The sequence below is a fragment of the Telmatherina bonti genome (genome assembly GCF_933228915.1).
Source record: "Telmatherina bonti genome assembly, chromosome: 9".
NCBI lineage: Eukaryota > Metazoa > Chordata > Actinopteri > Atheriniformes > Telmatherinidae > Telmatherina > Telmatherina bonti.
Window position 1 is genome coordinate 804656 of NC_136627.1, and position 69761 is coordinate 874416.

Consider the following 69761-nt stretch of genomic DNA (forward strand, 5'->3'; position numbering starts at 1 on the left):
TGGTTCTGCTGACGGCTCGGTTCTGCCGACGGCTTGGTTCTGCTGACAGCTTGGTTCCGCTGACGGCTCGGTTCTGCACCAGCTCGGTTCTGCTGACAGCTTGGTTCTGCACCAGCTCGGTTCTTCTGACAGCCCAGTTCTGCACCAGCTTGGTTCTGCTGACAGCTCGGTTCTGCTGACGACTCGGTTCTGCACCAGCTTGGTTCCGCTGATGGCTCGGTTCTGCTGACAGCTCGGTTCTGCTGACGGCTTGGTTCTGCTGACAGCTCGGTTCTGCACCAGCTTCGTTCTGCTGACGGCTTGATTCTGCTGATGGCTCGGTTCTGCACCAGCTTGGTTCAGCTGATGGCTCGGTTCTGCTGATAGCTCGGTTCTGCTGAAGCCCGGTTCTGCTGACAGCTTGGTTCTGCTGACGGCTCGGTTCTGCACCAGCTTGGTTCTGCTGACGGCTCGGTTCTGCACCAGCTCGGTTCTGCACCAGCTTGGTTCTGCACCAGCTCGGTTCTGCTGACAGCTCGGTTCTGCACCAGCTCGGATCTGCTGACGGCTCGGTTCTGCACCAGCTCGGTTCTGCTGACGGCTCGGGTCTGCTGAAAGCTTGGTTCTGCTGACGGCTCGGTTCTGCACCAGCTCGGTTCTGCTGACAGCCCATTTCTGCTGACAGCTTGGTTCTGCTGACGGCTCGGTTCTGCTGACAGCTCGGTTCTGCTGACAGCTCGGTTCTGCACCAGCTTGGTTCTGCTGACGGCTCGTTTCTGCACCACGTCGGTTCTGCTGATGCCTCGGTTCTTCTGACGGCTCGGTTCTGCCGACGGCTTGGTTCTGCTGACGGCTCGGTTCTGCCGACGGCTTGGTTCTGCTGACAGCTTGGTTCTGCTGACGGCTCGGTTCTGCACCAGCTCGGTTCTGCTGACAGCTTGGTTCTGCACCAGCTCGGTTCTTCTGACAGCCCAGTTCTGCACCAGCTTGGTTCTGCTGACAGCTCGGTTCTGCTGACGACTCGGTTCTGCACCAGCTTGGTTCCGCTGATGGCTCGGTTCTGCTGACAGCTCGGTTCTGCTGACGGCTTGGTTCTGCTGACAGCTCGGTTCTGCACCAGCTTCGTTCTGCTGACGGCTTGATTCTGCTGATGGCTCGGTTCTGCACCAGCTTGGTTCTGCTGATGGCTCGGTTCTGCTGATAGCTCGGTTCTGCTGAAGCCCGGTTCTGCTGACAGCTTGGTTCTGCTGACGGCTCGGTTCTGCACCAGCTTGGTTCTGCTGACGGCTCGGTTCTGCACCAGCTCGGTTCTGCACCAGCTTGGTTCTGCACCAGCTCGGTTCTTCTGACAGCTCGGTTCTGCACCAGCTCGGATCTGCTGACGGCTCGGTTCTGCACCAGCTCGGTTCTGCTGACGGCTCGGTTCTGCTGAAAGCTTGGTTCTGCTGACGGCTCGGTTCTGCACCAGCTCGGTTCTGCTGACAGCCCATTTCTGCTGACAGCTTGGTTCTGCTGACGGCTCGGTTCTGCTGACAGCTCGGTTCTGCTGACAGCTTGGTTCTGCACCAGCTCGGTTCTTCTGACAGCCCAGTTCTGCACCAGCTTGGTTCTGCTGACAGCTCGGTTCTGATGACAGCTCGGTTCTGCACCAGCTTGGTTCTGCTGATGGCTCGGTTCTGCTGACAGCTCGGTTCTGCTGACGGCTTGGTTCTGCTGACGGCTCGGTTCTGCACCAGCTTGGTTCTGCTGACAGCTTGATTCTGCTGAAAGCCCGGTTCTGCAGACAGCTTGGTTCTGCTGACAGCTTGGTTCTGCTGACGGCTCGGTTCTGAACCAGCTCGGTTCTGCTGACATCCCAGTTCTGCTGACAGCTTGGTTCTGCTGACAGCTCGGTTCTGCTGACGGCTCGGTTCTGCACCAGCTTGGTTCTGCTGACAGCTCGGTTCTGCACCAGCTTCGTTCTGCTGACGGCTTGATTCTGCTGATGGCTCGGTTCTGCACCAGCTTGGTTCTGCTGATGGCTCGGTTCTGCTGATAGCTCGTTTCTGCTGACAGCCCGGTTCTGCTGACAGCTTGGTTCTGCTGACGGCTCGGTTCTGCTGACAGCCCGGTTCTGCTGACGGCTTTGTTCTGCTGACAGCTTGGTTCTGCTGACGGCTCGGTTCTGCACCAGTTCGGTTCTGCTGACGGCTCGGTTCTGCTGACAGCCCGGTTCTGCTGACGGCTTGGTTCTGCTGACAGCTTGGTTGTGCTGACGGCTCGTTTCTGCACCAGGTCGGTTCTGCTAATGGCTCGGTTCTGCTGACGGCTCGGTTCTGCACCATCTTGGTTCTGCTGACAGCTCGGTTCTGCACCAGCTCGGTTCTGCCGACGGCTCGGTTCTGCCGACGGCTTGGTTCTGCTGACGGCTCGGTTCTGCCGACGGCTTGTTTCTGCTCACGGCTCGGTTCTGCACCAGCTTGGTTCTGCTGACAGCTCGGTTCTGCTGACGGCTCGGTTCTGCACCATCTTGGTTCTGCTGACAGCTCGGATCTGCACCATCTCGGTTCTGCTGACAGCTTGGTTTGCTGACGGCTCGGTTCTGCTGACAGCTTGGTTCTGCTGACGGCTTGGTTCTGCTGACGGCTCGGTTCTGAACCAGCTTGGTTCTGCTGACGGCTTGGTTCTGCTGACGGCTGGGTTCTGCTGACGGCTCGGTTGTGCACCAGCTTGGTTCTGCTGACAGCTCGGTTCTGCTGACAGCCCAGTTCTGCTGACAGCTTGGTTCTGCTGACGGCTCGGTTCTGCACCAGCTCGGTTCTGCACCAGCTTGGTTCTGCACCAGCTTGGTTCTGCTGACAGCTCGGTTCTGCACCAGCTCGGATCTGCTGACGGCTCGGTTCTGCACCAGCTCGGTTCTGCTGACAGCTCGGTTCTGCACCAGCTCGGTTCTGCTGACAGCCCATTTCTGCTGACGGCTCGGTTCTGCTGACGGCTCGGTTCTGCACCAGCTTGGTTCTGCTGACGGCTCGTTTCTGCACCACGTCGGTTCTGCTGATGGCTCGGTTCTTCTGACGGCTCGGTTCTGCCGACGGCTTGGTTCTGCTGACGGCTCGGTTCTGCCGACGGCTTGGTTCTGCTGACAGCTTGGTTCCGCTGACGGCTCGGTTCTGCACCAGCTCGGTTCTGCTGACAGCTTGGTTCTGCACCAGCTCGGTTCTTCTGACAGCCCAGTTCTGCACCAGCTTGGTTCTGCTGACAGCTCGGTTCTGCTGACGACTCGGTTCTGCACCAGCTTGGTTCCGCTGATGGCTCGGTTCTGCTGACAGCTCGGTTCTGCTGACGGCTTGGTTCTGCTGACAGCTCGGTTCTGCACCAGCTTCGTTCTGCTGACGGCTTGATTCTGCTGATGGCTCGGTTCTGCACCAGCTTGGTTCAGCTGATGGCTCGGTTCTGCTGATAGCTCGGTTCTGCTGAAGCCCGGTTCTGCTGACAGCTTGGTTCTGCTGACGGCTCGGTTCTGCACCAGCTTGGTTCTGCTGACGGCTCGGTTCTGCACCAGCTCGGTTCTGCACCAGCTTGGTTCTACACCAGCTCGGTTCTGCTGACAGCTCGGTTCTGCACCAGCTCGGATCTGCTGACGGCTCGGTTCTGCACCAGCTCGGTTCTGCTGACGGCTCGGGTCTGCTGAAAGCTTGGTTCTGCTGACGGCTCGGTTCTGCACCAGCTCGGTTCTGCTGACAGCCCATTTCTGCTGACAGCTTGGTTCTGCTGACGGCTCGGTTCTGCTGACAGCTCGGTTCTGCTGACAGCTCGGTTCTGCACCAGCTTGGTTCTGCTGACGGCTCGTTTCTGCACCACGTCGGTTCTGCTGATGCCTCGATTCTTCTGACGGCTCGGTTCTGCCGACGGCTTGGTTCTGCTGACGGCTCGGTTCTGCCGACGGCTTGGTTCTGCTGACAGCTTGGTTCTGCTGACGGCTCGGTTCTGCACCAGCTCGGTTCTGCTGACAGCTTGGTTCTGCACCAGCTCGGTTCTTCTGACAGCCCAGTTCTGCACCAGCTTGGTTCTGCTGACAGCTCGGTTCTGCTGACGACTCGGTTCTGCACCAGCTTGGTTCCGCTGATGGCTCGGTTCTGCTGACAGCTCGGTTCTGCTGACAGCTCGGTTCTGCACCAGCTTGGTTCTGCTGACGGCTCGTTTCTGCACCACGTCGGTTCTGCTGATGCCTCGATTCTTCTGACGGCTCGGTTCTGCCGACGGCTTGGTTCTGCTGACGGCTCGGTTCTGCCGACGGCTTGGTTCTGCTGACAGCTTGGTTCTGCTGACGGCTCGGTTCTGCACCAGCTCGGTTCTGCTGACAGCTTGGTTCTGCACCAGCTCGGTTCTTCTGACAGCCCAGTTCTGCACCAGCTTGGTTCTGCTGACAGCTCGGTTCTGCTGACGACTCGGTTCTGCACCAGCTTGGTTCCGCTGATGGCTCGGTTCTGCTGACAGCTCGGTTCTGCTGACGGCTTGGTTCTGCTGACAGCTCGGTTCTGCACCAGCTTCGTTCTGCTGACGGCTTGATTCTGCTGATGGCTCGGTTCTGCACCAGCTTGGTTCTGCTGATGGCTCGGTTCTGCTGATAGCTCGGTTCTGCTGAAGCCCGGTTCTGCTGACAGCTTGGTTCTGCTGACGGCTCGGTTCTGCACCAGCTTGGTTCTGCTGACGGCTCGGTTCTGCACCAGCTCGGTTCTGCACCAGCTTGGTTCTGCACCAGCTCGGTTCTTCTGACAGCTCGGTTCTGCACCAGCTCGGATCTGCTGACGGCTCGGTTCTGCACCAGCTCGGTTCTGCTGACGGCTCGGTTCTGCTGAAAGCTTGGTTCTGCTGACGGCTCGGTTCTGCACCAGCTCGGTTCTGCTGACAGCCCATTTCTGCTGACAGCTTGGTTCTGCTGACGGCTCGGTTCTGCTGACAGCTCGGTTCTGCTGACAGCTTGGTTCTGCACCAGCTCGGTTCTTCTGACAGCCCAGTTCTGCACCAGCTTGGTTCTGCTGACAGCTCGGTTCTGATGACAGCTCGGTTCTGCACCAGCTTGGTTCTGCTGATGGCTCGGTTCTGCTGACAGCTCGGTTCTGCTGACGGCTTGGTTCTGCTGACGGCTCGGTTCTGCACCAGCTTGGTTCTGCTGACAGCTTGATTCTGCTGAAAGCCCGGTTCTGCAGACAGCTTGGTTCTGCTGACAGCTTGGTTCTGCTGACGGCTCGGTTCTGAACCAGCTCGGTTCTGCTGACATCCCAGTTCTGCTGACAGCTTGGTTCTGCTGACGGCTCGGTTCTGCACCAGCTTGGTTCTGCTGACAGCTCGGTTCTGCACCAGCTTCGTTCTGCTGACGGCTTGATTCTGCTGATGGCTCGGTTCTGCACCAGCTTGGTTCTGCTGATGGCTCGGTTCTACTGATAGCTCGTTTCTGCTGACAGCCCGGTTCTGCTGACAGCTTGGTTCTGCTGACGGCTCGGTTCTGCTGACAGCCCGGTTCTGCTGACGGCTTTGTTCTGCTGACAGCTTGGTTCTGCTGACGGCTCGGTTCTGCACCAGTTCGGTTCTGCTGACGGCTCGGTTCTGCTGACAGCCCGGTTCTGCTGACGGCTTGGTTCTGCTGACAGCTTGGTTGTGCTGACGGCTCGTTTCTGCACCAGGTCGGTTCTGCTAATGGCTCGGTTCTGCTGACGGCTCGGTTCTGCACCATCTTGGTTCTGCTGACAGCTCGGTTCTGCACCAGCTCGGTTCTGCCGACGGCTCGGTTCTGCCGACGGCTTGGTTCTGCTGACGGCTCGGTTCTGCCGACGGCTTGTTTCTGCTCACGGCTCGGTTCTGCACCAGCTTGGTTCTGCTGACAGCTCGGTTCTGCTGACGGCTCGGTTCTGCACCATCTTGGTTCTGCTGACAGCTCGGATCTGCACCATCTCGGTTCTGCTGACAGCTTGGTTTGCTGACGGCTCGGTTCTGCTGACAGCTTGGTTCTGCTGACGGCTTGGTTCTGCTGACGGCTCGGTTCTGAACCAGCTTGGTTCTGCTGACGGCTCGGTTCTGCTGACAGCCCAGTTGTGCTGACGGCTTGGTTCTGCTGACAGCTCGGTTCTGCTGACGGCTCGGTTCTGCTGACAGCTCGATTCTGCTGACAGCTTGGTTCTGCACCAGCTCGGTTCTTCTGACAGCCCGGTTCTGCACCAGCTTGGTTCTGCTGACAGCTCGGTTCTGCACCATCTTGGTTCTGCTGATGGCTCGGTTCTGCTGACAGCTCGGTTCTGCTGACGGCTTGGTTCTGCTGACGGCTCGGTTCTGCACCAGCTTGGTTCTGCTGACAGCCCATTTCTGCTGACGGCTCAGTTCTGCTGACGGCTCGGTTCTGCTGACGGCCCGGTTCTGCACCAGCTCGAACCTGCACCAGCTCGGTTCTGCTGACTGTTCGGTTCTGCACCAGCTCGGTTCTGCTGACGGCTCGGTTCTGCTGAAAGCTTGGTTCTGCTGACGGCTCGGTTCTGCACAAGCTCCGTTCTGCTGACAGCCCATTTCTGCTTACTGCTTGGTTCTGCTGACGGCTCGGTTCTGCTGACGGCTCGGTTCTGCACCAGCTTGGTTCTGCTGACGGCTCGGTTCTGCTGACGGCTTGGTTCTGCTGATGGCTCGGTTCTGCACCAGCTAGGTTCTGCTGACAGCTCGATTCTGCTGACAGCCCGGTTCTGCTGACAGCTTGATTCTGCTGACAGCTTGGTTCTGCTGACGGCTCGGTTCTGCACCATCTCGGTTCTGCTGACGGCTCGGTTCTGCACCAGTTTGTTTCTGCTGACGGCTCGGTTCTGCCGACGGCTTGGTTCTGCTGACGGCTCGGTTCTGCCGACGGCTTGGTTCTACTGACGGCTCGGTTCTGCACCAGCTTGGTTCTGCTGACAGCTCGGTTCTGCTGACGGCTCGGTTGTGCACCAGCTTGGTTCTGCTGACAGCTCGGATCTGCACCAGCTTGGTTCTGCTGACGGCTCGGTTCTGCTGACGGCTGGGTACTGCTGACGGCTCGGTTCTGCACCAGCTTGGTTCTGCTGACAGCTCGGTTCTGCTGACAGCCCAGTTCTGCTGACAGCTTGGTTCTGCTGACGGCTCGGTTCTGCACCAGCTCGGTTCTGCACCAGCTTGGTTCTGCACCAGCTTGGTTCTGCTGACAGCTCGGTTCTGCACCAGCTCGGATCTGCTGACGGCTCGGTTCTGCACCAGCTCGGTTCTGCTGACGGCTCGGTTCTGCTGAAAGCTTGGTTCTGCTGACAGCTCGGTTCTGCACCAGCTCGGTTCTGCTGACAGCCCATTTCTGCTGACGGCTCGGTTCTGCACCAGCTTGGTTCTGCTGACGGCTCGTTTCTGCACCACGTCGGTTCTGCTGATGGCTCGGTTCTTCTGACGGCTCGGTTCTGCCGACGGCTTGGTTCTGCTGACGGCTCGGTTCTGCCGACGGCTTGGTTCTGCTGACACCTTGGTTCTGCTGACGGCTCGGTTCTGCACCAGCTCGGTTCTGCTGACAGCTTTGTTCTGCACCAGCTCGGTTCTTCTGACAGCCCAGTTCTGCACCAGCTTGGTTCTGCTGACAGCTCGGTTCTGCTGACGACTCGGTTCTGCACCAGCTTGGTTCCGCTGATGGCTCGGTTCTGCTGACAGCTCGGTTCTGCTGACGGCTTGGTTCTGCTGACAGCTCGGTTCTGCACCAGCTTCGTTCTGCTGACGGCTTGATTCTGCTGATGGCTCGGTTCTGCACCAGCTTGGTTCTGCTGATGGCTCGGTTCTGCTGATAGCTCGGTTCTGCACCAGCTCGGTTCTGCTGACAGCTCGGTTCTGCACCAGCTCGGATCTGCTGACGGCTCGGTTCTGCACCAGCTCGGTTCTGCTGACGGCTCGGTTCTGCTGAAAGCTTGGTTCTGCTGACGGCTCGGTTCTGCACCAGCTCGGTTCTGCTGACAGCCCATTTCTGCTGACAGCTTGGTTCTGCTGACGGCTCGGTTCTGCTGACAGCTCGGTTCTGCACCAGCTCGGTTCTGCTGACGGCTCGGTTCTGCTGAAAGCTTGGTTCTGCTGACGGCTCGGTTCTGCACCAGCTCGGTTCTGCTGACAGCCCATTTCTGCTGACAGCTTGGTTCTGCTGACGGCTCGGTTCTGCTGACAGCTCGGTTCTGCTGACAGCTTGGTTCTGCACCAGCTCGGTTCTTCTGACAGCCCAGTTCTGCACCAGCTTGGTTCTGCTGACAGCTCGGTTCTGATGACAGCTCGGTTCTGCACCAGCTTGGTTCTGCTGATGGCTCGGTTCTGCTGACAGCTCGGTTCTGCTGACGGCTTGGTTCTGCTGACGGCTCGGTTCTGCACCAGCTTGGTTCTGCTGACAGCTTGATTCTGCTGAAAGCCCGGTTCTGCAGACAGCTTGGTTCTGCTGACAGCTTGGTTCTGCTGACGGCTCGGTTCTGAACCAGCTTGGTTCTGCTGACATCCCAGTTCTGCTGACAGCTTGGTTCTGCTGACAGCTCGGTTCTGCTCACGGCTCGGTTCTGCACCAGCTTGGTTCTGCTGACAGCTCGGTTCTGCACCAGCTTCGTTCTGCTGACGGCTTGATTCTGCTGATGGCTCGGTTCTGCACCAGCTTGGTTCTGCTGATGGCTCGGTTCTGCTGATAGCTCGTTTCTGCTGACAGCCCGGTTCTGCTGACAGCTTGGTTCTGCTGACGGCTCGGTTCTGCTGACAGCCCGGTTCTGCTGACGGCTTTGTTCTGCTGACAGCTTGGTTCTGCTGACGGCTCGGTTCTGCACCAGTTCGGTTCTGCTGACGGCTCGGTTCTGCTGACGGCTTGGTTCTGCTGACAGCTTGGTTGTGCTGACGGCTCGTTTCTGCACCAGGTCGGTTCTGCTAATGGCTCGGTTCTGCTGACGGCTCGGTTCTGCACCATCTTGGTTCTGCTGACAGCTGGGTTCTGCACCAGCTCGGTTCTGCCGACGGCTCGGTTCTGCCGACGGCTTGGTTCTGCTGACGGCTCGGTTCTGCCGACGGCTTGTTTCTGCTCACGGCTCGGTTCTGCACCAGCTTGGTTCTGCTGACAGCTCGGTTCTGCTGACGGCTCGGTTCTGCACCATCTTGGTTCTGCTGACAGCTCGGATCTGCACCAGCTCGGTTCTGCTGACAGCTTGGTTCTGCTGACGGCTCGGATCTGCTGACAGCTTGGTTCTGCTGACGGCTTGGTTCTGCTGACGGGTCGGTTCTGAACCAGCTTGGTTCTGCTGACGGCTCGGTTCTGCTGACAGCCCAGTTGTGCTGACGGCTTGGTTCTGCTGACAGCTCGGTTCTGCTGACGGCTCGGTTCTGCTGACAGCTCGGTTCTGCTGACAGCTTGGTTCTACACCAGCTCGGTTCTTCTGACAGCCCGGTTCTGCACCAGCTTGGTTCTGCTGACAGCTCGGTTCTGCACCATCTTGGTTCTGCTGATGGCTCGGTTCTGCTGACAGCTCGGTTCTGCTGACAGCTTGATTCTGCTGAAAGCCCGGTTCTGCTGACAGCTTGGTTCTGCTGACAGCTTGGTTCTGCTGACGGCTTGGTTCTGCACCAGCTCGGTTCTGCTGACATCCCAGTTCTGCTGACAGCTTGGTTCTGCTGACAGCTCGGTTCTGCTGACGGCTCGGTTCTGCACCAGCTTCGTTCTGCTGACGGCTTGATTCTGCTGATGGCTCGGTTCTGCACCAGCTTGGTTCTGCTGATGGCTCGGTTCTGCTGATAGCTCGGTTCTGCTGACAGCCCGGTTCTGCTGACAGCTTGGTTCTGCTGACGGCTCGGTTCTGCACCAGCTCGGTTCTGCTGACGGCTCGGTTCTGCACCAGCTTGGTTCTGCTGACGGCTCGGTTCTGCTGACAGCTTGGTTCTGCACCAGCTCGGTTCTTCTGACAGCCCAGTTCTGCACCAGCTTGGTTCTGCTGACAGCTCGGTTCTGATGACAGCTCGGTTCTGCACCAGCTTGGTTCTGCTGATGGCTCGGTTCTGCTGACAGCTCGGTTCTGCTGACGGCTTGGTTCTGCTGACGGCTCGGTTCTGCACCAGCTTGGTTCTGCTGACAGCTTGATTCTGCTGAAAGCCCGGTTCTGCAGACAGCTTGGTTCTGCTGACAGCTTGGTTCTGCTGACGGCTCGGTTCTGAACCAGCTTGGTTCTGCTGACATCCCAGTTCTGCTGACAGCTTGGTTCTGCTGACAGCTCGGTTCTGCTCACGGCTCGGTTCTGCACCAGCTTGGTTCTGCTGACAGCTCGGTTCTGCACCAGCTTCGTTCTGCTGACGGCTTGATTCTGCTGATGGCTCGGTTCTGCACCAGCTTGGTTCTGCTGATGGCTCGGTTCTGCTGATAGCTCGTTTCTGCTGACAGCCCGGTTCTGCTGACAGCTTGGTTCTGCTGACGGCTCGGTTCTGCTGACAGCCCGGTTCTGCTGACGGCTTTGTTCTGCTGACAGCTTGGTTCTGCTGACGGCTCGGTTCTGCACCAGTTCGGTTCTGCTGACGGCTCGGTTCTGCTGACGGCTTGGTTCTGCTGACAGCTTGGTTGTGCTGACGGCTCGTTTCTGCACCAGGTCGGTTCTGCTAATGGCTCGGTTCTGCTGACGGCTCGGTTCTGCACCATCTTGGTTCTGCTGACAGCTCGGTTCTGCACCAGCTCGGTTCTGCCGACGGCTCGGTTCTGCCGACGGCTTGGTTCTGCTGACGGCTCGGTTCTGCCGACGGCTTGTTTCTGCTCACGGCTCGGTTCTGCACCAGCTTGGTTCTGCTGACAGCTCGGTTCTGCTGACGGCTCGGTTCTGCACCATCTTGGTTCTGCTGACAGCTCGGATCTGCACCAGCTCGGTTCTGCTGACAGCTTGGTTCTGCTGACGGCTCGGATCTGCTGACAGCTTGGTTCTGCTGACGGCTTGGTTCTGCTGACGGCTCGGTTCTGAACCAGCCTGGTTCTGCTGACGGCTCGGTTCTGCTGACAGCCCAGTTGTGCTGACGGCTTGGTTCTGCTGACAGCTCGGTTCTGCTGACGGCTCGGTTCTGCTGACAGCTCGGTTCTGCTGACAGCTTGGTTCTACACCAGCTCGGTTCTTCTGACAGCCCGGTTCTGCACCAGCTTGGTTCTGCTGACAGCTCGGTTCTGCACCATCTTGGTTCTGCTGATGGCTCGGTTCTGCTGACAGCTCGGTTCTGCTGACGGCTTGGTTCTGCTGACGGCTCGGTTCTGCACCAGCTTGGTTCTGCTGACAGCTTGATTCTGCTGAAAGCCCGGTTCTGCTGACAGCTTGGTTCTGCTGACAGCTTGGTTCTGCTGACGGCTTGGTTCTGCACCAGCTCGGTTCTGCTGACATCCCAGTTCTGCTGACAGCTTGGTTCTGCTGACAGCTCGGTTCTGCTGACGGCTCGGTTCTGCACCAGCTTCGTTCTGCTGACGGCTTGATTCTGCTGATGGCTCGGTTCTGCACCAGCTTGGTTCTGCTGATGGCTCGGTTCTGCTGATAGCTCGGTTCTGCTGACAGCCCTGTTCTGCTGACAGCTTGGTTCTGCTGACGGCTCGGTTCTGCACCAGCTCGGTTCTGCTGACGGCTCGGTTCTGCACCAGCTTGGTTCTGCTGACGGCTCGTTTCTGCACCAGGTCGGTTCTGCTGATAGCTCGGTTCTGCCGACGGCTCGGTTCTGCTGACGGCTCGGTTCTGCACCAGCTTGGTACTGCTGACAGCTTGATTCTGCTGAATACCCGGTTCTGCTGACAGCTTGGTTCTGCTGACAGCTTGGTTCTGCTGACGGCTCGGTTCTGCACCAGCTCGGTTCTGCTGACATCCCAGTTCTGCTGACAGCTTGGTTCTGCTGACAGCTCGGTTCCGCTGACGGCTCAGTCCTGCACCAGCTTGGTTCTGCTGACAGCTCGGTTATTCACCAGCTTCGTTCTGCTGACGGCTTGATTCTGCTGATGGCTCGGTTCTGCACCAGCTTGGTTCTGCTGATGGCTCGGTTCTGCTGATAGCTCGGTTCTGCTGACAGCCCGGTTCTGCTGACAGCTTGGTTCTGCTGACGGCTCGGTTCTGCACCAGCTCGGTTCTGCTGACGGCTCGGTTCTGCACCAGCTTGGTTCTGCTGACGGCTCGTTTCTGCACCAGGTCGGTTCTGCTGATGGCTCGGTTCTGCTGACGGCTCGGTTCTGCCGATGGCTTGGTTCTGCTGACGGCTCGGTTCTGCCGACGGCTTGGTTCTGCTGACGGCTCGGTTCTGCACCAGCTTGCTTCTGCTGACAGCTCGGTTCTGCTGACGGCTCAGTTCTGCACCAGCTTGGTTCTGCTGACAGCTCGGTTCTGCACCAGCTTGGTTCTGCTGACAGCTTGGTTCTGCTGACGGCTCGGTTCTGCACCAGCTTGGTTCTGCTGACAGCTTGATTCTGCTGAAAGCCCGGTTCTGCTGACAGCTTGGTTCTGCTGACAGCTTGGTTCTGCTGACGGCTCGGTTCTGCACCAGCTCGGTTCTGCTGACATCCCAGTTCTGCTGACAGCTTGGTTCTGCTGACAGCTCGGTTCTGCTGACGGCTCGGTTCTGCACCAGCTTCGTTCTGCTGACGGCTTGATTCTGCTGATGGCTCGGTTCTGCACCAGCTTGGTTCTGCTGATGGCTCGGTTCTGCTGACAGCTTGGTTCTGCTGACGGCTCGGTTCTGCACCAGCTTCGTTCTGCTGACGGCTTGATTCTGCTGATGGCTCGGTTCTGCACCAGCTTGGTTCTGCTGATGGCTCGGTTCTGCTGATAGCTCGGTTCTGCTGACAGCCCGGGTCTGCTGACGGCTCGGTTCTGCACCAGCTCGGTTCTGCACCAGCTTGGTTCTGCTGACGGCTCGTTTCTGCACCAGCTCGGTTCTGCTGACGGCTCGGTTCTGCTGACAGCTTGGTTCTGCTGACGGCTTGGTTCTGCTGACGGCTCGGTTCTGAACCAGCTTGGTTCTGCTGACGGCTCGGTTCTGCTGACAGCGCAGTTCTGCTGACGGCTCGGTTCTGCTGACGGCCCGGTTCTGCACCAGCTCGAACCTGCACCAGCTCGGTTCTGCTGACGGTTCGGTTCTGCACCAGCTCGGTTCTGCTGACGGCTCGGTTCTGCTGAAAGCTTGGTTCTGCTGACGGCTCGGTTCTGCACAAGCTCGGTTAAGCTGACAGCCCATTTCTGCTTACGGCTTGGTTTTGCTGACGGCTCGGTTCTGCTGACGGCTTGGTTCTGCTGATGGCTCGGTTCTGCACCAGCTAGGTTCGGCTGACAGCTCGATTCTGCTGACAGCCCGGTTCTGCTGACAGCTTGATTCTGCTGACAGCTTGGTTCTGCTGACAGCTCGGTTCTGCACCAGCTCGGTTCTGCTGACGGCTCGGTTCTGCACCCGTTTGGTTCTGCTGACAGCTCGTTTCTGCACCAGGTCAGTTCTGCTGATGGCTCGGTTCTGCTGACGGCTCGGTTCTGCCGACGGCTTGGTTCTGCTGACGGCTCGGTTCTGCCGACGGCTTGGTTCTGCTGACGGCTCGGTTCTGCACCAGCTTGGTTCTGCTGACAGCTCGGTTCTGCTGACGGCTCGGTTCTGCACCATTTTGGTTCTGCTGATGGCTCGGTTCTGCTGACAACTTGGTTCTGCTGACAGCCCGGTTCTGCACCAGCTTGGTTCTGCTGACAGCTCGGTTCTGCACCAGCTTGGTTCTGCTGACGGCTCGGTTCTGCTGACAGCTTGGTTCTGCTGACGGCTTGGTTCTGTTGACGGCTCGGTTCTGAACCAGCTTGGTTCTGCTGACGGCTCGGTTCTGCTGACAGCCCAGTTGTGCTGACGGCTTGGTTCTGCTGACAGCTCGGTTCTGCTGACGGCTCGGTTCTGCTGACAGCTCGGTTCTGCTGACAGCTTTGTTCTGCACCAGCTCGGTTCTTCTGACAGCCCAGTTCTGCACCAGCTTGGTTCTGCTGACAGCTTGGTTCTGCTGACGACTCGGTTCTGCACCAGCTTGGTTCTGCTGATGGCTCGGTTCTGCTGACAGCTCGGTTCTGCTGACGGCTTGGTTCTGCTGACGGCTCGGTTCTGCACCAGCTTGGTTCTGCTGACAGCTTGATTCAGCTGAAAGCCCGGTTCTGCTGACAGCTTGGTTCTGCTGAGAGCTTGGTTCTGCTGACGGCTCGGTTCTGCACCAGCTAGGTTCTGCTGACAGCCCAGTTCTGCTGACAGCTTGGTTCTGCTGACAGCTCGGTTCTGCTGACGGCTCGGTTCTGAACCAGCTTCGTTCTGCTGACGGCTTGATTCTGCTGATGGCTCGGTTCTGCACCAGCTTGGTTCTGCTGATGGCTCGGTTCTGCTGACGGCTCGGTTCTGCCGACGGCTTGGTTCTGCTGAGGGCTCGGTTCTGCCGACGGCTTGGTTCTGCTGACGGCTCGGTTCTGCACCAGCTTGGTTCTGCTGACAGCTCGGTTCTGCTGACGGCTCGGTTCTGCACCAGCTTGGTTCTGCTGACAGCTCGGTTCTGCACCAGCTTGGTTCTGCTGACAGCTTGGTTCTGCTGACGGCTCGGTTCTGCTGATGGCTTGGTTCTGCTGACGGCTCGGTTTTGCACCAGCTTGGTTCTGCTGACAGCTCGGTTCTGCTGACAGCCGTGTTCTGCTGACGGCTTGTTTCTGCTGACGGCTCGGTTCTGCACCAGCTTGGTTCTGCTGACAGCTCGGTTCTGCTGACAGCTTGGTTCTGCTGACGGCTTGGTTCTGCTGACGGCTCCGTTCTGTTGACGGCTCGGTTCTGAACCAGCTTGGTTCTGCTGACGGCTCGGTTCCGCTGACAGCGCAGTTCTGCTGACGGCTTGGTTCTGCTGATAGCTCGGTTCTGCTGACGGCTCAGTTCTGCACCAGCTTGGTTCTGCTGACAGCTCGGTTCTGCACCAGATTCGTTCTGCTGACGGCTTGATTCTGCTGCTGGCTCGGTTCTGCACCAGCTTGGTTCTGCTTATGGCTCGGTTCTGCTGATAGCTCGGTTCTGCTGACAGCCCGGTTCTGCTGACGACTCGGTTCTGCTGACAGCCCGGTTCTGCTGACGGCTTGGTTCTGCTGACGGCTCAGTTCTGCCGACGGCTTGGTTCTGCTCACGGCTCGGTTCTGCACCAGCTTGGTTCTGCTGACAGCTCGGTTCTGCTGACGGCTCGGTTCTGCACCAGCTTGGTTCTGCTGACAGCTCGGTTCTGCACCAGCTTGGTTCTGCTGACAGCTTGGTTCTGCTGACGGCTGTGTTCTGCTGACGGCTCGGTTCTGCACCAGCTTGGTTCTGCTGACAGCTCGGTTCTGCTGACAGCCCAGTTCTGCTGACAGCTTGGTTCTGCTGACGGCTCGGTTCTTCACCAGCTCGGTTCTGCACCAGCTTGGTTCTGCACCAGCTCGGTTCTGTGGACAGCTCGGTTCTGCACCAGCTCGGTTCTGCTGATGGTTCGGTTCTGCACCAGCTTGGTTCTGCTGACAGCTTGGTTCTGCTGACGGCTCGGTTCTGCTGATGGCTTGGTTCTGCTGACGGCTCGGTTTTGCACCAGCTTGGTTCTGCTGACAGCTCGGTTCTGCTGACAGCCCTGTTCTGCTGACGGCTTGTTTCTGCTGACGGCTCGGTTCTGCACCAGCTTGGTTCTGCTGACAGCTCGGTTCTGCTGACAGCTTGGTTCTGCTGACGGCTTGGTTCTGCTGACGGCTCCGTTCTGTTGACGGCTCGGTTCTGAACCAGCTTGGTTCTGCTGACGGCTCGGTTCCGCTGACGGCTCAGTTCTGCACCAGCTTGGTTCTGCTGACAGCTCGGTTCTGCACCAGATTCGTTCTGCTGACGGCTTGATTCTGCTGCTGGCTCGGTTCTGCACCAGCTTGGTTCTGCTTATGGCTCGGTTCTGCTGATAGCTCGGTTCTGCTGACAGCCCGGTTCTGCTGACGGCTCGGTTCTGCCGACGGCTTGGTTCTGCTCACGGCTCGGTTCTGCACCAGCTTGGTTCTGCTGACAGCTCGGTTCTGCTGACGGCTCGGTTCTGCACCAGCTTGGTTCTGCTGACAGCTCGGTTCTGCACCAGCTTGGTTCTGCTGACAGCTTGGTTCTGCTGACGGCTGTGTTCTGCTGACGGCTCGGTTCTGCACCAGCTTGGTTCTGCTGACAGCTCGGTTCTGCTGACAGCCCAGTTCTGCTGACAGCTTGGTTCTGCTGACGGCTCGGTTCTTCACCAGCTCGGTTCTGCACCAGCTTGGTTCTGCACCAGCTCGGTTCTGTGGACAGCTCGGTTCTGCACCAGCTCGGTTCTGCTGATGGTTCGGTTCTGCACCAGCTTGGTTCTGCTGACGGCTCGGTTCTGCTGATGGCTTGGTTCTGCTGACGGCTCGGTTTTGCACCAGCTTGGTTCTGCTGACAGCTCGGTTCTGCTGACAGCCCTGTTCTGCTGACGGCTTGTTTCTGCTGACGGCTCGGTTCTGCACCAGCTTGGTTCTGCTGACAGCTCGGTTCTGCTGACAGCTTGGTTCTGCTGACGGCTTGGTTCTGCTGACGGCTCCGTTCTGTTGACGGCTCCGTTCTGAACCAGCTTGGTTCTGCTGACGGCTCGGTTCCGCTGACAGCGCAGTTCTGCTGACGGCTTGGTTCTGCTGATAGCTCGGTTCTGCTGACGGCTCAGTTCTGCACCAGCTTGGTTCTGCTGACAGCTCGGTTCTGCACCAGCTTGGTTCTGCTTATGGCTCGGTTCTGCTGACAGCCCGGGTCTGCTGACGGCTCGGTTCTGCACCAGCTCGGTTCTGCACCAGCTTGGTTCTGCTGACGGCTCGTTTCTGCACCAGCTCGGTTCTGCTGACGGCTCGGTTCTGCTGACAGCTTGGTTCTGCTGACGGCTTGGTTCTGCTGACGGCTCGGTTCTGAACCATCTTGGTTCTGCTGACGGCTCGGTTCTGCTGACAGCGCAGTTCTGCTGACGGCTCGGTTCTGCTGACGGCCCGGTTCTGCACCAGCTCGAACCTGCACCAGCTCGGTTCTGCTGACGGTTCGGTTCTGCACCAGCTCGGTTCTGCTGACGGCTCGGTTCTGCTGAAAGCTTGGTTCTGCTGACGGCTCGGTTCTGCACAAGCTCGGTTCAGCTGACAGCCCATTTCTGCTTACGGCTTGGTTTTGCTGACGGCTCGGTTCTGCTGACGGCTTGGTTCTGCTGATGGCTCGGTTCTGCACCAGCTAGGTTCGGCTGACAGCTCGATTCTGCTGACAGCCCGGTTCTGCTGACAGCTTGATTCTGCTGACAGCTTGGTTCTGCTGACGGCTCGGTTCTGCACCAGCTCGGTTCTGCTGACGGCTCGGTTCTGCACCCGTTTGGTTCTGCTGACAGCTCGTTTCTGCACCAGGTCAGTTCTGCTGATGGCTCGGTTCTGCTGACGGCTCGGTTCTGCCGACGGCTTGGTTCTGCTGACGGCTCGGTTCTGCCGACGGCTTGGTTCTGCTGACGGCTCGGTTCTGCACCAGCTTGGTTCTGCTGACAGCTCGGTTCTGCTGACGGCTCGGTTCTGCACCAGCTTGGTTCTGCTGATGGCTCGGTTCTGCTGACAACTTGGTTCTGCTGACAGCCCGGTTCTGCACCAGCTTGGTTCTGCTGACAGCTCGGTTCTGCACCAGCTTGGTTCTGCTGACGGCTCGGTTCTGCTGACAGCTTGGTTCTGCTGACGGCTTGGTTCTGCTGACGGCTCGGTTCTGAACCAGCTTGGTTCTGCTGACGGCTCGGTTCTGCTGACAGCCCAGTTGTGCTGACGGCTTGGTTCTGCTGACAGCTCGGTTCTGCTGACGGCTCGGTTCTGCTGACAGCTCGGTTCTGCACCAGCTTGGTTCTGCTGACAGCTTGGTTCTGCTGACGACTCGGTTCTGCACCAGCTTGGTTCTGCTGATGGCTCGGTTCTGCTGACAGCTCGGTTCTGCTGACGGCTTGTTTCTGCTGACGGCTCGGTTCTGCACCAGCTTGGTTCTGCTGACAGCTTGATTCAGCTGAAAGCCCGGTTCTGCTGACAGCTTGGTTCTGCTGAGAGCTTGGTTCTGCTGACGGCTCGGTTCTGCACCAGCTAGGTTCTGCTGACAGCCCAGTTCTGCTGACAGCTTGGTTCTGCTGACAGCTCGGTTCTGCTGACGGCTCGGTTCTGAACCAGCTTCGTTCTGCTGACGGCTTGATTCTGCTGATGGCTCGGTTCTGCACCAGCTTGGTTCTGCTGATGGCTCGGTTCTGCTGACGGCTCGGTTCTGCCGACGGCTTGGTTCTGCTGAGGGCTCGGTTCTGCCGACGGCTTTGTTCTGCTGACGGCTCGGTTCTGCACCAGCTTGGTTCTGCTGACAGCTCGGTTCTGCTGACGACTCGGTTCTGCACCAGCTTGGTTCTGCTGACAGCTCGGTTCTGCACCAGCTTGGTTCTGCTGACAGCTTGGTTCTGCTGACGGCTCGGTTCTGCTGATGGCTTGGTTCTGCTGACGGCTCGGTTTTGCACCAGCTTGGTTCTGCTGACAGATCGGTTCTGCTGACAGCCGTGTTCTGCTGACGGCTTGTTTCTGCTGACGGCTCGGTTCTGCACCAGCTTGGTTCTGCTGACAGCTCGGTTCTGCTGACAGCTTGGTTCTGCTGACGGCTTGGTTCTGCTGACGGCTCCGTTCTGTTGACGGCTCGGTTCTGAACCAGCTTGGTTCTGCTGACGGCTCGGTTCCGCTGACAGCGCAGTTCTGCTGACGGCTTGGTTCTGCTGATAGCTCGGTTCTGCTGACGGCTCAGTTCTGCACCAGCTTGGTTCTGCTGACAGCTCGGTTCTGCACCAGATTCGTTCTGCTGACGGCTTGATTCTGCTGCTGGCTCGGTTCTGCACCAGCTTGGTTCTGCTTATGGCTCGGTTCTGCTGATAGCTCGGTTCTGCTGACAGCCCGGTTCTGCTGACGACTCGGTTCTGCTGACAGCCCGGTTCTGCTGACGGCTTGGTTCTGCTGACGGCTCGGTTCTGCCGACGGCTTGGTTCTTCTCACGGCTCGGTTCTGCACCAGCTTGGTTCTGCTGACAGCTCGGTTCTGCTGACGGCTCGGTTCTGCACCAGCTTGGTTCTGCTGACGGCTTGGTTCTGCTGACGGCTCGGTTCTGAACCAGCTTGGTTCTGCTGACGGCTCGGTTCTGCTGACAGCGCAGTTCTGCTGACGGCTCGGTTCTGCACCAGCTTGGTTCTGCTGATGGCTCGGTTCTGCTGACGGCTCGGCTCTGCCGACGGCTTGGTTCTGCTGAGGGCTCGGTTCTGCCGACGGCTTGGTTCTGCTGACGGCTCGGTTCTGCACCAGCTTGGTTCTGCTGACAGCTCGGTTCTGCTGACGGCTCGGTTCTGCACCAGCTTGGTTCTGCTGACAGCTCGGTTCTGCACCAGCTTGGTTCTGCTGACAGCTTGGTTCTGCTGACGGCTCGGTTCTGCTGATGGCTTGGTTCTGCTGACGGCTCGGTTTTGCACCAGCTTGGTTCTGCTGACAGCTCGGTTCTGCTGACAGCCGTGTTCTGCTGACGGCTTGTTTCTGCTGACGGCTCGGTTCTGCACCAGCTTGGTTCTGCTGACAGCTCGGTTCTGCTGACAGCTTGGTTCTGCTGACGGCTTGGTTCTGCTGACGGCTCCGTTCTGTTGACGGCTCGGTTCTGAACCAGCTTGGTTCTGCTGACGGCTCGGTTCCGCTGACAGCGCAGTTCTGCTGACGGCTTGGTTCTGCTGATAGCTCGGTTCTGCTGACGGCTCAGTTCTGCACCAGCTTGGTTCTGCTGACAGCTCGGTTCTGCACCAGATTCGTTCTGCTGACGGCTTGATTCTGCTGCTGGCTCGGTTCTGCACCAGCTTGGTTCTGCTTATGGCTCGGTTCTGCTGATAGCTCGGTTCTGCTGACAGCCCGGTTCTGCTGACGACTCGGTTCTGCTGACAGCCCGGTTCTGCTGACGGCTTGGTTCTGCTGACGGCTCGGTTCTGCCGACGGCTTGGTTCTGCTCACGGCTCGGTTCTGCACCAGCTTGGTTCTGCTGACAGCTCGGTTCTGCTGACGGCTCGGTTCTGCACCAGCTTGGTTCTGCTGACAGCTCGGTTCTGCACCAGCTTGGTTCTGCTGACAGCTTGGTTCTGCTGACGGCTGTGTTCTGCTGACGGCTCGGTTCTGCACCAGCTTGGTTCTGCTGACAGCTCGGTTCTGCTGACAGCCCAGTTCTGCTGACAGCTTGGTTCTGCTGACGGCTCGGTTCTTCACCAGCTCGGTTCTGCACCAGCTTGGTTCTGCACCAGCTCGGTTCTGTGGACAGCTCGGTTCTGCACCAGCTCGGTTCTGCTGACGGTTCGGTTCTGCACCAGCTTGGTTCTGCTGACAGCTTGGTTCTGCTGACGGCTCGGTTCTGCTGATGGCTTGGTTCTGCTGACGGCTCGGTTTTGCACCAGCTTGGTTCTGCTGACAGCTCGGTTCTGCTGACAGCCCTGTTCTGCTGACGGCTTGTTTCTGCTGACGGCTCGGTTCTGCACCAGCTTGGTTCTGCTGACGGCTTGGTTCTGCTGACGGCTCGGTTCCGCTGACAGCGCAGTTCTGCTGACGGCTTGGTTCTGCTGATAGCTCGGTACTGCTGACGGCTCAGTTCTGCACCAGATTCGTTCTGCTGACGGCTTGATTCAGCTGCTGGCTCGGTTCTGCACCAGCTTGGTTCTGCTTATGGCTCGGTTCTGCTGATAGCTCGGTTCTGCTGACAGCCCGGTTCTGCTGACGACTCGGTTCTGCTGACAGCCCGGTTCTGCTGACGGCTTGGTTCTGCTGACGGCTCGGTTCTGCCGACGGCTTGGTTCTGCTCACGGCTCGGTTCTGCACCAGCTTGGTTCTGCTGACAGCTCGGTTCTGCTGACGGCTCGGTTCTGCACCAGCTTGGTTCTGCTGACAGCTCGGTTCTGCACCAGCTTGGTTCTGCTGACAGCTTGGTTCTGCTGACGGCTGTGTTCTGCTGACGGCTCGGTTCTGCACCAGCTTGGTTCTGCTGACAGCTCGGTTCTGCTGACAGCCCAGTTCTGCTGACAGCTTGGTTCTGCTGACGGCTCGGTTCTTCACCAGCTCGGTTCTGCACCAGCTTGGTTCTGCACCAGCTCGGTTCTGTGGACAGCTCGGTTCTGCACCAGCTCGGTTCTGCTGACGGTTCGGTTCTGCACCAGCTCGGTTCTGCTGACGGCTCAGTTCTGCTGAAAGCTTGGTTCTGCTGACGGCTCGGTTCTGCACAAGCTCGGCTCTGCTGACAGCCCATTTCTGCTTACGGCTTGGTTTTGCTGACGGCTTGGTTCTGCTGACGGCTCGGTTCTGCACCAGCTTGGTTCTGCTGACAGCTCGGTTCTGCTGACAGCCCAGTTCTGCTGACGGCTCGGTTCTGCTGACGGCTCGGTTCTGCTGACGGCCCGGTTCTGCACCAGCTCGGTCCTGCACCAGCTTGGTTCTGCTGACAGCTTGGTTCTGCACCAGCTTGGATCTGCTGACAGCCCATTTCTGCTGACGGCTTGGTTCTGCTGACGGCTCGGTTCTGCTGACAGCCCAGTTCTGCTGACGGCTTGGTTCTGCTGACAGCTTGGTTCTGCTGACGGCTCGGTTCTGCTGACAGCTCGGTTCTGCTGACAGCTTGGTTCTGCACCAGCTCGGTTCTTCTGACAGCCCAGTTCTGCACCAGCTTGGTTCTGCTGACAGCTCGGTTCTTCACCAGCTCAGTTCTGCACCAGCTTGGTTCTGCACCAGCTCGGTTCTGTAGACAGCTCGGTTCTGCACCAGCTCGGTTCTGCTTACGGTTCGGTTCTGCACCAGCTCGGTTCTGCTGACGGCTCGGTTCTGCTGAAAGCTTGGTTCTGCTGACGGCTCGGTTCTGCACAAGCTCGGCTCTGCTGACAGCCCATTTCTGCTTACGGCTTGGTTTTGCTGACGGCTTGGTTCTGCTGACGGCTCGGTTCTGCACCAGCTTGGTTCTGCTGACGGCTCGGTTCTGCACCAGCTTGGTTCTGCTGACAGCTCGGTTCTGCTGACAGCCCAGTTCTGCTGACGGCTCGGTTCTGCTGACGGCTCGGTTCTGCTGACGGCCCGGTTCTGCACCAGCTCGGTCCTGCACCAGCTCGGTTCTGCTGACAGCTTGGTTCTGCACCAGCTTGGTTCTGCTGACAGCCCATTTCTGCTGACGGCTTGGTTCTGCTGACGGCTCGGTTCTGCTGACAGCCCAGTTCTGCTGACGGCTTGGTTCTGCTGACAGCTTGGTTCTGCTGACGGCTCGGTTCTGCTGACAGCTCGGTTCTGCTGACAGCTTGGTTCTGCACCAGCTCGGTTCTTCTGACAGCCCAGTTCTGCACCAGCTTGGTTCTGCTGACAGCTCGGTTCTGCTGACAGCTCGGTTCTGCTGACAGCTTGGTTCTGCTGACGACTCGGTTCTGCACCAGCTTGGTTCTGCTGATGGCTCGGTTCTGCTAATAGCTCGGTTCTGCTGACAGCCCGGTTCTGCTGACAGCTTGGTTCTGCTGACAGCTCGGTTCTCCGGACAGCTTGGTTCTGCTGACGGCTTGGTTCTGCTGACAGCTTGGTTCTGCTGACGGCTCGGTTCTGCACCAGCTCGGTTCTGCTGACAGCTCGGTTCTGATGAAAGCTCGGTTCTGCTGACGGCTTGGTTCTGCTGACGACTCGGTTCTGCACCAGCTTGGTTCTGCTGATGGCTCGGTTCTGCTGACAGCTCGGTTCTGCCGACGGCTCGGTTCTGCACCAGCTTGGTTCTGCTGACAGCTTGATATTGCTGAAAGCCTGGTTCTGCTGACAGCTTGGTTCTGCTGACGGCCCAGTTCTGCACCAGCTCGGTTCTGCTGACATCCCAGTTCTGCTGACAGCGCTGTTCTGCTGACAGCGCGGTTCTGCTGACGGCTCAGTTCTGCACCAGCTTGGTTCTGCTGACAGCTCGGTTCTGCAACAGATTCGTTCTGCTGACGGCTTGATTCTGCTGATGGCTCGATTCTGCACCAGCTTGGTTCTGCTGATGGCTCGGTTCTGCTGATAGCTCGGTTCTGCTGACAGCCCGGTTCTGCTGACAGCTTGGTTCTGCTGACGGCTCGGTTTTGCTGACAGCCCGGTTCTGCTGACGGCTTGGTTCTGCTGACAGCCTGGTTCTGATGACGGCTCGGTTCTGCACCAGCTCGGTTCTGCTGACGGCTCGGTTCTGCTGACAGCCCGGTTCTGCTAACGGCTTGGTTCTGCTGACAGCTTGGTTCTGCTGACGGCTCGGTTCTGCACCAGCTCGGTTCTGCTGACGGCTCGGTTCTGCACCAGCTTGGTTCTGCTGACAGCTCGTTTCTGCACCAGGTCGGTTCTGCTGATGGCTCGGTTCTGCTGACGGCTCGGTTATGCCGACGGCTTGGTTCTGCTGACGGCTCGGTTCTGCCGACGGCTTGGTTCTGCTCACGGCTCGGTTCTGCACCAGCTTGGTTCTGCACCAGCTCGGTTCTGCTGACAACTTGGTTCTGCACCAGCTCGGTTCTGCTGACGGTTCGGTTCTGCACCAGCTCGGTTCTGCTGACGGCTCGGTTCTGCTGAAAGCTTGGTTATGCTGACGGCTCGGTTCTGCACAATATCGGTTCTGCTGACAGCCCATTTCTGCTTACGGCTTGGTTTTGCTGACGGCTTGGTTCGGCTGACGGCTCGGTTCTGCACCAGCTTGGTTCTGCTGACGGCTCGGTTCTGCTGACGGCTTGGTTCTGCTGACGGCTAGGTTCTGCACCAGCTTAGTTCTGCTGACAGCTCGATTCTGCTGACAGCCCAGTTCTGCTGATGGCTCGGTTCTGCACCAGCTAGGTTCTGCTGACATCTCGGTTCTGCTGACGACTCGGTTCTGCTGATGGCTCGGTTCTGCCGACGGCCTGGTTCTGCTGACGGCTCGGTTCTGCCGACGGCTTGGTGCTGCTGACGGCTCGGTTCTGCACCAGCTTGGTTCTGCTGACAGCTTGATTCTGCTGAACGCCCGGTTCTGCTGACAGCTTGGCTCTGCTGACAGCTTGGTTCTGCTGACGGCTCGGTTCTGCACCAGCTCGGTTCTGCTGACATCCCAGTTCTGCTGACAGCTTGGTTCTGCTGACAGCTCGGTTCTGCCGACGGCTTGGTTCTGCTCACGGCTCGGTTCTGCACCAGCTTGGTTCGGCTGACGGCTCGGTTCTGCTGACGGCTTGGTTCTGCTGACGGCTAGGTTCTGCACCAGCTTGGTTCTGCTGACAGCTCTATTCTGCTGACAGCCCAGTTCTGCTGACAGCTTGGTTCTGCTGACAGCTTGGTTCTGCTGATGGCTCGGTTCTGCACCAGCTAGGTTCTGCTGACATCCCGGTTCTGCTGACAGCTTGGTTCTGTTGACAGCTCGGTTCTGCTGACGACTCGGTTCTGCACCAGCTTCGTTCTGCTGACGGCTTGATTCTGCACCAGGTCGGTTCTGCTGATGGCTCGGTTCTGCTGATGGCTCGGTTCTGCCGACGGCCAGGTTCTACTGACGGCTCGGTTCTGCCGACGGCTTGGTTCTGCTGACGGCTCGGTTCTGCACCAGCTTGGTTCAGCTGACAGCTCGGTTCTGCTGACGGCTCGGTTCTGCACCAGCTTGGTTCTGCTGACAGCTCGGTTCTGCACCAGCTTGGTTCTGCTGACAGCTTGATTCTGCTGAACGCCCGGTTCTGCTGACAGCTTGGTTCTGCTGACGGCTCGGTTCTGCACCAGCTCGGTTCTGCTGACATCCCAGTTCTGCTGACAGCTTGGTTCTGCTGACAGCTCGGTTCTGCTGACGGCTCGGTTCTGCACCAGCTTGGTTCTGCTGATGGCTCGGTTCTGCTGATAGCTCGGTTCTGCTGACAGCCCGGTTCTGCTGACAGCTTGGTTCTGCTGACGGCTCGGTTCTGCTGACAGCCCGGTTCTGCTGACGGCTTGGTTCTGCTGACAGCTTGGTTCTGCTGACGGCTCGGTTCTGCGCCAGCTCGGTTCTGCTGACAGTTTGGTTCTGCTGACAGCTTGGTTCTGCTGACGGCCCGGTTCTGCACCAGCTCGGTTCTGCTGACATCCCAGTTCTGCTGACAGCTTGGTTCTGCTGACAGCTCGGTTCTGCTGACGGCTCAGTTCTGCACCAGCTCGGTTCTGCTGACATCCCAGTTCTGCTGACAGCTTGGTTCTGCTGACAGCTCGGTTCTGCAGACGGCTCAGTTCTGCACCAGCTCGGTTCTGCTGACATCCCAGTTCTGCTGACAGCTTGGTTCTGCGGACAGCTCGGTTCTGCTGATGGCTCGGTTCTGCACCAGCTTGGTTCTGCTGATGGCTCGGTTCTGCTGATAGCTCGGTTCTGCTGACAGCCCGGTTCTGCTGACAGCTTGGTTCTGCTGACGGCTCGGTTCTGCTGACAACCCGGTTCTGCTGACGGCTTGGTTCTGCTGACAGCTTGGTTCTGCTGACGGCTCGGTTCTGCACCAGCTCGGTTCTGCTGACGGCTCGGTTCTGCTGACAGCCCGGTTCTGCTGACGGCTTGGTTCTGCTGACAGCTTGGTTCTGCTGACGGCTCGGTTCTGCACCAGCTCGGTTCTGCTGACGGCTCGGTGTTGCACCAGCTTGGTTCTGCTGACGGCTCTTTTCTGCACCAGGTCGGTTCTGCTGATGGCTCGGTTCTGCTGACGGCTCGGTTATGCCGACGGCTTGGTTCTGCTGACGGCTGGGTTCTGCCGACGGCTTGGTTCTGCTCACGGCTCGGTTATGCACCAGCTTGGTTCTGCTGACAGCTCGGTTCTGCTGACGGCTCGGTTCTGCACCAGCTTGGTTCTGCTGACAGCTCGGTTCTGCTGACAGCCCAGTTCTGCTGATGGCTCGGTTCTGCACCAGCTAGGTTCTGCTGACATCCCAGTTCTGCTGACAGCTTGGTTCTGTTGACAGCTCGGTTCTGCTGACGACTCGGTTCTGCACCAGCTTGGTTCTGCTGACAGCTCGGTTCTGCACCAGCTTCGTTCTGCTGACGGCTTGATTCTGCTGATGGCTCGGTTCTGCACCAGCTTGGTTCTGCTGACAGCTCGATTCTGCTGACAGCCCAGTTCTGCTGACAGCTTGATTCTGCTGAAAGCCCGGTTCTGCTGACGGCTCGGTTCTGCACCAGCTTGGTTCTGCTGACGGCTCGGTTCTGCTGACGGCTTGGTTCTGCTGACGGCTCGGTACTGCACCAGCTTGGTTCTGCTGACGGCTCGGTTCTGCACCAGGTCGGTTCTGCTGATGGCTCGGTTATGCCGACGGCTTGGTTCTGCTGACGGCTCGGTTCTGCCGACGGCTTGGTTCTGCTCACGGCTCGGTTCTGCACCAGCTTGGTTCTGCTGACGGCTCGGTTCTGCTGACGGCTTGGTTCTGCTGACAGCTCGATTCTGCTGACAGCCCAGTTCTGCTGACAGCTCTGTTCTGCTGACAGCTTGGTTCTGCTGATGGCTCGGTTCTGCACCAGCTAGGTTCTGCTGACATCCCAGTTCTGCTGACAGCTTGGTTCTGTTGACAGCTCGGTTCTGCTGACGACTCGGTTCTGCACCAGCTTCGTTCTGCTGACGGCTTGATTCTGCACCAGGTCGGTTCTGCTGATGGCTCGATTCTGCTGACAGCCCAGTTCTGCTGACAGCTTGGTTCTGCTGACAGCTTTGTTCTGCTGATGGCTCGGTTCTGCACCAGCTAGGTTCTGCTGACATCCCAGTTCTGCTGACAGCTTGGTTCTGTTGACAGCTCGGTTCTGCTGACGACTCGGTTCTGCACCAGCTTGATTCTGCTGACAGCTCGGTTCTGCACCAGCTTGGTTCTGCTGACGGCTCGGTTCTGCTGACGGCTTGGTTCTGCTGACGGCTAGGTTCTGCACCAGCTTGGTTCTGCTGACAGCTCGATTCTGCTGACAGCCCAGTTCTGCTGACAGCTTGGTTCTGCTGATGGCTCGGTTCTGCACCAGCTAGGTTCTGCTGACATCCCAGTTCTGCTGACAGCTTGGTTCTGTTGACAGCTCGGTTCTGCTGACGACTCGGTTCTGCACCAGCTTCGTTCTGCTGACGGCTTGATTCTGCACCAGCTTGGTTCTGCTGACAGCTCGATTCTGCTGACAGCCCAGTTCTGCTGACAGCTTGGTTCTGCTGACAGCTTGGTTCTGCTGATGGCTCGGTTCTGCACCAGCTAGGTTCTGCTGACATCCCAGTTCTGCTGACAGCTTGGTTCTGTTGACAGCTCGGCTCTGCTGACGACTCGGTTCTGCACCAGCTTGGTTCTGCTGACAGCTCGGTTCTGCACCAGCTTCGTTCTGCTGACGGCTTGATTCTGCTGATGGCTCGGTTCTGCACCAGCTTGGTTCTGCTGACAGCTCGATTCTGCTGACAGCTTGATTCTGCTGAAAGCCCGGTTCTGCTGACGGCTCGGTTCTGCACCAGCTTGGTTCTGCTGACGGCTCGGTTCTGCTGACGGCTTGGTTCTGCTGACGGCTCGGTACTGCACCAGCTTGGTTCTGCTGACGGCTCGGTTCTGCACCAGGTCGGTTCTGCTGATGGCTCGGTTATGCCGACGGCTTGGTTCTGCTGACGGCTCGGTTCTGCCGACGGCTTGGTTCTGCTCACGGCTCGGTTCTGCACCAGCTTGGTTCTGCTGACGGCTCGGTTCTGCTGACGGCTTGGTTCTGCTGACGGCTAGGTTCTGCACCAGCTTGGTTCTGCTGACAGCTCGATTCTGCTGACAGCCCAGTTCTGCTGACAGCTTGGTTCTGCTGACAGCTTGGTTCTGCTTATGGCTCGGTTCTGCACCAGCTAGGTTCTGCTGACATCCCAGTTCTGCTGACAGCTTGGTTCTGTTGACAGCTCGGTTCTGCTGACGACTCGGTTCTGCACCAGCTTCGTTCTGCTGACGGCTTGATTCTGCACCAGGTCGGTTCTGCTGATGGCTCAGTTCTGCTGATGGCTCGGTTCTGCCGACGGCCAGGTTCTGCTGACGGCTCGGTTCTGCTGACGGCTTGGTTCTGCTGACGGGTCGGTTCTGCTGACATCCCAGTTCTGCTGACAGCTTGGTTCTGTTGACAGCTCGGTTCTGCTGACGACTCGGTTCTGCACCAGCTTGATTCTGCTGACAGCTCGGTTCTGCACCAGCTTGGTTCTGCTGACGGCTCGGTACTGCACCAGCTTGGTTCTGCTGACGGCTCGGTTCTGCACCAGGTCGGTTCTGCTGATGGCTCGGTTATGCCGACGGCTTGGTTCTGCTGACGGCTCGGTTCTGCCGACGGCTTGGTTCTGCTCACGGCTCGGTTCTGCACCAGCTTGGTTCTGCTGACGGCTCGGTTCTGCTGACGGCTTGGTTCTGCTGACAGCTCGATTCTGCTGACAGCCCAGTTCTGCTGACAGCTCTGTTCTGCTGACAGCTTGGTTCTGCTGATGGCTCGGTTCTGCACCAGCTAGGTTCTGCTGACATCCCAGTTCTGCTGACAGCTTGGTTCTGTTGACAGCTCGGTTCTGCTGACGACTCGGTTCTGCACCAGCTTCGTTCTGCTGACGGCTTGATTCTGCACCAGGTCGGTTCTGCTGATGGCTCGATTCTGCTGACAGCCCAGTTCTGCTGACAGCTTGGTTCTGCTGACAGCTTTGTTCTGCTGATGGCTCGGTTCTGCACCAGCTAGGTTCTGCTGACATCCCAGTTCTGCTGACAGCTTGGTTCTGTTGACAGCTCGGTTCTGCTGACGACTCGGTTCTGCACCAGCTTGATTCTGCTGACAGCTCGGTTCTGCACCAGCTTGGTTCTGCTGACGGCTCGGTTCTGCTGACGGCTTGGTTCTGCTGACGGCTAGGTTCTGCACCAGCTTGGTTCTGCTGACAGCTCGATTCTGCTGACAGCCCAGTTCTGCTGACAGCTTGGTTCTGCTGATGGCTCGGTTCTGCACCAGCTAGGTTCTGCTGACATCCCAGTTCTGCTGACAGCTTGGTTCTGTTGACAGCTCGGTTCTGCTGACGACTCGGTTCTGCACCAGCTTCGTTCTGCTGACGGCTTGATTCTGCACCAGCTTGGTTCTGCTGACAGCTCGATTCTGCTGACAGCCCAGTTCTGCTGACAGCTTGGTTCTGCTGACAGCTTGGTTCTGCTGATGGCTCGGTTCTGCACCAGCTAGGTTCTGCTGACATCCCAGTTCTGCTGACAGCTTGGTTCTGTTGACAGCTCGGCTCTGCTGACGACTCGGTTCTGCACCAGCTTGGTTCTGCTGACAGCTCGGTTCTGCACCAGCTTCGTTCTGCTGACGGCTTGATTCTGCTGATGGCTCGGTTCTGCACCAGCTTGGTTCTGCTGACAGCTCGATTCTGCTGACAGCTTGATTCTGCTGAAAGCCCGGTTCTGCTGACGGCTCGGTTCTGCACCAGCTTGGTTCTGCTGACGGCTCGGTTCTGCTGACGGCTTGGTTCTGCTGACGGCTCGGTACTGCACCAGCTTGGTTCTGCTGACGGCTCGGTTCTGCACCAGGTCGGTTCTGCTGATGGCTCGGTTATGCCGACGGCTTGGTTCTGCTGACGGCTCGGTTCTGCCGACGGCTTGGTTCTGCTCACGGCTCGGTTCTGCACCAGCTTGGTTCTGCTGACGGCTCGGTTCTGCTGACGGCTTGGTTCTGCTGACGGCTAGGTTCTGCACCAGCTTGGTTCTGCTGACAGCTCGATTCTGCTGACAGCCCAGTTCTGCTGACAGCTTGGTTCTGCTGACAGCTTGGTTCTGCTTATGGCTCGGTTCTGCACCAGCTAGGTTCTGCTGACATCCCAGTTCTGCTGACAGCTTGGTTCTGTTGACAGCTCGGTTCTGCTGACGACTCGGTTCTGCACCAGCTTCGTTCTGCTGACGGCTTGATTCTGCACCAGGTCGGTTCTGCTGATGGCTCAGTTCTGCTGATGGCTCGGTTCTGCCGACGGCCAGGTTCTGCTGACGGCTCGGTTCTGCTGACGGCTTGGTTCTGCTGACGGGTCGGTTCTGCTGACATCCCAGTTCTGCTGACAGCTTGGTTCTGTTGACAGCTCGGTTCTGCTGACGACTCGGTTCTGCACCAGCTTGATTCTGCTGACAGCTCGGTTCTGCACCAGCTTGGTTCTGCTGACGGCTCGGTACTGCACCAGCTTGGTTCTGCTGACGGCTCGGTTCTGCACCAGGTCGGTTCTGCTGATGGCTCGGTTATGCCGACGGCTTGGTTCTGCTGACGGCTCGGTTCTGCCGACGGCTTGGTTCTGCTCACGGCTCGGTTCTGCACCAGCTTGGTTCTGCTGACGGCTCGGTTCTGCTGACGGCTTGGTTCTGCTGACAGCTCGATTCTGCTGACAGCCCAGTTCTGCTGACAGCTCTGTTCTGCTGACAGCTTGGTTCTGCTGATGGCTCGGTTCTGCACCAGCTAGGTTCTGCTGACATCCCAGTTCTGCTGACAGCTTGGTTCTGTTGACAGCTCGGTTCTGCTGACGACTCGGTTCTGCACCAGCTTCGTTCTGCTGACGGCTTGATTCTGCACCAGGTCGGTTCTGCTGATGGCTCGATTCTGCTGACAGCCCAGTTCTGCTGACAGCTTGGTTCTGCTGACAGCTTTGTTCTGCTGATGGCTCGGTTCTGCACCAGCTAGGTTCTGCTGACATCCCAGTTCTGCTGACAGCTTGGTTCTGTTGACAGCTCGGTTCTGCTGACGACTCGGTTCTGCACCAGCTTGATTCTGCTGACAGCTCGGTTCTGCACCAGCTTGGTTCTGCTGACGGCTCGGTTCTGCTGACGGCTTGGTTCTGCTGACGGCTAGGTTCTGCACCAGCTTGGTTCTGCTGACAGCTCGATTCTGCTGACAGCCCAGTTCTGCTGACAGCTTGGTTCTGCTGATGGCTCGGTTCTGCACCAGCTAGGTTCTGCTGACATCCCAGTTCTGCTGACAGCTTGGTTCTGTTGACAGCTCGGTTCTGCTGACGAATCGGTTCTGCACCAGCTTCGTTCTGCTGACGGCTTGATTCTGCACCAGCTTGGTTCTGCTGACAGCTCGATTCTGCTGACAGCCCAGTTCTGCTGACAGCTTGGTTCTGCTGACAGCTTGGTTCTGCTGATGGCTCGGTTCTGCACCAGCTAGGTTCTGCTGACATCCCAGTTCTGCTGACAGCTTGGTTCTGTTGACAGCTCGGCTCTGCTGACGACTCGGTTCTGCACCAGCTTGGTTCTGCTGACAGCTCGGTTCTGCACCAGCTTCGTTCTGCTGACGGCTTGATTCTGCTGATGGCTCGGTTCTGCACCAGCTTGGTTCTGCTGACAGCTCGATTCTGCTGACAGCTTGATTCTGCTGAAAGCCCGGTTCTGCTGACGGCTCGGTTCTGCACCAGCTTGGTTCTGCTGACGGCTCGGTTCTGCTGACGGCTTGGTTCTGCTGACGGCTCGGTACTGCACCAGCTTGGTTCTGCTGACGGCTCGGTTCTGCACCAGGTCGGTTCTGCTGATGGCTCGGTTATGCCGACGGCTTGGTTCTGCTGACGGCTCGGTTCTGCCGACGGCTTGGTTCTGCTCACGGCTCGGTTCTGCACCAGCTTGGTTCTGCTGACGGCTCGGTTCTGCTGACGGCTTGGTTCTGCTGACGGCTAGGTTCTGCACCAGCTTGGTTCTGCTGACAGCTCGATTCTGCTGACAGCCCAGTTCTGCTGACAGCTTGGTTCTGCTGACAGCTTGGTTCTGCTTATGGCTCGGTTCTGCACCAGCTAGGTTCTGCTGACATCCCAGTTCTGCTGACAGCTTGGTTCTGTTGACAGCTCGGTTCTGCTGACGACTCGGTTCTGCACCAGCTTCGTTCTGCTGACGGCTTGATTCTGCACCAGGTCGGTTCTGCTGATGGCTCAGTTCTGCTGATGGCTCGGTTCTGCCGACGGCCAGGTTCTGCTGACGGCTCGGTTCTGCTGACGGCTTGGTTCTGCTGACGGGTCGGTTCTGCTGACATCCCAGTTCTGCTGACAGCTTGGTTCTGTTGACAGCTCGGTTCTGCTGACGACTCGGTTCTGCACCAGCTTGATTCTGCTGACAGCTCGGTTCTGCACCAGCTTGGTTCTGCTGACGGCTCGGTTCTGCTGACGGCTTGGTTCTGCTGACGGCTAGGTTCTGCACCAGCTTGGTTCTGCTGACAGCTCGATTCTGCTGACAGCCCAGTTCTGCTGACAACTTGGTTCTGCTGACAGCTTGGTTCTGCTGATGGCTCGGTTCTGCAGCAGCTAGGTTCTGCTGACATCCCAGTTCTGCTGACAGCTTGGTTCTGTTGACAGCTCGGTTCTGCTGACGACTCGGTTCTGCACCAGCTTCGTTCTGCTGACGGCTTGATTCTGCACCAGCTTGGTTCTGCTGACAGCTCGATTCTGCTGACAGCCCAGTTCTGCTGACAGCTTGGTTCTGCTGACAGCTTGGTTCTGCTGATGGCTCGGTTCTGCACCAGCTAGGTTCTGCTGACATCCCAGTTCTGCTGACAGCTTGGTTCTGTTGACAGCTCGGCTCTGCTGACGACTCGGTTCTGCACCAGCTTGGTTCTGCTGACAGCTCGGTTCTGCACCAGCTTCGTTCTGCTGACGGCTTGATTCTGCTGATGGCTCGGTTCTGCACCAGCTTGGTTCTGCTGACAGCTCGATTCTGCTGACAGCCCAGTTCTGCTGACAGCTTGATTCTGCTGAAAGCCCGGTTCTGCTGACGGCTCGGTTCTGCACCAGCTTGGTTCTGCTGACGGCTCGGTTCTGCTGACGGCTTGGTTCTGCTGACGGCTCGGTACTGCACCAGCTTGGTTCTGCTGACGGCTCGGTTCTGCACCAGGTCGGTTCTGCTGATGGCTCGGTTATGCCGACGGCTTGGTTCTGCTGACGGCTCGGTTCTGCCGACGGCTTGGTTCTGCTCACGGCTCGGTTCTGCACCAGCTTCGTTCTGCTGACGGCTTGATTCTGCTGATGGCTCGGTTCTGCACCAGCTTGGTTCTGCTGACAGCTCGATTCTGCTGACAGCCCAGTTCTGCTGACAGCTTGATTCTGCTGAAAGCCCGGTTCTGCTGACGGCTCGGTTCTGCACCAGCTTGGTTCTGCTGACGGCTCGGTTCTGCCGACGGCTTGGTTCTGCTCACGGCTCGGTTCTGCACCAGCTTGGTTCTGCTGACGGCTCGGTTCTGCTGACGGCTTGGTTCTGCTGACGGCTAGGTTCTGCACCAGCTTGGTTCTGCTGACAGCCCAGTTCTGCTGACAGCTTGGTTCTGCTGACAGCTTGGTTCTGCTGATGGCTCGGTTCTGCACCAGCTAGGTTCTGCTGACATCCCAGTTCTGCTGACAGCTTGGTTCTGTTGACAGCTCGGTTCTGCTGACGACTCGGTTCTGCACCAGTTTCGTTCTGCTGACGGCTTGATTCTGCACCAGGTCGGTTCTGCTGATGGCTCGATTCTGCTGACAGCCCAGTTCTGATTACAGCTTGGTTCTGCTGACAGCTTGGTTCTGCTGATGGCTCGGTTCTGCACCAGCTAGGTTCTGCTGACATCCCAGTTCTGCTGACAGCTTGGTTCTGTTGACAGCTCGGTTCTGCTGACGACTCGGTTCTGCACCAGCTTGATTCTGCTGACAGCTCGGTTCTGCACCAGCTTGGTTCTGCTGACGGCTCGGTTCTGCTGACGGCTTGGTTCTGCTGACGGCTAGGTTCTGCACCAGCTTGGTTCTGCTGACAGCTCGATTCTGCTGACAGCCCAGTTCTGCTGACAGCTTGGTTCTGCTGACAGCTTGGTTCTGCTGATGGCTCGGTTCTGCACCAGCTAGGTTCTGCTGACATCCCAGTTCTGCTGACAGCTTGGTTCTGTTGACAGCTCGGTTCTGCTGACGACTCGGTTCTGCACCGGCTTCGTTCTGCTGACGGCTTGATTCTGCACCAGCTTGGTTCTGCTGATGGCTCGGTTCTGCTGATGGCTCGGTTCTGCCGACGGCCAGGTTCTGCTGACGGCTCGGTTCTGCTGACGGCTTGGTTCTGCTGACGGCTCGGTTCTGCGGACTGCTCGGTTCTGCACCAGCTTGGTTCTGCTGACAGCTCGGTTCTGCACCAGCTTGGTTCTGCTGACAGCTTGATTCTGCTGAAAGCCCGGTTCTGCTGACAGCTTGGTTCTGCTGACAGCTTGGTTCAACTGACGGCTCGGTTCTGCACCAGCTCGGTTCTGCTGACATCCCAGTTCTGCTGACAGCTTGGTTCTGCTGACAGCTCGGTTCTGCTGACGGCTCGGTTCTGCACCAGCTTGGTTCTGCTGATGGCTCGGTTTTGCTGATAGCTCGGTTCTGCTGACAGCCCGGTTCTGCTGACAGCTTGGTTCTGCTGACGGCTCGGTTCTGCTGACAGCCCGGTTCTGCTGACGGCTTGGTTCTGCTGACAGCTTGGTTCTGCTGACGGCTCGGTTCTGCACCAGCTCGGTTCTGCTGACAGCTTGGTTCTGCTTACAGCTTGGTTCTGCTGACGGCCCGGTTCTGCACCAGCTCGCTTCTGCTGACATCCCAGTTCTGCTGACAGCTTGGTTCTGCTGACAGCTCGGTTCTGCTGACGGCTCAGTTCTGCACCAGCTTGGTTCTGCTGACAGCTCGGTTCTGCAACAGATTCGTTCTGCTGACGGCTTGATTCTGCTGATGGCTCGGTTCTGCACCAGCTTGGTTCTGCTGATGGCTCGGTTCTGCTGATAGCTTGGTTCTGCTGACGGCTCGGTTCTGCTGACAACCCGGTTCTGCTGACGGCTCGGTTCTGCACCAGCTTGGTTCTGCTGACAGCTCGGTTCTGCACCAGCTTGGTTCTGCTGATGGCTCGGTTCTGCTGATAGCTTGGTTCTGCTGACGGCTCGGTTCTGCTGACAACCCGGTTCTGCTGACGGCTCGGTTCTGCACCAGCTTGGTTCTGCTGACGGCTCGGTTATGCACCAGCTTGGTTCTGCTGACGGCTCGGTTCTGCTGACGGCTTGGTTCTGCTGACGGCTAGGTTCTGCACCAGCTTGGTTCTGCTGACAGCTCGATTCTGCTGACAGCCCAGTTCTGCTGACAGCTTGGTTCTGCTGACAGCTTGGTTCTGCTGATGGCTCGGTTCTGCACCAGCTAGGTTCTGCTGACATCCCAGTTCTGCTGACAGCTTGGTTCTGTTGACAGCTCGGTTCTGCTGACGACTCGGTTCTGCACCAGCTTGGTTCTGCTGACAGCTCGGTTCTGCACCAGCTTGGTTCTGCTGACAGCTCGATTCTGCTGACAGCCCAGTTCTGCTGACAGCTTGATTCTGCTGAAGGCCCGGTTCTGCTGACGGCTCGGTTCTTCTGACGGCTTGGTTCTGCACCATCTTGGTTCTGCTGACGGCTCGTTTCTGCTGACGGCTTGGTTCTGCTGACGGCTCGGTACTGCACCAGCTTGGTTCTGCTGACAGTTCGATTCTGCTGACAGCTTGGTTCTGCTGACGGCCCGGTTCTGCACCAGCTCGGTTCTGCTGACCTCTCAGTTCTGCACCAGGTCGGTTCTGCTGATGGCTCGGTTCTGCCGACGGCTTGGTTCGTCTGACGGCTCGGTTCTGCCGACGGCTTGGTTCTGCTGACGGCTCGGTTCTGCACCAGCTTGGTTCTGCTGACAGCTCGGTTCTGCACCAGCTTGGTTCTGCTGACAGCTTGGGTCTGCTGACGGCTCGGTTCTGCTGATGGCTTGGTTCTGCTGATGGCTTGGTTCTGCTGATGGCTCGGTTCTGCACCAGCTTGGTTCTGCTGACAGCTCGGTTCTGCTGACAGCCCAGTTCTGCTGACGGCTTGGTTCTGCTGACGGCTCTGTTCTGCACCAGCTTGGTTCTACTGACAGCTCGGTTCTGCTGACAGCTTGGTTCTGCTGACGGCTCGGTTCTGAACCAGCTTGGTTCTGCTGACGGCTCGGTTCTGCTGACAGCGCAGTTCTTCTGACGGCTCGGTTCTGCTGACGGCTCGGTTCTGCTGACGGCTCGGTTCTGCTGACAGCGCAGTTCTTCTGACGGCTCGGTTCTGCTGACGGCTCGGTTCTGCTGACGGCTCGGTTCTGAACCAGCTTGGTTCTGCTGACAGCGCAGTTCTTCTGACAGCACAGTTCTTCTGACGGCTCGGTTCTGCTGACGGCTCGGTTCTGCTGACGGCTCGGTTCTGCTGACATCCCAGTTCTGCTGACAGCTTGGTTCTGCTGACAGCTCGGTTCTGCTGACGGCTCAGTTCTGCACCAGCTTGGTTCTGCTGACAGCTCGGTTCTGCACCAGCTTCGTTCTGCTGACGTCTTGATTCTGCTGATGGCTCGGTTCTGCACCAGCTTGGTTCTGCTGATGGCTCGGTTCTGCTGATAGCTCGGTTCTGCTGACAGCCCGGTTCTGCTGACAGCTTGGTTCTGCTGACAGCTTGGTTCTGCTGACGGCTCGGTTCTGCTGACAGCCCGGTTCTGCTGACGGCTTGATACTGCTGACAGCTTGGTTCTGCTGACGGCTCGGTTCTGCACCAGCTCAGTTCTGCTGACGGCTCGGTTCTGCTGACAGCCCGGTTCTGCTGACGGTTTGGTTCTGCACCAGCTCGGTTCTGCTGACGGCTCGGTTCTGCTGAAAGCCCGGTTCTGCTGACGGCTCGGTTCTTCTGACGGCTTGGTTCTGCACCAGCTTGGTTCTGCTGACGGCTGGGTTCTGCTGACGGCTCGGTTCTGCACCAGCTTGGTTCTGCTGACAGCTCGGTTCTGCTGACAGCCCAGTTCTGCTGACAGCTTGGTTCTTCTGACAGCTCGGTTCTGCACCAGCTCGGTTCTGCACCAGCTTGGTTCTGCACCAGCTCGGTTCTGCTGACAGCTCGGTTCTGCACCAGCTTGGTTCTGATGATGGCTCGGTTCTGCACCAGCTCAGTTCTGCTGACGGCTTGGTTCTGCTGACGGCTCGGTTCTGCTGACAGCCCAGTTCTGCTGACGGCTTGGTTCTGCTGACAGCTTGGTTCTGCTGACGGCTCGCTTCTGCTGACAGCTCGGTTCTGCTGACAGCTTGGTTCTGCACCAGCTCGGTTCTTCTGACAGCCCAGTTCTGCACCAGCTTGGTTCTGCTGACGACTCGGTTCTGCACCAGCTTGGTTCTGCTGATGGCTCGGTTCTGCTGACAGCTCGGTTCTGCTGACGGCTTGGTTCTGCTGACAGCTCGGTTCTGCACCAGCTTGGTTCTGCTGACAGCTTGATTCTGCTGAAAGCCCGGTTCTGCTGACAGCTTGGTTCTGCTGACAGCTTGGTTCTGCTGACGGCTCGGTTCTGCAACAGCTCGGTTCTGCTGACATCCCAGTTCTGCTGACAGCTCGGTTCTGCTGATAGCTCGGTTCTGCTGACTGCCCGGTTCTGCTGACAGCTTGGTTCTGCTGACAGCTTGGTTCTGCTGACGGCTCGGTTCTGCACCAGCTTGGTTCTGCTGACAGCTTGATTCTGCTGAAAGCCCGGTTCTGCTGACAACTTGGTTCTGCTGACAGCTTGGTTCTGCTGACGGCTCGGTTCTGCACCAGCTCGGTTCTTCTGACATCCCAGTTCTGCTGACAGCTTGGTTCTGCTGACAGCTCGGTTCTGCTGACGGCTCAGTTCTGCACCAGCTTGGTTCTGCTGACAGCTCGGTTCTGCACCAGCTTCGTTCTGCTGACGTCTTGATTCTGCTGATGGCTCGGTTCTGCACCAGCTTGGTTCTGCTGATGGCTCGGTTCTGCTGATAGCTCGGTTCTGCTGACAGCCCGGTTCTGCTGACAGCTTGGTTCTGCTGACAGCTTGGTTCTGCTGACGGCTCGGTTCTTCTGACAGCCCGGTTCTGCTGACGGCTTGATACTGCTGACATCTTGGTTCTGCTGACGGCTCGGTTCTGCACCAGCTCAGTTCTGCTGACGGCTCGGTTCTGCTGACAGCCCGGTTCTGCTGACGGTTCGGTTCTGCACCAGCTCGGTTCTGCTGACGGCTCGGTTCTGCTGAAAGCTTGGTTCTGCTGACGACTCGGTTCTGCACAAGCTCGGGTCTGCTGACAGCCCATTTCTGCTTACGGCTTGGTTTTGCTGACGGCTTGGTTCTGCTGACGGCTCGGTTCTGCACCAGCTTGGTTCTGCTGACGGCTCGGTTCTGCTGACGGCTTGGTTCTGCTGACGGCTCGGTTCTGCACCAGCTCAGTTCTGCTGACGGCTCGGTTCTTCTGACAGCCCGGTTCTGCTGACGGTTTGGTTCTGCACCAGCTCGGTTCTGCTGACGGCTCGGTTCTGCTGAAAGCCCGGTTCTGCTGACGGCTCGGTTCTTCTGACGGCTTGGTTCTGCACCAGCTTGGTTCTGCTGACGGCTGGGTTCTGCTGACGGCTCGGTTCTGCACCAGCTTGGTTCTGCTGACAGCTCGGTTCTGCTGACAGCCCAGTTCTGCTGACAGCTTGGTTCTTCTGACGGCTCGGTTCTGCACCAGCTCGGTTCTGCACCAGCTTGGTTCTGCACCAGCTCGGTTCTGCTGACAGCTCGGTTCTGCACCAGCTTGGTTCTGATGATGGCTCGGTTCTGCACCAGCTCAGTTCTGCTGACGGCTTGGTTCTGCTGACGGCTCGGTTCTGCTGACAGCCCAGTTCTGCTGACGGCTTGGTTCTGCTGACAGCTTGGTTCTGCTGACGGCTCGCTTCTGCTGACAGCTCGGTTCTGCTGACAGCTTGGTTCTGCACCAGCTCGGTTCTTCTGACAGCCCAGTTCTGCACCAGCTTGGTACTGCTGACAGCTCGGTTCTGATGACAGCTCGGTTCTGCTGACAGCTTGGTTCTGCTGACGACTCGGTTCTGCACCAGCTTGGTTCTGCTGATGGCTCGGTTCTGCTGACAGCTCGGTTCTGCTGACGGCTTGGTTCTGCTGACAGCTCGGTTCTGCACCAGCTAGGTTCTGCTGACAGCTTGATTCTGCTGAAAGCCCGGTTCTGCTGACAGCTTGGTTCTGCTGACAGCTTGGTTCTGCTGACGGCTCGGTTCTGCAACAGCTCGGTTCTGCTGACATCCCAGTTCTGCTGACAGCTCGGTTCTGCTGATAGCTCGGTTCTGCTGACTGCCCGGTTCTGCTGACAGCTTGGTTCTGCTGACAGCTTGGTTCTGCTGACGGCTCGGTTCTGCACCAGCTTGGTTCTGCTGACAGCTTGATTCTGCTGAAAGCCCGGTTCTGCTGACAACTTGGTTCTGCTGACAGCTTGGTTCTGCTGACGGCTCGGTTCTGCACCAGCTCGGTTCTGCTGACATCCCAGTTCTGCTGACAGCTTGGTTCTGCTGACAGCTCGGTTCTGCTGACGGCTCAGTTCTGCACCAGCTTGGTTCTGCTGACAGCTCGGTTCTGCACCAGCTTCGTTCTGCTGACGTCTTGATTCTGCTGATGGCTCGGTTCTGCACCAGCTTGGTTCTGCTGATGGCTCGGTTCTGCTGATAGCTCGGTTCTGCTGACAGCCCGGTTCTGCTGACAGCTTGGTTCTGCTGACAGCTTGGTTCTGCTGACGGCTCGGTTCTTCTGACAGCCCGGTTCTGCTGACGGCTTGATACTGCTGACAGCTTGGTTCTGCTGACGGCTCGGTTCTGCACCAGCTCAGTTCTGCTGACGGCTCGGTTCTGCTGACAGCCCGGTTCTGCTGACGGTTCGGTTCTGCACCAGCTCGGTTCTGCTGACGGCTCGGTTCTGCTGAAAGCTTGGTTCTGCTGACGACTCGGTTCTGCACAAGCTCGGGTCTGCTGACAGCCCATTTCTGCTTACGGCTTGGTTTTGCTGACGGCTTGGTTCTGCTGACGGCTCGGTTCTGCACCAGCTTGGTTCTGCTGACGGCTCGGTTCTGCTGACGGCTTGGTTCTGCTGACGGCTAGGTTCTGCACCAGCTTGGTTCTGCTGACAGCTCGATTCTGCTGACAGCCCAGTTCTGCTGACAGCTTGGTTCTGCTGATGGCTCGGTTCTGCTGACAGCTCGGTTCTGCTGACGGCTTGGTTCTGCTGACAGCTCGGTTCTGCACCAGCTTGGTTCTGCTGACAGCTTGATTCTGCTGAAAGCCCGGTTCTGCTGACAGCTTGGTTCTGCTGACAGCTTGGTTCTGCTGACGGCTCGGTTCTGCAACAGCTCGGTTCTGCTGACATCCCAGTTCTGCTGACAGCTCGGTTCTGCTGATAGCTCGGTTCTGCTGACTGCCCGGTTCTGCTGACAGCTTGGTTTTGCTGACAGCTTGGTTCTGCTGACGGCTCGGTTCTGCACCAGCTTGGTTCTGCTGACAGCTTGATTCTGCTGAAAGCCCGGTTCTGCTGACAACTTGGTTCTGCTGACAGCTTGGTTCTGCTGACGGCTCGGTTCTGCACCAGCTCGGTTCTGCTGACATCCCAGTTCTGCTGACAGCTTGGTTCTGCTGACAGCTCGGTTCTGCTGACGGCTCAGTTCTGCACCAGCTTGGTTCTGCTGACGTCTTGATTCTGCTGATGGCTCGGTTCTGCACCAGCTTGGTTCTGCTGATGGCTCGGTTCTGCTGATAGCTCGGTTCTGCTGACAGCCCGGTTCTGCTGACAGCTTGGTTCTGCTGACAGCTTGGTTCTGCTGACGGCTCGGTTCTTCTGACAGCCCGGTTCTGCTGACGGCTTGATACTGCTGACAGCTTGGTTCTGCTGACGGCTCGGTTCTGCACCAGCTCAGTTCTGCTGACGGCTCGGTTCTGCTGACAGCCCGGTTCTGCTGACGGTTCGGTTCTGCACCAGCTCGGTTCTGCTGACGGCTCGGTTCTGCTGAAAGCTTGGTTCTGCTGACGACTCTGTTCTGCACAAGCTCGGGTCTGCTGACAGCCCATTTCTGCTTACGGCTTGGTTTTGCTGACGGCTTGGTTCTGCTGACGGCTCGGTTCTGCACCAGCTTGGTTCTGCTGACGGCTCGGTTCTGCTGACGGCTTGGTTCTCCTGACGGCTAGGTTCTGCACCAGCTTGGTTCTGCTGACAGCTCGATTCTGCTGACAGCCCAGTTCTGCTGACAGCTTGGTTCTGCTGACAGCTTTGTTCTGCTGATGGCTCGGATCTGCACCAGCTAGGTTCTGCTGACATCCCAGTTCTGCTGACAGCTTGGATCTGTTGACAGCTCGGTTCTGCTGACGACTCGGTTCTGCACCAGCTTGGTTCTGCTGACAGCTCGGTTCTGCACCAGCTTCGTTCTGCTGACGGCTTGATTCTGCTGATGGCTCGGTTCTGCACCAGCTTCGTTCTGCTGACGGCTTGATTCTGCTGATGGCTCGGTTCTGCACCAGCTTGGTTCTGCTGACAGCTCGATTCTGCTGAAAGCCCAGTTCTGCTGACAGCTTGATTCTGCTGAAAGCCCGGTTCTGCTGACGGCTCGGTTCTTCTGACGGCTTGGTTCTGCACCAGCTTGGTTCTGCTGACGGCTCGGTTCTGCTGACGGCTTGGTTCTGCTGACGGCTCGGTACTGCACAGGCTTGGTTCTGCTGACAGTTCGATTCTGCTGACAGCTTGGTTCTGCTGACGGCCCGGTTCTGCACCAGCTCGGTTCTGCTGACAGCTCGGTTCTGCACCAGGTCGGTTCTGCTGATGGCTCGGTTCTGCTGATGGCTCGGTTCTGCCGACGGCTTGGTTCTGCTGACGGCTCGGTTCTGACGACGGCTTGGTTCTGCTGACGGCTCGGTTCTGCACCAGCTTGGTTCTGCTGACAGCTCGGTTCTGCACCAGCTTGGTTCTGCTGACAGCTTGATTCTGCTGAACGCCCGGTTCTGCTGACAGCTTGGTTCGGCTGACAGCTTGGTTCTGCTGACGGCTCGGTTCTGCACCAGCTCGGTTCTGCTGACATCCCAGTTCTGCTGACAGCTTGGTTCTGCTGACAGCTCGGTTCTGCTGACAGCTCGGTTCTGCTGACGGCTCAGTTCTGCACCAGCTTGGTTCTGCTGACAGCTCGGTTCTGCAACAGATTCGTTCTGCTGACGTCTTGATTCTGCTGATGGCTCGGTTCTGCACCAGCTTGGTTCTGCTGATGGCTCGGTTCTGCTGATAGCTCGGTTCTGCTGACAGCCCGGTTCTGCTGACAGCTTGGTTCTGCTGACAGCTTGGTTCTGCTGACGGCTCGGTTCTTCTGACAGCCCGGTTCTGCTGACGGCTTGATACTGCTGACAGCTTGGTTCTGCTGACGGCTCGGTTCTGCACCAGCTCAGTTCTGCTGACGGCTCGGTTCTGCTGACAGCCCGGTTCTGCTGACGGTTCGGTTCTGCACCAGCTCGGTTCTGCTGACGGCTCGGTTCTGCTGAAAGCTTGGTTCTGCTGACGACTCTGTTCTGCACAAGCTCGGGTCTGCTGACAGCCCATTTCTGCTTACGGCTTGGTTTTGCTGACGGCTTGGTTCTGCTGACGGCTCGGTTCTGCACCAGCTTGGTTCTGCTGACGGCTCGGTTCTGCTGACGGCTTGGTTCTCCTGACGGCTAGGTTCTGCACCAGCTTGGTTCTGCTGACAGCTCGATTCTGCTGACAGCCCAGTTCTGCTGACAGCTTGGTTCTGCTGACAGCTTTGTTCTGCTGATGGCTCGGATCTGCACCAGCTAGGTTCTGCTGACATCCCAGTTCTGCTGACAGCTTGGATCTGTTGACAGCTCGGTTCTGCTGACGACTCGGTTCTGCACCAGCTTGGTTCTGCTGACAGCTCGGTTCTGCACCAGCTTCGTTCTGCTGACGGCTTGATTCTGCTGATGGCTCGGTTCTGCACCAGCTTCGTTCTGCTGACGGCTTGATTCTGCTGATGGCTCGGTTCTGCACCAGCTTGGTTCTGCTGACAGCTCGATTCTGCTGAAAGCCCAGTTCTGCTGACAGCTTGATTCTGCTGAAAGCCCGGTTCTGCTGACGGCTCGGTTCTTCTGACGGCTTGGTTCTGCACCAGCTTGGTTCTGCTGACGGCTCGGTTCTGCTGACGGCTTGGTTCTGCTGACGGCTCGGTACTGCACAGGCTTGGTTCTGCTGACAGTTCGATTCTGCTGACAGCTTGGTTCTGCTGACGGCCCGGTTCTGCACCAGCTCGGTTCTGCTGACAGCTCGGTTCTGCACCAGGTCGGTTCTGCTGATGGCTCGGTTCTGCTGATGGCTCGGTTCTGCCGACGGCTTGGTTCTGCTGACGGCTCGGTTCTGCCGACGGCTTGGTTCTGCTGACGGCTCGGTTCTGCACCAGCTTGGTTCTGCTGACAGCTCGGTTCTGCACCAGCTTGGTTCTGCTGACAGCTTGATTCTGCTGAACGCCCGGTTCTGCTGACAGCTTGGTTCGGCTGACAGCTTGGTTCTGCTGACGGCTCGGTTCTGCACCAGCTCGGTTCTGCTGACATCCCAGTTCTGCTGACAGCTTGGTTCTGCTGACAGCTCGGTTCTGCTGACAGCTCGGTTCTGCTGACGGCTCAGTTCTGCACCAGCTTGGTTCTGCTGACAGCTCGGTTCTGCAACAGATTCGTTCTGCTGACGTCTTGATTCTGCTGATGGCTCGGTTCTGCACCAGCTTGGTCCTGCTGATGGCTCGGTTCTGCTGATAGCTCGGTTCTGCTGACAGCCCGGTTCTGCTGACAGCTTGGTTCTGCTGACGGCTCGGTTCTGCTGATGGCTTGGTTCTGCTGATGGCTTTGTTCTGCTGATGGCTCGGTTCTGCACCAGCTTGGTTCTGCTGACGGCTCGTTTCTGCTGACGGCTTGGTTCTGCTGACGGCTCGGTACTGCACCAGCTTGGTTCTGCTGACAGTTCGATTCTGCTGACAGCTTGGTTCTGCTGACGGCCCGGTTCTGCACCAGCTCGGTTCTGCTGACCTCTCAGTTCTGCACCAGGTCGGTTCTGCTGATGGCTCGGTTCTGCCGACGGCTTGGTTCGTCTGACGGCTCGGTTCTGCCGACGGCTTGGTTCTGCTGACGGCTCGGTTCTGCACCAGCTTGGTTCTGATGACAGCTCGGTTCTGCTGACGGCTCGGTTCTGCACCAGCTTGGTTCTGCTGACAGCTCGGTTCTGCACCAGCTTGGTTCTGCTGACAGCTTGGGTCTGCTGACGGCTCGGTTCTGCTGATGGCTTGGTTCTGCTGATGGCTTGGTTCTGCTGATGGCTCGGTTCTGCACCAGCTTGGTTCTGCTGACAGCTCGGTTCTGCTGACAGCCCAGTTCTGCTGACGGCTTGGTTCTGCTGACGGCTCGGTTCTGCACCAGCTTGGTTCTACTGACAGCTCGGTTCTGCTGACAGCTTGGTTCTGCTGACGGCTCGGTTCTGAACCAGCTTGGTTCTGCTGACGGCTCGGTTCTGCTGACAGCGCAGTTCTTCTGACGGCTCGGTTCTGCTGACGGCTCGGTTCTGCTGACAGCCCGGTTCTGCACCAGCTCGGTCCTGCACCAGCTCGGTTCTGCTGACATCCCAGTTCTGCTGACAGCTTGGTTCTGCTGACAGCTCGGTTCTGCTGACGGCTCAGTTCTGCACCAGCTTGGTTCTGCTGACAGCTCGGTTCTGCACCAGCTTCGTTCTGCTGACGTCTTGATTCTGCTGATGGCTCGGTTCTGCACCAGCTTGGTTCTGCTGATGGCTCGGTTCTGCTGATAGCTCGGTTCTGCTGACAGCCCGGTTCTGCTGACAGCTTGGTTCTGCTGACAGCTTGGTTCTGCTGACGGCTCGGTTCTGCTGACAGCCCGGATCTGCTGACGGATTGATACTGCTGACAGCTTGGTTCTGCTGACGGCTCGGTTCTGCACCAGCTCAGTTCTGCTGACGGCTCGGTTCTGCTGACAGCCCGGTTCTGCTGACGGTTTGGTTCTGCACCAGCTCGGTTCTGCTGACGGCTCGGTTCTGCTGAAAGCCCGGTTCTGCTGACGGCTTGGTTCTTCTGACGGCTTGGTTCTGCACCAGCTTGGTTCTGCTGACGGCTGGGTTCTGCTGACGGCTCGGTTCTGCACCAGCTTGGTTCTGCTGACAGCTCGGTTCTGCTGACAGCCCAGTTCTGCTGACAGCTTGGTTCTTCTGACGGCTCGGTTCTGCACCAGCTCGGTTCTGCACCAGCTTGGTTCTGCACCAGCTCGGTTCTGCTGACAGCTCGGTTCTGCACCAGCTTGGTTCTGATGATGGCTCGGTTCTGCACCAGCTCAGTTCTGCTGACGGCTTGGTTCTGCTGACGGCTCGGTTCTGCTGACAGCCCAGTTCTGCTGACGGCTTGGTTCTGCTGACAGCTTGGTTCTGCTGACGGCTCGCTTCTGCTGACAGCTCGGTTCTGCTGACAGCTTGGTTCTGCACCAGCTCGGTTCTTCTGACAGCCCAGTTCTGCACCAGCTTGGTACTGCTGACAGCTCGGTTCTGATGACAGCTCGGTTCTGCTGACAGCTTGGTTCTGCTGACGACTCGGTTCTGCACCAGCTTGGTTCTGCTGATGGCTCGGTTCTGCTGACAGCTCGGTTCTGCTGACGGCTTGGTTCTGCTGACAGCTCGGTTCTGCACCAGCTTGGTTCTGCTGACAGCTTGATTCTGCTGAAAGCCCGGTTCTGCTGACAGCTTGGTTCTGCTGACAGCTTGGTTCTGCTGACGGCTCGGTTCTGCAACAGCTCGGTTCTGCTGACATCCCAGTTCTGCTGACAGCTCGGTTCTGCTGATAGCTCGGTTCTGCTGACTTCCCGGTTCTGCTGACAGCTTGGTTCTGCTGACAGCTTGGTTCTGCTGACGGCTCGGTTCTGCACCAGCTTGGTTCTGCTGACAGCTTGATTCTGCTGAAAGCCCGGTTCTGCTGACAACTTGGTTCTGCTGACAGCTTGGTTCTGCTGACGGCTCGGTTCTGCACCAGCTCGGTTCTGCTGACATCCCAGTTCTGCTGACAGCTTGGTTCTGCTGACAGCTCGGTTCTGCTGACGGCTCAGTTCTGTACCAGCTTGGTTCTGCTGACAGCTCGGTTCTGCACCAGCTTCGTTCTGCTGACGTCTTGATTCTGCTGATGGCTCGGTTCTGCACCAGCTTGGTTCTGCTGATGGCTCGGTTCTGCTGATAGCTCGGTTCTGCTGACAGCCCGGTTCTGCTGACAGCTTGGTTCTGCTGACAGCTTGGTTCTGCTGACGGCTCGGTTCTTCTGACAGCCCGGTTCTGCTGACGGCTTGATACTGCTGACAGCTTGGTTCTGCTGACGGCTCGGTTCTGCCCCAGCTCAGTTCTGCTGACGGCTCGGTTCTGCTTACGGCTTGGTTCTGCTCACGGCTCGGTTCTGCACCAGCTTGGTTCTGCTGACAGCTCGGTTCTGCTGACGGCTCGGTTCTGCACCAGCTTGGTTCTGCTGACAGCTCGGTTCTGCACCAGCTTGGTTCTGCTGACAGCTTGGTTCTGCTGACGGCTGGGTTCTGCTGACGGCTCGGTTCTGCACCAGCTTGGTTCTGCTGACAGCTCGGTTCTGCTGACAGCCCAGTTCTGCTGACAGCTTGGTTCTGCTGACGGCTCGGTTCTTCACCAGCTCGGTTCTGCACCAGCTCGGTTCTGCTGACGGTTCGGTTCTGCACCAGCTCGGTTCTGCTGACGGCTCGGTTCTGCTGAAAGCTTGGTTCTGCTGACAGCCCATTTCTGCTTACGGCTTGGTTTTGCTGACGGCTTGGTTCTGCTGACGGCTCGGTTCTGCACCAGCTTGGTTCTGCTGACGGCTCGGTTCTGCTGACGGCTTGGTTCTGCTGACGGCTAGGTTCTGAACCAGCTTGGTTCTGCTGACAGCCCGGTTCTGCTGACAGCTTGGTTCTGCTGACAGCTTGGTTCTGCTGACGGCTCGGTTCTGCACCAGCTTGGTTCTGCTGACAGCTTGATTCTGCTGAAAGCCCGGTTCTGCTGACAGCTTGGTTCTGCTGACAGCTTGGTTCTGCTGACGGCTCGGTTCTGCACCAGCTCGGTTCTGCTGAGATCCCAGTTCTGCTGACAGCTTGGTTCTGCTGACAGCTCGGTTCTGCTGACGGCTCAGTTCTGCACCAGCTTGGTTCTGCTGACAGCTCGGTTCTGCACCAGCTTCGTTCTGCTGACGTCTTGATTCTGCTGATGGCTCGGTTCTGCACCAGCTTGGTTCTGCTGATGGCTCGGTTCTGCTGATAGCTCGGTTCTGCTGACAGCCCGGTTCTGCTGACAGCTTGGTTCTGCTGACAGCTTGGTTCTGCTGACGGCTCGGTTCTTCTGACAGCCCGGTTCTGCTGACGGCTTGATACTGCTGACAGCTTGGTTCTGCTGACGGCTCGGTTCTGCACCAGCTCAGTTCTGCTGACGGCTCGGTTCTGCTGACAGCCCGGTTCTGCTGACGGTTCGGTTCTGCACCAGCTCGGTTCTGCTGACGGCTCGGTTCTGCTGAAAGCTTGGTTCTGCTGACGACTCGGTTCTGCACAAGCTCGGTTCTGCTGACAGCCCATTTCTGCTTACGGCTTGGTTTTGCTGACGGCTTGGTTCTGCTGACGGCTCGGTTCTGCACCAGCTTGGTTCTGCTGACGGCTCGGTTCTGCTGACGGCTTGGTTCTGCTGACGGCTAGGTTCTGCACCAGCTTGGTTCTGCTGACAGCTCGATTCTGCTGACAGCCCAGTTCTGCTGACAGCTTGGTTCTGCTGACAGCTTGGTTCTGCTGATGGCTCGGATCTGCACCAGCTAGGTTCTGCTGACATCCCAGTTCTGCTGACAGCTCGGTTCTGCTGACGACTCGGTTCTGCACCAGCTTGGTTCTGCTGACAGCTCGGTTCTGCTGAAAGCCCGGTTCTGCTGACGGCTCGGTTCTTCTGACGGCTTGGTTCTGCACCAGCTTGGTTCTGCTGACGGCTCGGTTCTGCTGACGGCTGGGTTCTGCTGACGGCTCGGTACTGCACCAGCTTGGTTCTGCTGACAGTTCGATTCTGCTGACAGCTTGGTTCTGCTGACGGCTCGGTTCTGCACCAGGTCGGTTCTGCTGATGGCTCGGTTCTGCTGATGGCTCGGTTCTGCCAACGGCTTGGTTCTGCTGACGGCTCGGTTCTGCCGACGGCTTGGTTCTGCTGACGGCTCGGTTCTGCACCAGCTTGGTTCTTCTGACAGCTCGGTTCTGCACCAGCTTGGTTCTGCTGACAGCTTGATTCTGCTGAACGCCCGGTTCTGCTGACAGCTTGGTTCTGCTGACAGCTTGGTTCTGCTGACGGCTCGGTTCTGCACCAGCTCGGTTCTGCTGACGTCCCAGTTCTGCTGACAGCTTGGTTCTGCTGACAGCTCGGTTCTGCTGACGGCTCGGTTCTGCACCAGCTTGGTTCTGCTGATGGCTCGGTTCTGCTGATAGCTCGGTTCTGCTGACGGCTTGGTTCTGCTGACAGCTTGGTTCTGCTGACGGCTCGGTTCTGCACCAGCTTGGTTCTGCTGAAAGCTTGGTTCTGCTGACAGCTTGGTTCTGCTGACGGCCCGGTTCTGCACCAGCTCGGTTCTGCTGACATCCCAGTTCTGCTGACAGCTTGGTTCTGCTGACAGCTCGGTTCTGCTGACGACTCAGTTCTGCACCAGCTTGGTTCTGCTGACAGCTCGGTTCTGCAACAGATTCGTTCTGCTGACGGCTTGATTCTGCTGATGGCTCGGTTCTGCACCAGCTTGGTTCTGCTGATGGCTCGGTTCTGCTGACAGCCCGGTTCTGCTGACAGCTTGGTTCTGCTGATGGCTCGGTTCTGCTGACAGCCCGGTTCTGCTGACGGCTTGGTTCTTCTGACAGCTTGGTTCTGCTGACGGCTCGGTTCTGCACCAGCTCGGTTCTGCTGATGGCTCGGTTCTGCTGACGGATCGGTTATGCCGACGGCTTGGTTCTGCTCACGGCTCGGTTCTGCCGACGGCTTGGTTCTGCTCACGGCTCGGTTCTGCACCAGCTTGGTTCTGCTGACAGCTCGGTTCTGCTGACGGCTCGGTTCTGCACCAGCTTGGTTCTGCTGACAGCTCGGTTCTGCACCAGCTTGGTTCTGCTGACAGCTTGGTTCTGCTGACGGCTGGGTTCTGCTGACGGCTCGGTTCTGCACCAGCTTGGTTCTGCTGACAGCTTGGTTCTGCTGACGGCTCGGTTCTTCACCAGCTCGGTTCTGCACCAGCTTGGTTCTGCACCAGCTCGGTTCTGCTGACAGCTCGGTTCTGCACCAGCTCGGTTCTGCTGACGGTTCGGTTCTGCACCAGCTCGGTTCTGCTGACGGCTCGGTTCTGCTGAAAGCTTGGTTCTCCTGACGGCTCGGTTCTGCACAAGCTCGGTTCTTCTGACAGCCCATTTCTGCTTACGGCTTGGTTTTGCTGACGGCTTGGTTCTGCTGACGGCTTGGTTCTGCTGACGGCTAGGTTATGAAACAGCTTGGTTCTGCTGACGGCTCGGTTCCGCTGACAGCGCAGTTCTGCTGACGGCTTGGTTCTGCTGACAGCTCGGTTCTGCTGACGGCTCAGTTCTGCACCAGCTTGGTTCTGCTGACAGCTCGGTTCTGCACCAGATTCGTTCTGCTGACGGCTTGATTCTGCTGATAGCTCGGTTCTGCTGACAGCCCGGTTCTGCTGACAGCTTGGTTCTGCTGACGGCTCGGTTCTGCTGACAGCCCGGTTCTGCTGACGGCTTGGTTCTGCTGACAGCTTGGTTCTGCTGACGGCTCGGTTCTGCACCAGCTCGGTTCTGCTGACGGCTCGGTTCTGCACCAGCTTGGTTCTGCTGATGGCTCGTTTCTGCACCAGGTCGGTTCTGCTGATGGCTCGGTTCTGCTGACGGCTCGGTTATGCCGACGGCTTGGTTCTGCACCAGCTTGGTTCTGCTGACAGCTCGGTTCTGCACCAGCTTGGTTCTGCTGACAGCTTGGTTCTGCTGACGGCTGGGTTCTGCTGACGGCTCGGTTCTGCACCAGCTTGGTTCTGCTGACAGCTTGGTTCTGCTGACGGCTCGGTTCTTCACCAGCTCGGTTCTGCACCAGCTTGGTTCTGCACCAGCTCGGTTCTGCTGACAGCTCGGTTCTGCACCAGCTCGGTTCTGCTGACGGTTCGGTTCTGCACCAGCTCGGTTCTGCTGACGGCTCGGTTCTGCTGAAAGCTTGGTTCTCCTGACGGCTCGGTTCTGCACAAGCTCGGTTCTTCTGACAGCCCATTTCTGCTTACGGCTTGGTTTTGCTGACGGCTTGGTTCTGCTGACGGCTTGGTTCTGCTGACGGCTAGGTTATGAAACAGCTTGGTTCTGCTGACGGCTCGGTTCCGCTGACAGCGCAGTTCTGCTGACGGCTTGGTTCTGCTGACAGCTCGGTTCTGCTGACGGCTCAGTTCTGCACCAGCTTGGTTCTGCTGACAGCTCGGTTCTGCACCAGATTCGTTCTGCTGACGGCTTGATTCTGCTGATAGCTCGGTTCTGCTGACAGCCCGGTTCTGCTGACAGCTTGGTTCTGCTGACGGCTCGGTTCTGCTGACAGCCCGGTTCTGCTGACGGCTTGGTTCTGCTGACAGCTTGGTTCTGCTGACGGCTCGGTTCTGCACCAGCTCGGTTCTGCTGACGGCTCGGTTCTGCACCAGCTTGGTTCTGCTGATGGCTCGTTTCTGCACCAGGTCGGTTCTGCTGATGGCTCGGTTCTGCTGACGGCTCGGTTATGCCGACGGCTTGGTTCTTTTTTTTTTTTTTTTTTTTTTTTTTTTTTTTTTTTTTTTTTTTTTTTTTTTGTCTTGTCCAGCATTTAAGCAAGCAGACTGATGTTCTGGATGCTGTGTTCTGCTGAGCAAATTTATTTTGCCAAGGGGAACTTTTGTAGATGTAATGATCCCCTTGTATTTCTTGATTCTTATTTTATTTTTCAATTTGTTTTGGATAATAGCTTGTATTACAGAGTTTATGCTACTGGACCCGACCGGAAAGGACAGGAAAGGGGCAGAAAGAGAACAGAAAAGAGAACATAAAAAAAAACAAAAAAAAAAAAAAACAAAAGAAAGAGATCAATGCATACATGTATATGCACATACATACCCACCTACATATATATGCATATACACTCGCACATACATTATATATATACATATATACATACATACATACATATACACATACATACACATGCATACACACACATGTACACATACATGCATACATAAAGATAGATATACATACATACATATACACATACATACACACACATATATATATATATATATATATATATATATACATATATACACATATACATACTCACATACATACACATACACTCACACATATGCATACATATATACATATCCATACACATACATACATACACATACACATACACATAAGTACACACACATACCCACCCACACATAAATATATACACCCACACAAGCCAACTCTAGATTCGTGGAGAACAAAACCGTTGACAATCATGAAGACCAGAAACTAGCAAGTTAAGTCAAAAAGACAGAAAGAGAGGTACCTGCTGTTAGTGAATAAACTTGCTGGATGACTCAGTGACTGTGACACATGCAGAACATTCATGCAGAACATTCAGAGTGGAACGTGTTTAGAGAAGAGTGATCATGCCAATGTGACCCCGCCCGCCTACAGCTAGAGGAAGGCCAGGAGAACCCAGAGACCCGGGTAACCGACAGTCACCCCCAGGTACAGATCCCAACCCCCCCACTCCAGAGCCAGCCATGCATCTGCCCAGGAGGTGGCGAAGGAGGTGCCCAACCAGAGTCCCCCGCAGTCAGGGGGAACAGGCCCCAGCAGGCCCAGGCCGGCAAGGGCCGATCCCGCCGGGCACCGGCCACCTAGGGCAGACAGAGCGCAGGCCCCAGGGCCCCAAGAGCCCGTGAGCAGCCCCCCGCCCCCGCAGGCAGAGGGCACAGCCCACACCGACGGAGGACCAGGATCCCCAGACCGCCACCCAGCGGCAGCCAGGTCGCACCCCAGCGCACCAGCTGCGCCCCCGGGTACAGGACACCACCCCCCCACCACCAAACCACACACACATATACATGCATACCCCGCCCCCCCCCCCAACACGCACTCCCCTCACACATATACATGCATACCCCCCCCCCCCCCCCCAAACACGCACTCCCCTCTCAACCCCCATCCACACAACCCTCTGCAATCCATGCACATCATCCATAACATATACAACCCCACCCCACCTCTACTCACTCACCCATACCAAGTCACACGAACCCCAATCGCCCCCGCCCCCACACACGCTCACCCCCCCCCCCCCACACACACACACGCTCACACCCCGCCACCCCATCCCTCTACTTCTACCCAACCACACATGCCCCACCAAACACCCCTCCACCACCCATAGCCCCCCTCCAAACTTCACCCTCACTCACACATCCCATTCCGCATATACACCCCCCCCTACACACACACACACACACACACACATACCCTCACTCCTCCAACACAGGCACACCCCAATACAACCCACGCGCCAACATACCCCTCCACACACACATCTACTCATCCTCACACATCCCTATCCCCTACCCACCTATATCCCTAACCCTAATCCCCCCCCCAGCCATCCCACCATCCATCTGTAACCCCATACACCCACTCCCACACATCCTCACCTTACCCCTCCATCATGTCCCATGTGAGATACCTCAGAGGGGGCAGAGGACAGGATGGCCCCGATCAGGGCCCCCATAATTACCGCCCACCACTCCCAGCGCCCCCCCCACCACCCCACAGACGCAGCCGACCCAGCACCCCCCCAGGGCCGGCGACAACCCTCCTACAGCCAGGCCAGCCCAGACTTAGGCCTAATGGACGGCACTCTTCCCCCACCCGTACCCCCCCCCAGTAAAGCCCCGAGAGCAGGGGCATGAGAAGACCCTATCGTCCCTGCCTCCCCCCCGCTTATGACTGATTGTGAAGTATGTATTAGTTGCAATTAAAACTGAGGGAATTGCCACGCGGTGCTGGGAGAGGGACCACCTAAGCAGCCCCGCCCACCATACACCGCATGCTCTTCCCCCTAATCATGTGAGTCGTCAGTGTTTTGGTGTTTGGTGTCTAAGTGTAATTAAAACTGGGAGGTGAGCCGAGGCTGGGTGCAGCGATCAAGACCACCTTGATGGCCTTTCTCACCACCCAGCGCCACGTGCACACCTCCCAATACCCTGCCTGTGTGTGATGGGGAGCGGGGAGGAAGAGGGGTTGAGGGATTTAAGTCTGGAGGAAAGTGAGCTTTCCTCCAGAAGGTGAGCCGCCCGCAGCACTGGGCATGCCCCCTACTCCCAGGGCCCCCCAAGGACCAGGACAAGCCGGGGACAGCCATCCCCGTAACCAGAGCCTTCGGCGACTCTAACCAGAGAGTCATCACCGACCCAAGAGGGGACCAACTCACCACACGCAGAAGGGGGGCACGAGGACAAAGAGGAGGCGGGGCGGCAGAAGGGGAATCCCAGACCTATTGTCCACCGCCCCCTCACTCACAGAGGACACCCCCACCTGGGGACATGAAGTCCCCACCTTGTCCACACATCGGCACCTCACACTGTCTCAGCACAAACCTACAGCCACACACACACACACACACTTCCGGACACATTCAGGTCCACCCAGCCACCCGTTCAGCCCACCCTTAAAACCATCCTCCTGACCCCCACGTCACATCCAAATCTCCCCCACTCCCATCCATCATATCTACACTTATCCACCAACCTACCACACACATGCACCACCCACTCCCCCATACATACACCCCTGCCCCCCCCCACACACACACAGACAGCACGCCCCCCCTCCCCCCTCCTCCCCCCCCATACACACACCCGTATACATGCACCACCGCCACTCCCCACATACACGCATCACCCCACTCCCCTACACACACGGCACTACCCCCCCCACAGACACCACGACACCCCCCCCACACACGCATCATCACACTTCCCCACCCACACACATCCACATACCTATGTACCGCCACCAGTCCTCAACGCACACCCCCTACACACATCCCTCCATACACACTCACATCCCATCCACACTATCAAACACCCCCCACTCAACAAGTCCCAGGGTCGCAACCAGGCACCAGAGCACGTACCCGCCCGCCGCCGCAGCGGCAGGTCCAGGTCAGCCCAGCCCCCCCCCGGCACAAGCCGACCCCCCACCCCCAAGAGACAGGGGACAACCCCGGGCACCGGAGCCCGGGACCCCGCCCAGCCCACCCCACGGCGGCACAGGCGCCCGTTACGGAGTCACGCCCGCCAACCCATCCCCCGCCAGCGACCTCGCCCCGCCGCTGCGCGGCAACTCCAGCCGCTGGCCCATCCAGGTCCACAGTAGGGCTAGAAACCTAGCCACTCCAGCAATGGAGCAGTCAAAATCCCCCCCCCAGGAGCCCACCACAGACCCACAGCCCCCAGAGAACCCCAACCGGCCACCAACCCCGAGCGCAATAAGGTCACATTCTCCCCCCATACTAAGTGATGGAGCTGATCACAGGGGACCAGAGGGAATAAAGTTCAGCTGACTGATCTCTTGAGGAGGCAGACATCATCTCGACACTGATGTGATCTAATAAGAGATTTCTGAACTGCTGGATACACAGACTTTGTTTGCTTTTCCAGTTTAGAAGGATAGTTTTCTTTGCGATACATAAACTGGTGAGGATTAAGTTTGCAGAATTAAATTCTATGTTAATTTCACCCAAGTAACCCAGTAGGCCCAGTTTGGGGTTTGTAGGGATGTTACATTTGAAGCAATTTGACAGATCTTTACATACCTGAAACCAGAATTCCTGGACAGGTGGGCAAGACCACAAAGCATGGTAGTAGCTGTCAATTGTGTTGCCAGTGCAGTGTGGACAGATGTTTGATTGTGACAGACCCATCCTGAACATCCTGTGTCCTGTATAATGAGTTCTATGCAGAATTTTAAATTGTATTAGTTGCATGTTTGAATTCTTAGTCATTGTAAATGTATTTGAACAGATTTGTGACCATTCATTTTGGTCAAAGTTACTGGATAAGTCTGCTTCCCATTTAGAAGTTGGGAGACATATGGAATCGTCTAGCTTTGATAGTAATCTATATATTTTGGATAACAGTTTCGGGGCATTGAGATTTAAGAATTCTGCAGCCCTGATAGGTAGCTGCAAGTTTAATTGATCAGGGGTGTATTTCTTACCTATAATAGATTTAAGTTGGTGGTATTCTAAGAATTTTGTGCTGCTGATTTCATATCGTGAAGTAATTGTATCAAAAGGGAGAAAGTTCCCATTTTCTATTAAATGTTCTAACTGTTTTATTCCTTTATTCTTCCACTGAGGGAAGTTTATCATTTTCCGGTTTTGCTGGATGTCGGGATTGTTCCAAATAGGTGTAAGTTTGCATGGAATAAGCAAGGATTTGGTTAGTTTAAGAAATTCCCACCAGGCCATTAGTGAGGAGCTGATATTAATGCTTTTAAAGCATTTTTGGCGTTTGACAGCTGTGCTGATAAATGGCAGGTCTGAAATTGCCATATCCTCACACATAGCTTCTTCTATATTAAGCCATGGTTCATCTAGATAGCTAGGTTTAAGCCATTTAGAGATGTATTGTAGTCTATTGCTTATAAAGTAATTTTGGAAATTAGGCAAGTCTAAGCCACCGCTATCTTTAGTCTTCTGGAGTGTTTTTAGACTAATCCGTGGTGGTTTGTCTTTCCAGAGAAATCTAGTAACATTAGAGTCCAGTGATTTAAACCAGGTGGAGGGAGGTTTAATGGGGATCATTGAAAACAGATAATTGATTTTAGGTAGAATCATCATTTTTATAGTTGCAACTCTTCCCATTAGTGATATGGGTAAAGATTTCCACCGTGTGAGATCGTCCTCAATTGTTTTTAGTAGAGGGACATAATTTAGCTTTATAAGGTCTGACAGTCTGGGTGAGATGTTTATTCCCAAGTATCTAATATCTCCTGACTGTAAAGCAGTGTCAGGAGTATTATGGAAGGAACAGTTGATGGGTAGAACGGTGGTTTTAGACCAATTAATGGAATATTCAGAAATTGATGAGAATTTATTGATGAGTGCGATTGTCTGACAGATGGATGATTGTGAATTTTGAAGGAAAAGTAATACATCATCAGCATAAAGACTGGTCTTATGCTCCATATTTCTACAGTTAATGCCTTTAATGTCTTTGTTTTGTCTAATGCTAGCTGCTAAGGGTTCAATAAAGATTGCAAAAAGTGAGGGGGAGAGTGGACAGCCTTGTCTGGTGCCTCTCTGCAATCTGAAGCTGTGAGAAGTTTGATCATTTGTCCTGACGCATGCATTTGGATTGCTATACAGTATCTTTATCCAGTCGATAAACGATGAGCCAAACCCGAATTTTCTTAATGTTGCAAATAAGAATTTCCAGTTCACCCTGTCAAATGCTTTTTCAGCATCTAGAGAGATTATTGTAGTTTCCAGGTTATGTATGGTGGCATAATCAATTAGATTTATTAGTCTGCGCGTATTAGTGGTGGAATGTCGTCCCTTGATAAATCCTGTTTGATCAGGATGTATGATAAGTGGAGTTATTTTTTCTAGTCTTGTAGCAAGCACTTTACTGATTATTTTAAGATCTACGTTCATTAGTGATATTGGACGATAACTAGATGGGAGTTTGGGGTCTTTTCCTGGTTTTAGTATTACTGTAATACTAGCCAAATTCATGTTTTGAGATATTTGGCCTTTTTCCTTAATTTCTAAAACCATTTTATAAAAAGTGGGTGCTAGTATAGACCAAAATTCTTTATAATATTCAACTGGAAAACCGTCTGGTCCTGGAGCTTTATTGCTGGGCATGTGTTTTAAAGCTTCATGTAGTTCCCCTACTGAAATGGGTGCGTCCAAAACCATTTCCTGATCCTGTTGTAACTTTGGAAGATTGAGGTAGCTGAGAAATTCCTCAATGCTGTTGTCTGATGGATCTGTTTCTGAGGAATATAATGTTTTATAGAAATCCCTAAATGTGTCATTTATTCCATCAAGATCATGGAGGATATTTCCTCTTGAATCTTTAACAGAGGAGATGGTTGTTTTCTCCTTGTTTGCTTTTAATTGATTTGCGAGAAATCTTCCAGATTTGTTGCTATGTTCAAAATTCTCTAAGCGAAGTCTTTGTAGCAAAAACTGGGTTTTTTGGTTAATTATTTCATTCAGCTCTAGTTTAGCCTTTCTTATGTGATTCAGCACTTGCTCTTCTGGAGAAGCCTTGTAGGCATCTTCTAGTGATTTTATTTTAAGCTCTAGTTCAGATATTTTTGAACTCTCCTTCTTTTTCTTATGTGATGAAAATGAAATTATTTTCCCTCTCATTACTGCTTTTCCTGCCTCCCAAAGAACACATGCTGATGTTCCTGGTATGTCATTGTTTTCTATATACAAAGACCACTCCCGTTTGAAGTAACTGATAAAATCAGGATCTTTAAGTAATGATGTATTAAGTCTCCATTTGCTATAAGATGGTTTAGTTTTCTTATTCATTAGGGTAAATGATACTGGTGCGTGATCACTGATAGTGATGGAATGGATTTTAGTTTCTGAGATATTGTTCATCATAGAGCTGTTAGTGAGGAAGTAGTCTATTCTGGAGTATGAGTGGTGGACAGATGAAAAGTAAGTGTACTCTCTAGCAGTGAGGTGTTGTGAGCGCCAGACATCACAAAGACCAAAATCCTCCATATATTGTTTAACAACTCTTGCTGACTGCCAGACCCTATGTTTCCCTGCTCCGCCCCCCTTGTCCATCCCAGAGTTTAAGGTCATGTTGAGGTCGCCCCCAATGATAAGTGTATTATCAAGGTGATCATATAGTAAGGAGAAGAAGGAATGAAAAAAGGAGGGGTCATCAGTGTTTGGGCCATAAATATTTGCAATGCATAACTTCATGTTTAGGATAGATAATGTCATTATTATGAATCTTCCACCTGGGTCTAAAATTATATTATTAGCAGTAAAATGAATTTTCCTGTTTATCAGAATGGCTACTCCTCTTTGTCTTGAGTTGAAGCAGGCCGAGTACACGTGAGGGAACTGTACTGTAGAGAGTACGTTAGCTGTTGTTTTTAATAAATGAGTCTCCTGTAGCAGGACAATGTCTGCCTGTAGATCATTCAATCTGCTAAACACCTTCAACCTCTTCTCCCTGGAACCAGCTCCTCGTATATTCCACGTAACAAACCTCAGGGTGGTCATGCTCAAGCTACTGAAGTGTTTCTATAAAAGTATGTGTGTGTTTGTGTGTGTGCAAGCCCACATTAATGCATGCATGCTGTGTGTAGATTGTGTGCGTATATAAATTCATCTGTGTGTACAATGTTCCTATATGTCTGTCCACATGCTTAGAGTGTGTGTGAGAGTTGGGGGTGAGTGTTGATGTGATTAAACGTGCTCTGTGTTGTAGGTGTGTTATGTGCATGGCATTTAGTGTCTGTGTCATGTGGATGTACGTGCGTACCCTACCTATTATTGTTGGTATGGCATAATAGAATGAAAGAGCAGCTAGAAAGGAAAGGAGTGAGAAAAGCAAACAACTACAACTACACATAAAAAGAAATAGCACAAACAAAAGAGCAAAAACAAAAGCCCTAAAGGGGGGGGGGGGGGGGGGGGGGCAAAAAACAAAAACAGAACAAAACGAAAGCAACAACAACAGCAAATTTACAAAGACTGGCAGTAAATGTACAGTTCTGAATTACCATAATTAATGTGCTTATAGCAGATTAACATGTAAATTGAACAATAATTAGCTGTATGAGTGATAGATATTACCTGAGGTTAGTAGAGCCAGGGGGTGGTATTTTTGTCACGGTAAAGCTGTCCATTGACGAACAATTTGTCCACCGCGATGACTGCACGGGATCCTTCGTCTCTGAGCTTCTTCCGGATGGGAAACAGGACCCTGCGTCTCTCCAGAATCTCTTTGGGAAACTGATTATTTACACTAAAATCGGTCCCGCGGAGTTCCGGACCTCGATCCCTCACCTGCTCTTTCTGCTTGTAGCTCACGAACTTGGCTACAATCGGTCTGGGTCTGCGGCTGTCCGGTCTTTTCCCACCTAAGCGATGAACTCGGTGAAATGAGATGTTCCTCACCGCGTCTTCGGGTAGCTTCAGCTTGGTTTGGATAAAGGATCTGATTGTTTGCTCTGGATCCTCTTCTTGTTGCTCCGGGATTCCTGCAAAGACCAGGTTGTCCCTCATGCTGCGCGCCTGGAGATCGATCACAGTTTCCTTTATTTTTTTATTTTCCTCTGTGAGTCGAGTCATTCCCTCGTTGAGAGAAGTCACCGTCTCCCTGAGGCTGGCGTTCTCTGCGGCCAGAGACTCCACCTGCTTCTGGCTGAATTCCAGCGACTCCCGCAGCGACTGAAACTCCCGGTGGAGAACTTCCAACAGGCCCAGACGAGCGTCGAAGCTGGCGAGATTTTTGTCAATGGACATCAGGATGTCCGAGGTGTCGTCCCCGTTAGAGGACGTCGCTCCGGGTGCTGACGGCTCGGTTCTGCCAACGGCTTGGTTCTGCTCACGGCTCGGTTCTGCACCAGCTTGGTTCTGCTGACAGCTCGGTTCTGCTGACGGCTCGGTTCTGCACCAGCTTGGTTCTGCTGACAGCTCGGTTCTGCACCAGCTTGGTTCTGCTGACAGCTTGGTTCTGCTGACGGCTGGGTTCTGCTGACGGCTCGGTTCTGCACCAGCTTGGTTCTGCTGACAGCTCGGTTCTGCTGAAAGCCCAGTTCTGCTGACAGCTTGGTTCTGCTGACGGCTCGGTTCTTCACCAGCTCGGTTCTGCACCAGCTTGGTTCTGCACCAGCTCGGTTCTGCTGACAGCTCGGTTCTGCACCAGCTCGGTTCTGCTGACGGTTCGGTTCTGCACCAGCTCGGTTCTGCTGACGGCTTGGTTCTGCTGAAAGCTTGGTTCTGCTGACAGCCCATTTCTGCTTACGGCTTGGTTTTGCTGACGGCTCGGTTATGTACCAGCTTGGTTCTGCTGACGGCTCGGTTCTGCTGACAGCCCAGTTCTGCTGACAGCTTGGTTCTGCTGACGGCTCGGTTCTTCTGACGGCTAGGTTATGAACCAGCTTGGTTCTGCTGACGGCTCGGTTCCGCTGACAGCGCAGTTCTGCTTTCGGCTTGGTTCTGCTGACAGCTCGGTTCTGCACCAGATTCGTTCTGCTGACGGCTTGATTCTGCTGCTGGCTCGGTTCTGCACCAGCTTGGTTCTGCTTATGGCTCGGTTCTGCTGATAGCTCGGTTCTGCTGACAGCCCGGTTCTGCTGACGACTCGGTTCTGCTGACAGCCCGGTTCTGCTGACGGCTCGGTTCTGCTGACGGCTCGGTTCTGCACCAGCTTGGTTCTGCTGACAGCTCGGTTCGGCTGACGGCTCGGTTCTGCACCAGCTTGGTTCTGCTGACAGCTCGGTTCTGCACCAGCTTGGTTCTGCTGACAGCTTGGTTCTGCTGACGGCTGGGTTCTGCTGACGGCTCGGTTCTGCACCAGCTTGGTTCTGCTGACAGCTCGGTTCTGCTGACAGCCCAGTTCTGCTGACAGCTTGGTTCTGCTGACGGCTCGGTTCTTCACCAGCTCGGTTCTGCACCAGCTTGGTTCTGCACCAGCTCGGTTCTGCTGACAGCTCGGTTCTGCACCAGCTCGGTTCTGCTGACGGTTCGGTTCTGCACCAGCTCGGTTCTGCTGACGGCTCGGTTCTGCTGAAAGCTTGGTTCTGCTGACAGCTCGGTTCTGCACCAGCTTGGTTCTGCTGACAGCTCGGTTCTGCACCAGCTTGGTTCTGCTGACAGCTCGGTTCTGCTGACAGCCCAGTTCTGCTGACGGCTCGGTTCTGCTGACGGCTCGGTTCTGCTGACGGCCCGGTTCTGCACCAGCTCGGTCCTGCACCAGCTCGGTTCTGCTGAAAGCTTGGTTCTGCTGACGGCTCGGTTCTGCACAAGCTCGGCTCTGCTGACATCCCATTTCTGCTTACGGCTTGGTTTTGCTGACGGCTTGGTTCTGCTGACGGCTCGGTTCTGCACCAGCTTGGTTCTGCTGACGGCTCGGTTCTGCACCAGCTCGGTTCTGCTGACATCCCAGTTCTGCTGACAGCTTGGTTCTGCTGACAGCTCGGTTCTGCTGACGGCTCGGTTCTGCACCAGCTTGGTTCTGCTGACAGCTCGGTTCTGCTGACGGCTTGGTTCTGCACCAGCTTGGTTCTGCTGATGGCTCGGTTCTGCTGATAGCTCGGTTCTGCTGACGGCTTGGTTCTGCTGACAGCTTGGTTCTGCTGACGGCTCGGTTCTGCACCAGCTCGGTTCTGCTGAAAGCTTGGTTCTGCTGACAGCTTGGTTCTGCTGACGGCCCGGTTCTGCACCAGCTCGGTTCTGCTGACATCCCAGTTCTGCTGACAGCTTGGTTCTGCTGACAGCTCGGTTCTGCTGACGGCTCAGTTCTGCACCAGCTTGGTTCTGCTGACAGCTCGGTTCTGCACCAGCTTCGTTCTGCTGACGGCTTGATTCTGCTGATGGCTCGGTTCTGCACCAGCTTGATTCTGCTGATGGCTCGGTTCTGCACCAGCTTGGTTCTGCTGATGGCTCGGTTCTGCTGAGAGCTCGGTTCTGCTGACAGCCCGGTTCTGCTGACAGCCCAGTTCTGCTGACGGCTCGGTTCTGCTGACGGCTCGGTTCTGCTGACGGCCCGGTTCTGCACCAGCTCGGTCCTGCACCAGCTCGGTTCTGCTGAAAGCTTGGTTCTGCTGACGGCTCGGTTCTGCACAAGCTCGGCTCTGCTGACATCCCATTTCTGCTTACGGCTTGGTTTTGCTGACGGCTTGGTTCTGCTGACGGCTCGGTTCTGCACCAGCTTGGTTCTGCTGACGGCTCGGTTCTGCACCAGCTCGGTTCTGCTGACATCCCAGTTCTGCTGACAGCTTGGTTCTGCTGACAGCTCGGTTCTGCTGACGGCTCGGTTCTGCACCAGCTTGGTTCTGCTGACAGCTCGGTTCTGCTGACGGCTTGGTTCTGCACCAGCTTGGTTCTGCTGATGGCTCGGTTCTGCTGATAGCTCGGTTCTGCTGACGGCTTGGTTCTGCTGACAGCTTGGTTCTGCTGACGGCTCGGTTCTGCACCAGCTCGGTTCTGCTGAAAGCTTGGTTCTGCTGACAGCTTGGTTCTGCTGACGGCCCGGTTCTGCACCAGCTCGGTTCTGCTGACATCCCAGTTCTGCTGACAGCTTGGTTCTGCTGACAGCTCGGTTCTGCTGACGGCTCAGTTCTGCACCAGCTTGGTTCTGCTGACAGCTCGGTTCTGCACCAGCTTCGTTCTGCTGACGGCTTGATTCTGCTGATGGCTCGGTTCTGCACCAGCTTGATTCTGCTGATGGCTCGGTTCTGCACCAGCTTGGTTCTGCTGATGGCTCGGTTCTGCTGAGAGCTCGGTTCTGCTGACAGCCCGGTTCTGCTGACAGCTTGGTTCTGCTGACGGCTCGGTTCTGCTGACAGCCCGGTTCTGCTGACGGCTTGGTTCTGCTGACAGCTTGGTTCTGCTGACGGCTCGGTTCTGAACCAGCTCGGTTCTGCTGATGGCTCGGTTCTGCTGACGGCTCGGTTATGCCGACGGCTTGGTTCTGCTGACGGCTCGGTTCTGCGACGGCTTGGTTCTGCTGACAGCTCGGTTCTGCTGACGGCTCGGTTCTGCACCAGCTTGGTTCTGCTGACAGCTCGGTTCTGCACCAGCTTGGTTCTGCTGACAGCTTGGTTCTGCTGACGGCTGGGTTCTGCTGACGGCTCGGTTCTGCACCAGCTTGGTTCTGCTGACAGCTCGGTTCTGCTGACAGCCCAGTTCTGCTGACAGCTTGGTTCTGCTGACGGCTCGGTTCTTCACCAGCTCGGTTCTGCACCAGCTTGGTTCTGCACCAGCTCGGTTCTGCTGACAGCTCGGTTCTGCACCAGCTCGGTTCTGCTGACGGTTCGGTTCTGCACCAGCTCGGTTCTGCTGACGGCTCGGTTCTGCTGAAAGCTTGGTTCTGCTGACGGCTCGGTTCTGCACAAGCTCGGTTCTTCTGACAGCCCATTTCTGCTTACGGCTTGGTTTTGCTGACGGCTTGGTTCTGCTGACGGCTCGGTTATGCACCAGCTTGGTTCTGCTGACGGCTCGGTTCTGCTGACGGCTTGGTTCTTCTGACGGCTAGGTTCTGAACCAGCTTGGTTCTGCTGCCGGCTCGGTTCTGCTGACAGCCCGGTTCTGCTGACGGCTTGGTTCTGCTGACAGCTTGGTTCTGCTGACAGCTCGGTTCTGCTGACGGCTCAGTTCTGCACCAGCTTGGTTCTGCTGACAGCTCGGTTCTGCACCAGATTCGTTCTGCTGACGGCTTGATTCTGCTGATAGCTCGGTTCTGCTGACAGCCCGGTTCTGCTGACAGCTTGGTTCTGCTGACGGCTCGGTTCTGCTGACAGCCCGGTTCTGCTGACGGCTTGGTTCTGCTGACAGCTTGGTTCTGCTGACGGCTCGGTTCTGCACCAGCTCGGTTCTGCTGACGGCTCGGTTCTGCACCAGCTTGGTTCTGCTGACGGCTCGTTTCTGCACCAGGTCGGTTCTGCTGATGGCTCGGTTCTGCTTACGGCTCGGTTATGCCGACGGCTTGGTTCTGCTGACGGCTCGGTTCTGCCGACGGCTTGGTTCTGCTCACGGCTCGGTTCTGCACCAGCTTGGTTCTGCTGACAGCTCGGTTCTGCTGATGGCTCGGTTCTGCACCAGCTTGGTTCTGCTGACAGCTCGGTTCTGCACCAGCTTGGTTCTGCTGACAGCTTGGTTCTGCTGACGGCTGGGTTCTGCTGACGGCTCGGTTCTGCACCAGCTTGGTTCTGCTGACGGTTCGGTTCTGCACCAGCTCGGTTCTGCTGACGGCTTGGTTCTGCTGAAAGCTTGGTTCTGCACCAGCTCGGTTCTGCTGACATCCCAGTTCTGCTGACAGCTTGGTTCTGCTGACAGCTCGGTTCTGCTGACGGCTCGGTTCTGCACCAGCTTGGTTCTGCTGATGGCTCGGTTCTGCTGATAGCTCGGTTCTGCTGACGGCTTGGTTCTGCTGACAGCTTGGTTCTGCTGACGGCTCGGTTCTGCACCAGCTTGGTTCTGCTGAAAGCTTGGTTCTGCTGACAGCTTGGTTCTGCTGACGGCCCGGTTCTGCACCAGCTCGGTTCTGCTGACATCCCAGTTCTGCTGACAGCTTGGTTCTGCTGACAGCTCGGTTCTGCTGACGGCTCAGTTCTGCACCAGCTTGGTTCTGCTGACAGCTCGGTTCTGCAACAGATTCGTTCTGCTGACGGCTTGATTCTGCTGATGGCTCGGTTCTGCACCAGCTTGGTTCTGCTGATGGCTCGGTTCTGCTGATAGCTCGGTTCTGCTGACAGCCCGGTTCTGCTGACAGCTTGGTTCTGCTGACGGCTCGGTTCTGCTGACAGCCCGGTTCTGCTGACGGCTTGGTTCTTCTGACAGCTTGGTTCTGCTGACGGCTCGGTTCTGCACCAGCTCGGTTCTGCTGATGGCTCGGTTCTGCTGACGGCTCGGTTATGCCGACGGCTTGGTTCTGCTGACGGCTCGGTTCTGCCGACGGCTTGGTTCTGCTCACGGCTCGGTTCTGCACCAGCTTGGTTCTGCTGACAGCTCGGTTCTGCTGACGGCTCGGTTCTGCACCAGCTTGGTTCTGCTGACAGCTCGGTTCTGCACCAGCTTGGTTCTGCTGACAGCTTGGTTCTGCTGACGGCTGGGTTCTGCTGACGGCTCGGTTCTGCACCAGCTTGGTTCTGCTGACAGCTTGGTTCTGCTGACAGCCCAGTTCTGCTGACAGCTTGGTTCAGCTGACGGCTCGGTTCTTCACCAGCTCGGTTCTGCACCAGCTTGGTTCTGCACCAGCTCGGTTCTGCTGACAGCTCGGTTCTGCACCAGCTCGGTTCTGCTGACGGTTCGGTTCTGCACCAGCTCGGTTCTGCTGACGGCTCGGTTCTGCTGAAAGCTTGGTTCTGCTGACGGCCCGGTTCTGCACAAGCTCGGTTCTTCTGACAGCCCATTTCTGCTTACGGCTTGGTTTTGCTGACGGCTTGGTTCTGCTGACGGCTCGGTTCTGCTGACGGCTTGGTTCTGCTGACGGCTAGGTTATGAAACAGCTGGGTTCTGCTGACGGCTCGGTTCCGCTGACAGCGCAGTTCTGCTGACGGCTTGGTTCTGCTGACAGCTCGGTTCTGCTGACGGCTCAGTTCTGCACCAGCTTGGTTCTGCTGACAGCTCGGTTCTGCACCAGATTCGTTCTGCTGACGGCTTGATTCTGCTGATAGCTCGGTTCTGCTGACAGCCCGGTTCTGCTGACAGCTTGGTTCTGCTGACGGCTCGGTTCTGCTGACAGCCCGGTTCTGCTGACGGCTTGGTTCTGCTGACAGCTTGGTTCTGCTGACGGCTCGGTTCTGCACCAGCTCGGTTCTGCTGACGGCTCGGTTCTGCTGACGGCTCGGTTCTGCTGACAGCCCGGTTCTGCTGACGGCTTGGTTCTGCTGACAGCTTGGTTCTGCTGACGGCTCGGTTCTGCACCAGCTCGGTTCTGCTGACGTCTCGGTTCTGCACCAGCTTGGTTCTGCTGACGGCTCGGTTCTGCACCAGCTTGGTTCTGCTGACAGCTCGGTTCTGCTGACGGCTCGGTTATGCCGACGGCTTGGTTCTGCTGACGGCTCGGTTCTGCACCAGCTTGGTTCTGCTGACAGCTGGGTTCTGCTGACGGCTGGGTTCTGCTGACGGCTCGGTTCTGCACCAGCTTGGTTCTGCTGACAGCTCGGTTCTGCTGAAAGCCCAGTTCTGCTGACAGCTTGGTTCTGCTGACGGCTCGGTTCTTCACCAGCTCGGTTCTGCACCAGCTTGGTTCTGCACCAGCTCGGTTCTGCTGACAGCTCGGTTCTGCACCAGCTCGGTTCTGCTGACGGTTCGGTTCTGCACCAGCTCGGTTCTGCTGACGGCTTGGTTCTGCTGAAAGCTTGGTTCTGCTGACAGCCCATTTCTGCTTACGGCTTGGTTTTGCTGACGGCTCGGTTATGTACCAGCTTGGTTCTGCTGACGGCTCGGTTCTGCTGACAGCCCAGTTCTGCTGACAGCTTGGTTCTGCTGACGGCTTCTGTTCTTCTGACGGCTAGGTTATGAACCAGCTTGGTTCTGCTGACGGCTCGGTTCCGCTGACAGCGCAGTTCTGCTGACGGCTTGGTTCTGCTGACAGCTCGGTTCTGCTGACGGCTCAGTTCTGCACCAGCTTGGTTCTGCTGACAGCTCGGTTCTGCTGAAAGCCCAGTTCTGCTGACAGCTTGGTTCTGCTGACGGCTCGGTTCTTCACCAGCTCGGTTCTGCACCAGCTTGGTTCTGCACCAGCTCGGTTCTGCTGACAGCTCGGTTCTGCACCAGCTCGGTTCTGCTGACGGTTCGGTTCTGCACCAGCTCGGTTCTGCTGACGGCTTGGTTCTGCTGAAAGCTTGGTTCTGCTGACAGCCCATTTCTGCTTACGGCTTGGTTTTGCTGACGGCTCGGTTATGTACCAGCTTGGTTCTGCTGACGGCTCGGTTCTGCTGACAGCCCAGTTCTGCTGACAGCTTGGTTCTGCTGACGGCTTCTGTTCTTCTGACGGCTAGGTTATGAACCAGCTTGGTTCTGCTGACGGCTCGGTTCCGCTGACAGCGCAGTTCTGCTGACGGCTTGGTTCTGCTGACAGCTCGGTTCTGCTGACGGCTCAGTTCTGCACCAGCTTGGTTCTGCTGACAGCTCGGTTCTGCACCAGATTCGTTCTGCTGACGGCTTGATTCTGCTGCTGGCTCGGTTCTGCACCAGCTTGGTTCTGCTGACGGCTTGATTCTGCTGCTGGCTCGGTTCTGCACCAGCTTGGTTCTGCTTATGGCTCGGTTCTGCTGATAGCTCGGTTCTGCTGACAGCCCGGTTCTGCTGACGACTCGGTTCTGCTGACAGCCCGGTTCTGCTGACGGCTCGGTTCTGCTGACGGCTCGGTTCTGCACCAGCTTGGTTCTGCTGACAGCTCGGTTCGGCTGACGGCTCGGTTCTGCACCAGCTTGGTTCTGCTGACAGCTCGGTTCTGCACCAGCTTGGTTCTGCTGACGGCTGGGTTCTGCTGACGGCTCGGTTCTGCACCAGCTTGGTTCTGCTGACAGCTCGGTTCTGCTGACAGCCCAGTTCTGCTGACAGCTTGGTTCTGCTGACGGCTCGGTTCTTCACCAGCTCGGTTCTGCACCAGCTTGGTTCTGCACCAGCTCGGTTCTGCTGACAGCTCGGTTCTGCACCAGCTCGGTTCTGCTGACGGTTCGGTTCTGCACCAGCTCGGTTCTGCTGACGGCTCGGTTCTGCTGAAAGCTTGGTTCTGCTGACGGCTCGGTTCTGCACAAGCTCGGCTCTGCTGACAGCCCATTTCTGCTTACGGCTTGGTTTTGCTGACGGCTTGGTTCTGCTGACGGCTCGGTTCTGCACCAGCTTGGTTCTGCTGACGGCTCGGTCCTGCACCAGCTTGGTTCTGCTGACAGCTCGGTTCTGCTGACAGCCCAGTTCTGCTGACGGCTCGTTTCTGCTGACGGCTCGGTTCTGCTGACGGCCCGGTTCTGCACCAGCTCGGTCCTGCACCAGCTCGGTTCTGCTGAAAGCTTGGTTCTGCTGACGGCTCGGTTCTGCACAGGCTCGGCTCTGCTGACAGCCCATTTCTGCTTACGGCTTGGTTTTGCTGACGGCTTGGTTCTGCTGACGGCTCGGTTCTGCACCAGCTTGGTTCTGCTGACGGCTCGGTTCTGCACCAGCTCGGTTCTGCTGACATCCCAGTTCTGCTGACAGCTTGGTTCTGCTGACAGCTCGGTTCTGCTGACGGCTCGGTTCTGCACCAGCTTGGTTCTGCTGACAGCTCGGTTCTGCTGACGGCTTGGTTCTGCACCAGCTTGGTTCTGCTGATGGCTCGGTTCTGCTGATAGCTCGGTTCTGCTGACGGCTTGGTTCTGCTGACAGCTTGGTTCTGCTGACGGCTCGGTTCTGCACCAGCTCGGTTCTGCTGAAAGCTTGGTTCTGCTGACAGCTTGGTTCTGCTGACGGCCCGGTTCTGCACCAGCTCGGTTCTGCTGACATCCCAGTTCTGCTGACAGCTTGGTTCTGCTGACAGCTCGGTTCTGCTGACGGCTCAGTTCTGCACCAGCTTGGTTCTGCTGACAGCTCGGTTCTGCACCAGCTTCGTTCTGCTGACGGCTTGATTCTGCTGATGGCTCGGTTCTGCACCAGCTTGATTCTGCTGATGGCTCGGTTCTGCACCAGCTTGGTTCTGCTGACGGTTCGGTTCTGCACCAGCTCGGTTCTGCTGACGGCTCGGTTCTGCTGAAAGCTTGGTTCTGCTGACGGCTCGGTTCTGCACAAGCTCGGTTCTTCTGACAGCCCATTTCTGCTTACGGCTTGGTTTTGCTGACGGCTTGGTTCTGCTGACGGCTCGGTTATGCACCAGCTTGGTTCTGCTGACGGCTCGGTTCTGCTGACGGCTTGGTTCTTCTGACGGCTAGGTTCTGAACTAGCTTGGTTCTGCTGCCGGCTCGGTTCAGCTGACAGCGCAGTTCTGCTGACGGCTTGGTTCTGCTGACAGCTCGGTTCTGCTGACGGCTCAGTTCTGCACCAGCTTGGTTCTGCTGACAGCTCGGTTCTGCACCAGATTCGTTCTGCTGACGGCTTGATTCTGCTGATAGCTCGGTTCTGCTGACAGCCCGGTTCTGCTGACAGCTTGGTTCTGCTGACGGCTCGGTTCTGCTGACAGCCCGGTTCTGCTGACGGCTTGGTTCTGCTGACAGCTTGGTTCTGCTGACGGCTCGGTTCTGCACCAGCTCGGTTCTGCTGACGGCTCGGTTCTGCACCAGCTTGGTTCTGCTGACCGCTCGTTTCTGCACCAGGTCGGTTCTGCTGATGGCTCGGTTCTGCTGACGGCTCGGTTATGCCGACGGCTTGGTTCTGCTGACGGCTCGGTTCTGCCGACGGCTTGGTTCTGCTCACGGCTCGGTTCTGCACCAGCTTGGTTCTGCTGACAGCTCGGTTCTGCTTATGGCTCGGTTCTGCACCAGCTTGGTTCTTCTGACAGCTCGGTTCTGCACCAGCTTGGTTCTGCTGACAGCTTGGTTCTGCTGACGGCTGGGTTCTGCTGACGGCTCGGTTCTGCACCAGCTTGGTTCTGCTGACAGCTCGGTTCTGCTGAAAGCCCAGTTCTGCTGACAGCTTGGTTCTGCTGACGGCTCGGTTCTTCACCAGCTCGGTTCTGCACCAGCTTGGTTCTGCACCAGCTCGGTTCTGCTGACAGCTCGGTTCTGCTGACAGCCCAGTTCTGCTGACAGCTTGGTTCTGCTGACGGCTCGGTTCTGCTGACGGCTAGGTTATGAACCAGCTTGGTTCTGCTGACGGCTCGGTTCCGCTGACAGCGCAGTTCTGCTGACGGCTTGGTTCTGCTGACAGCTCGGTTCTGCTGACGGCTCAGTTCTGCACCAGCTTGGTTCTGCTGACAGCTCGGTTCTGCACCAGATTCGTTCTGCTGACGGCTTGATTCTGCTGCTGGCTCGGTTCTGCACCAGCTTGGTTCTGCTTATGGCTCGGTTCTGCTGATAGCTCGGTTCTGCTGACAGCCCGGTTCTGCTGACGACTCGGTTCTGCTGACAGCCCGGTTCTGCTGACGGCTCGGTTCTGCTGACGGCTCGGTTCTGCACCAGCTTGGTTCTGCTGACAGCTCGGTTCGGCTGACGTCTCGGTTCTGCACCAGCTTGGTTCTGCTGACAGCTCGGTTCTG